Source organism: Nelumbo lutea, chromosome 3 (assembly GCF_056320005.1).
Source record: "Nelumbo lutea isolate HS-2025 chromosome 3, American lotus-T2T, whole genome shotgun sequence".
Taxonomy (NCBI): domain Eukaryota; kingdom Viridiplantae; phylum Streptophyta; class Magnoliopsida; order Proteales; family Nelumbonaceae; genus Nelumbo; species Nelumbo lutea.
In genome coordinates this window covers 39,888,314-39,960,402 of record NC_142686.1, presented here as the reverse complement: position 1 = coordinate 39,960,402, position 72,089 = coordinate 39,888,314, and the positions used below count along the sequence as shown (strand labels likewise).

Genomic DNA, 72,089 nt, shown 5'->3' with positions numbered 1-72,089 from the left:
TGGCCACCTGACACAAGCACCAGCCTGACGACCTCGAGGAGTTCACCACCGTACCCCGGTTTTGACGGGATGTGATGAGTCTTACAGTTTGGAGGCTTTTCACCCACCTAACCCGCGAGGACTCCGATATATAAAGACCTCACCCCCCAAAGGGGAGGGGGATGGAAAAAATGGAGGTAATCCCTGTTCTCTAGCTCTCTCGTTTCTCCAATATTATCTTCAAAGCTCTCTACAATTAGAGTGCTAACTTAAGCGTCGGAGAGCCCCCGCCAGGAAAATACCCCTGGGTCCTCTGATTCAGTTCTTGCAGGTCCCTCAGCTCCCGCCGCCTACAAAGAGGAGGAAAAGATGGAGTTCTCGCAGGTCCCTCAGCTCCCGCCACCAACAAAGAGGAGGAAAAGATGGAGTTCTCGCAGGTCCCTCAGCTCCCACTGGCTACAAAGGAAAGAAGACCACCTCATGCTGAGGGCAATCGGGTTGCGCTGCACCAAGGAGCTCCACCATTCTCTAAGTCACAGGCCGCCTAGTAGGGAGTTTCCCACTAGGCAGTTCGCCACCAGGGAGCTCGCCACCAGGCAGTTCGCCACTAGGCAGTTCACCACCAAACAGTTCGCCACCAGGCAGTTCGCCACCAGGGAGCTCCACCATTCTCTAAGTCACAAGCTGACTAGTAGGGAGTTCGCCACCAGGTAGCTCTCCACCAAGCAGTTCACCACCAGGCAGTTCGCCACTAAGGAGCTTGCCACCAGGCAGTTCGCCACCAAGGAGCTCGCCACTAGGGAGCTCGCCACCAGGCAGTTCGCCACCAAGTAGCTCATCACTAAGGCACGTCACCACCGGGTCAAATAACGAGGTATTTAGCCAAAAAAAATTTACATCACAAAACATTGGTACGTGGCCAGAAACGGTTACATCACCACTCAAATAGCAGGCAAGACGACAACACTCCATGACGCGATAACAGGGCTCCAACCCAGTAAAGGATTAGTTTTTTTACAGATAACCTGGAGATCGACAACTCAGTTCCAATCTTTTGAACTGGTGAGCACAGCGGAACTGCGGAAGGCTGGGTTTGCTGGGATTAATGATGAACTTAGTGTGGAACTGCCAAAGGCTATTCTCACGCCGAAAGCGCATCTTAAGAACCATGCCTCGGATATAGTCATCCTCATGGATACAAAAATAAGAAGCTCTAGGCAGGAGTTGTATTCTACCCGTTGTTTGTATTAACTCCAGGTGTATCCTATGTGTTCATTAGACTTGTTCACGGACTGGCCCGACCTGGCTCCCGGATGGATTTGAACATGTTTATAGGCCCACGGGCTTAAACTCGGGCCAAAAAGCCCGGCATGTAATAAATTCGAATCGGGTTCGGGTTTTGTCAAAATAGCCCGACCCGATCGACCTAAAATTAGACTTAAAATGGATTATGTGATTATGTCCATTTGAATAATTTTTTTTGATTTAAGAATGTAAAACTGTGTTTTAAAATGTAAGAGAAAGGGAAAAAAACCATCTTGTAGGCCCATTGTTCATTTAAATAGGAAAAAAAAACATCATAATTTTTAATTCTAATTTGAATAGGGAAATTTGTAATAATTTTTATTAGGTTGGGCTTCAGGCTCGGGCTCGGGCTTGGGCTCGAGCCTAGCGTATTTCCATTAATGATGAGTAAAAGCTCGGCCTGGCCCATGAACATGTCTAGTATTCATACCAGCATACCGATACGGTGGCGTATGGAACCCTGGTTTTCATAACATGAGTGGATTTAATGACTCATTATAAAAAGGACACTTAGCATGATTTAAACCTAAGAACCCAGGTCGTCAAACACCCAAGATTACATGCATCCTTAACCACTAAATCATCTTTTATTTTATAATAATAAATTATCTTTTATTAATGTTAATATCTAGATGCAATCCAAATGAACAACATGCACTTATGTCCAATAACTCTAATTACAAATTAAAAAAATTATTATTTTTTAAACTAATGGAATAAAAATAATCTATCAAATCCATATTTATTACAAAAAAAATGATTTTTAACTTCAAGAAATTTATACAAATAAAATTATTAATAATATCATAATTATTTTATTACTTAAAATTTATAAATTTATGTGATATGTATCTTAATTTTTTATAAATTATTAATTAATATCTTAATTTGCATTAAGTAATAATGTATTTACTATTTACAAAAATAAAATATTATTTAAAAAATATTTGAGAATATAATATAATTGAATCTATCAAATTCTCTAGTCTATATTTATATCGAAAATTATTTTTTATTTTAGAAAATTTATAAAAATAAAAATATTAATATTGGAATAATTAATTTTAGTACTTAAAATTTATGAGTTTTCATATGATTTATCTTCAAGATTTTAATAGATTTGATATATTTTAAGATTATATGTGTTTATAGATTATTAATTGATATTTTAATTTATATTTTATAATAGCATATTGATTGTTTACAAAAAAAATAAAAATATTGTTTACCAAACATTTTGAAATTAATTTTTAGTTAATTTTTTCTTAATGTTAAAACTTATAAATAGAAAAATAGAAAAATTTGAAATAATAATTCAAATATAATAGTTGCATATGTTTTATTCCTTGGACATTAACAAAAGTAAAATAATAATAATGGCTTTGTGCATAATTTGTAAAAATCTATATAATATGTGTTCTGGACACTTGATTGATGCATTATCAATAAAATTATATGATATATTCACCCCACTATAATTGTAATATATTTCTTCATATATACCATTAGAACATACAATTCCTATATATTTATACATTATTTATAGCTATTTTGACATTTAACTTAATGTTATTAATATATTAATGGAATTTGTATGCATTTTCCCAGTGTATCCAAGTATTTCCATATTTTTTGTCCATATTTATTTGTTTTCCAAAGTGTATTCATATCTAAATTATTTAATACAATACCTTGATCCTTGGCTCTAGAGTCTCAAATCTTCTATACAAACAAGGTTTCTTAGAGTTTGTTGGAGTGGATTCTAAACATCAATTTGGTGAGATTATCGTGGCTTGAAGGGATAACATCTTTGATAATTGCAAGCTTGCTTATAAACATACCATACATCTCTCTTTTAGTAGTGTGGAGTCGAGTGAGCAGTGGCTTTGTTCTTTTGTCTATGGTGCCCCGAAGTAGGGGTGGCAAATGGGTGGGTTGGGTTGGGTTGGGTTGGGTTGGGTAAGGGTCGAATACCAACCCACCAACCCACCATGACCCATCATCGATCCTTGTTAAAGGGTCATAATCCACCCTAACCTTGACCCACCCATATTGACCCTTAACTACCCTCACCCATTCTGACCCACCTATCCTCACCTATAAATACAAAAATGAGTCGGGATGGCCCGTATACCCGAAATAATAATTTTTAAGAGGAACATCTCTCTCAAGGTTGTCACGTGGTAGAAACTAATCACAAAATAAAATGTGACATTGATTTGGATTTGTAATGTGGTGTGTGTGCGTGTGCTAAAAGACCTGAGTTTGCGTCACTTCCAATTGTTGTATTTTTGAGATTTGATGATAATAGACCCAACCCATCTTGACCCACATGACCCAATCCGCCCTGACTCTAACGGGTACCCTCAACCCAGCCCACTTTGACCATTTTCTAATAATCCTAATGAGTTACTAGACCCACATTGACCCACCAATAAAATGAGTGAGTCAAATGGGTTGGGGTCAAGATTGCCAGCCCTATATCCTGAAGAGGTTATTGCCAGCCCTGTCATTAAAGTCACCCCACTAGGCAAGAAGAATGATTGTGAGGGGATAGTTGTTGAATCCTTTTACTTGTTCGAAAAGAAGGCAAGGGTCTCATTTGATTAAAGAGTCTATTGTTTTTTAATTTGCAAGTGAAAATTGGTGTTCAAATTTTCTTGAGGCCATAGTGTTAATGAAGATGCGTTTGAGTCTGACCATGGAATGTGGACATCCCACCCCAATTGTAAGGAGTTAATTTCGTAGCTGGGAGGAAGAGCAATCATCTGCAAATTTTCTTGGCATAAATTTCCTTGATCATAACCACATTATCCATATTGGCTTTTGCAAAGATGATGCAATCATCTGCAAATTGAAGGGGGGGAATGTTGGGACCGCTTCTTGGTGCTTTAAAACCTAGGATCTCATTTCCTCTATAATTACTTTTACATACTATCTTGCAGAGAGCTTCACTGTATAGAACAAAAATGTAAGGTGAAAGTGGGCCACCCTATCTGATGCCTCTACTAGGATTGATAATTCTCATAGGGGAGTCATTCACAAGAACTTGATAGGAGACATACTAATGCATTGCATTATCCAGTTAATCCCATTTCATGAAAACCCATTTTCCTTTGGGATTCCTTGACAAATACCCACTCCAGTCTACTACAAGCTTTTTTCCATATCAATCTTGCCGGCCAATAACCCTTGTCTACCCTTCTTTCTTTCCTTGAAGTGCTGAACCATGGAATTCTCTATGCTGTTAAATGGTTTTAAGAAAGGTCTTATTCATCCCTAGTGTGGAATTCGACAGAAGGACCCATATTACCATATTTGTTTATTATAGAAAATCAATCTCTCCTAAGGGCCATCAAGGAGGCATTTAACACGGGTATGTTGTAAGGCTTTACATTTAAAAGGGGGTTCCTTCATTAGCTCACCTTCTATTTCAGATGATTCCCTTGTTTTCCTTAAGGCTCAGTTTGGAAAGAGTACAAATATAAATATGTAGAGTGAAAAACCTTGTATTGTGTTATTTTATATATATTTGTACTGTACATATTTGTATTTGTACTCCTTCCAAACTAAGCCTAAAGAAAATATTCCTAATTGTGGTAATGTGGTACGTAAAAGTTCATTTATGCAGGAGTTTGGTCGAACCCAACAAGTCAAAAGTCACATTCAGTAGGAATACTACGCCGAGATATAGGAGGATTATGCTATGAAATCTCAAAATCCCTAAGGAAAAGGTAACAAGAAGTACTTAGGTTTCCTTTCCTCTTTGGTTGCAACAAAGTAGAGATCTTTCACGATATTGAAGACAGAGTTGATCAGAGGCTAAGCAGCTAGTAGCAGACTCTTCTTTCACAAGCAGGTCGAGAGGTCCTAATTAAATCAGTCATTAGTGCCCTCCCAGTTTTTTCGATGCAGCACTTCAAGATTCCCAAAGGCTTCTGCGACGATATTAATGTATGGTTGGCTCTGCTTTGTACGTTTCATAGCACAAATGATAATTTCCTAGAGGCGTTTGAGATGAATGGGGATTACTGGGGTTGGAAGAGTCTATGTTTTGGCCTTTGTCTACTCAAACGGGGTATTATTTAGAAGATTGGTAACACCAGACTGGCATTTGGTCCGACCCATGGATTATGAGTCTCCCTACTTGCCAAGTTGACTGAGTTGCAAACCTTATCTCTCCAGCTACCCCTAGATGGAATGTTCCCTTGCTCCAATCCCTATTTACCTTTGAGGAAGTTGAAGCCATCTTAACAATTCCTTTGAGTCTAGAAGATAGGGAGGATGTGATAGCTTGGGATTGGATTAACTTTATTGTCTACACAATGAAGTCTGCGTATTGGTTAGCTTGGCAACTAGCAGATTAGTCCAAAACTATTGACACCCCTCTCCATCAGAATAATAAGCTATGGTCTTTTCTTTAGAAGCATGGGGTCCCCTCGAAGATTTGTTTTTTCATGTGGAGAATTTGTCAAAACTTTGGGGATTCAGACTGATTAAATCTCTACTCCCACAATTGCAAAATGGGTGAAATGCTAGGCTGACGTATCAAGTGCTTTTATTGATAGGGGAAAAGAGAGGACAACATCCTTTATAGCTTTAGTTTGTTGGTTCTTCTAGAAATCACGAACCGATCGTCTCTTTTCGGATGTTGAAGACAGCCAAATTGGGTTATGTAACCAAGTTTAAATCTGTTGTCTAAATTCACAAATGATGATGTTAACCATGATCCTCCATCTACGCATTTGATGCCCAGATGGAGCCTTCTAGATACTGGATGGGTTAAGGTCACTTGTGATTTGTGATGTGGTAGTCAAGCCTGACTGCCTGAGTCTTTAAAGGCGGGGCTTGGTATTTGTCTCCATGGTTCGAGAGGTGAGCTGGTATGTGTTGCCACCGCTTTAACGATTGGTATGGCTGAAGCCTTGGCCATTAGGTTTGGTCTACAAGAAGCAAAGAGGATGAATGTCACCATCCTAGTTGTTAAGCCTGATGCACTCTTAGCGATATCCAAGATCTCAAGCCATGGCACCAATTGTCGTGACCCTCCTCTATCTGGGTTGTTGCTTGATATTGATCTTTTGTTGTGTGACTTCCTCTTGGTTAAGTTCCAATTTTCTCAATGATCAGTCAATGGCGTGGCTCATGGTTTGGCTAAAAAAGGATTTCATTAAACTTCAAGGGGGAAACAAAAGATGATTATCAGTTTTGTGATTACAATCCCTTGTTTGAAAATAGAGGCCCGAAGGACTTTTTATTACCGAACAAAAAAAAAAAAAGATGTCCACCTAATGAATATCAACGATTTCCTCTTTTAGAGGCTTAGATTTGACATCAATCAATTTACAAGTGGGATTAAAGCCAAGAATGTAAAATCTATAATTCCATACCCTCCCCTCCCAGGCTCCCCACCACATTGCATGTAAAACCGGAATGCTAAGGAATATCCATCTTTGCAAGTCTGCATTTGCCCGATAAAATTTGCCTCATTGCCAGGAAAAGTGCCATTATTCTAGCAATTTTGCCATTGTTCCTTCCATATATAGTTGATTCACCTATCTCGACAACCCATCATAATGGGCAATAGAGTTTCACTACCAATAGGCTATAAGGGTGAGTAAATGAGTCAATTCTACCCTGACCAAATGTAACCGACCTTGAACTAGCACCAAATCAGCCCTACTTGATCTATTACCGGGTAGGGTCCAATTCACAATGGGTAATAGAGTTTCACTACGTTACCTATAGGCTATAAGGTGAGTAAATGGGTCAGTTCTGCTCGGAACTGAATGGAACCGACCTCAAACTAGCGTCAAACCAACCTTACTCAATTTGTTTACCCAATAAGGCCCAATTACAAATTCTTCAAACCAAACCCCACCCAAGTTGGTTCCAAGGTTTATGGTTTACGCTACCCGAATTGACCGAGAGAACCGGCCTTGATTGGCCTTGACGGAATCGGCCTTGGAATTAAACTTGTCTTGAAATAAATGCCAAACTACCTCAAGAATATGAAGATTTGAACCCAAACACTCATGGTTACAAAAACCACGGTCTCACTTGACCATTTAGCCACTTAATTAAACTGATAATTTATATTCAATTTAATATTTGAATGTGCATAAAAAATAATTAAAAAAAACATTTACAAAAATTAAATTACAATGATAAGCATTGAAAATTATTGAAAATCAAATTTAATCATTTTATCATAGTGAATTCTAAATATATATATATATATATATATATATATATATATATATATATATATATATATATATATATATATATATATATACTAGAAATTTTCTCCTTTTTATGATTTTTTTTAATTCCATGTCATTTTTAAACAATCAATAAGATGCTCTTCTCCAAAAAAAATACCTAATATCTCTCTCTCTCTCTCTCTCTCTCTCTCTCTCTCTCTCAATAACTTAAATAATATCCTCTCATAAAATTTCTCCTAAACTACTTCCTCCACTTTCTCCTAAATTATCTATAATTCCTATTTATCTCCTAAATTATCTCCAATTTAGTGAAGAATTTCTCTCCTAAATTATCTCTAATTTCTATTTATCCTCTCCCCCACATTTCATCTATATCTATGTAAAGAAAGTTTGAATTAAAAAATTAAAAATTATTTAAATATTCTAACAAAATTATATAATGACTTTAAAATTTTATAAAAAATACAAAAATAATTATAATAGATTTAACAATATTAATATTATTAATAATTTTATACTTTTACAAAATTCATCACGAAATTATGTACTAACAATACAAATTATGATTTTCCAGATTTTTCAACTTAAATGTTATTCAAACAATACAAATTTAACATTAAAAAATAAAATACTGTCTAAATATTTCAATAACTAAATATCTTAAATAAAAATATTAAAAATAGCGAAATAATTATACAAAAAATATTTAATATTATGTAATAACTTTCAAATAAATAAAATTTAAATAATGAAAAATTTTAAATATTTTATATATTATTTAAATATTTAAATAACAAAATATTTAACATAACTAGATTTTAAATAGTTAAAATAACAAAATTATGTAATAAGAGTATAAATTATAATTTCGTGGATTAATAAATTCAATAAATAAATAATATTTTAAAATTTAAATAATATTATTATTTAAATAACTAAATATATTGTAAATAACTAATTTCACTTATATCAATTAATAATTCTAGAAAATAACTTTCAAAAAATTAATATTTATTAATAATAATTTTAAAATCTCAATCTATATTTATTGTATATCTATCTATATTGAAATTAATATTTATTGTATTTTCAGTAATTATTTATTTTTTTGTGATAAATATATGTTCAATAATTAAGTATAAGTTTATTTTTGTTTTGTTATTTAATAGAAAAATTTCAACAATTATTGGAGATTAAACTATTGCTATTTAACTTTTAAAATTTAGTTTATTGTACTTATTGTGTTTTTTTATAATTTTTTTATTAATATTTATTAGATTAAACTATTTATTAACTAATTTATTATATCTTTTAGTATTTGTTATATTTTTGTAATTATTATGTTTTTATTAGTTATTTATTATATTTTCAATGTCAATATATTTTCAATAATTGTGTATTTTTGCTACAAATTTTGAATAATTATTGGAGATTAAACTATTGTTATTTATTAGAAATTAGGAGTGTTTACGGGTTGATTTAGCTTAGTTGTAGGCTGTTTGGGGAGTTGGTCACCTGAAACCGATTGACCATTAGTGAAAACCGACCAACTCAGGTTGTATCAATTAGGGTCGATTTCATTAACTTGATGAACAACCCTAGCTGAAATTAATTATTGTTAAAAAATTATTATTAATTTTTGTATCGTAAAAAAATACAAAAATTAATTTTTGTATTGTAAAAAAATTATTAAAAATAATATGCAAAATATAAAATAATTATTAATTAATTTAATTATTTAAATTTTAAAATATAAAAAAATTATATACTCTTATGTGTTTCTATTGTTTAACTTTCACTAAACAAATCTCGTGCATCACAGGGATCCCCGCTGGTTAATCATATATATTAATGACATTATCAATGATACAATTTCCAAAAATCTATAACCAATCCCTACAAGGTAGGTTCCAAGTTCTGTCCGTAAAACCAACCCATTTTCACACCTAATAGGCTATAATAGCAAGCCATCTCAAAAATGTTGAGAGGCATGCAGCTAATGCAATACAATAGACAAAACATAAAGAGTTAAAAGATGAAGATCCCTGCTGATAAATGAGAAAGCTTATGGTACTTAACCCCATTTTGTGTGTAGGAGGCTTAAAGCCTCCGCTGGAGGCCTGGAGCTGCTTTTATAATTTGGCGTAAGCATACAAACCTTAATTCTTACAGCTCCATTTGTTTGCATGCACTGGTGTAAATAAATAGGATTGCAGCAAATGGAATGTATAAATCTTAGTTTACTTTGCAATAAGATAGGGAGTAAAATAATGTGACACTCACATTATATGAAAGAGAATGGAGGTGAGGAAGAAGGGTATTTGTTTGGGAGGAACTATACTGCAAGCAAATTAATGCAACAAAGTTCAAAGTATTGATACATATCATACCGACGGCTTTCCAATATGCCCCTCCAGGGATTGTATCGGATCAGACTATGGTTTAGAGGGTAGTTAAGCCTTAAACCTACCCCTCTGAACCAGTTTCGAAAAAAAATAAATAAAACCTAAAAAAAGTATCGATATGCCCTACTAGCATATCAGCTTGTGTCGATACTTAGCCTTCATATGCAAAACTGAAACAAGAACAAAATTTGCATAGCCTAAAGAAATATACAAAAAGCTTGTTAGATCGGTTGCATTTGGATAAGCTTAGGATTTGTGTTTATTGGGCCAAAAGTGTCTCGGCTTTCAATGTCTACAAAAGCGGATGTTTAAAAGACATACAAGTCAAAAAATTATTAAATTATAGCATCCCGTGATTAGGGTGTCCAGAGGAAAAACCGAAAAACCGAACCAAGAAACCTAAACCATAAAAGCCCCAACCAGTGATTAATATTAAAGCAAGTCCTATGGTCTAAACCATTCGAACCCTAAGGGGATGCTCTTTTTTTGGATTTTGAGAGGGGGGAAAGTTGGTCAATGGGATTTTGGTTCCCATTGACCAAGAATCCCATGTTCTTGGGACAAAAACCGAACCAAGAAACCTAAACCATAAAAGCCCCAACCAGTGATTAATATTAAAGCAAGTCCTATGGTCTAAACCATTCGAATCCTAAGGGGATGCTCTTTTTTTGGATTTTGAGAGGGGGGAAAGTTGGTCAATGGGATTTTGGTTCCCATTGACCAAGAATCCCATGTTCTTGGGACAAAAACCGAACCAAGAAACCTAAACCATAAAAGCCCCAACCAGTGATTAATATTAAAGCAAGTCCTATGGTCTAAACCATTCGAATCCTAAGGGGATGCTCTTTTTTTGGATTTTGAGAGGGGGGAAAGTTGGTCAATGGGATTTTGGTTCCCATTGACCAAGAATCCCATGTTCTTGGGACAAAAACACCCCTCTTGATTATGGATTTTTTATGGTTAAAATGGTCATTGCCTTATTTACATGAGATAAAAGAACATGGATAAATGCACTTACCTAGGTACGTGTTTCTCAATAAAAACTTACACAAGTAACTACATTTACCCGAGTAAATAACTTATCGAAAAGCGAATGGGGCCTAAGAATCACAACTGCACCTTACAATATAATAAATAACCTATTAAAGATGAGCCAAGACCTCTTGAAAGCAAAACAATTAATGAACATAACAAGGTAATCTATATATATTAAAGTAGAATGTGCCAACCTAACACTTTTCTGCTTTCTAGTTATTTTCGAGAATCATTTATCTTTTTTCTAGTTGCTTTTCGAAAAATACTTATCTTTTTTGGGTTTCTTTTGAAATTTTCTCATTTTAAAATTGAACAAAATAACTCAAGTGCCCAATAAACTTTAAGACTTTTATCTCCTCTCATTAACTCACTATTAACTCACTCTTCTCTTTTTCATTAACTCCTTTAATTATCTCTTGTCACTAATTATGCCATTAACTATTTCCTTCAAGAACTTATGCCATTAATTTTCTCTCATCTTGATTATTCCACTAAATTGCTTAAAATTCATTATCTATATCTATATCCATTTCAATTTAATTATAATTATCAATAAAATTTAATTATATTGGAATCAAGATATTCAATGATATATTATTAGGAAATAATCTACTTCAATTTAAAAGATAATTAATTTTTTAAGTTAATAAATAAAGTAAATTATTTTTCAGAATAAATATTATTTAATTCACTCAACAAATAAAACCAGTATTTTAGAAATCAAAATGCAGGCTGAATAGCATTTGCCATTACATCATAGGTAGGAGTGCTCATAAGAAAACAAAAAATCAAACCAAATTGAGAAAACCAAACCAAAAAATGCGGTTAAGAAAACCAATTGATTCAGTTCGGTTTTTGGTTAACCTAAAAAAATTGGAAGCTATTTGAACTGATATATATATATATATATATATATAGATAGATAGATATATAATATTTATTTATAATATATGTTATAAATATAAAAAACTGAAAAACCAAATAACTAATTAAAAACCAAAACCGATCAATCAATGGTACCGGTTCGGTTTTAATTCAGAAAAATGGAAACACCGATAGGACCGGTTCTATTTCAGAAAAATGTGGATGGTTCGGTTAGCACCCCTAGTCACGAGTAAATCAGTCAATGGTTAAACTATTTGGGTAGGACAAATTAAACCATGAGTCCATGACATATTGTGTATACAATATTTTTAGGTTCAATTTATACCTTTTATTTTATTTTTAAACTTTTTATAAATAAAAAAAGTCCAAAACTGATATTTGAGACCACAAAATGAGTTATAGTGAAGTCAGCCAAAATAAAAAATGATCACCCCAATAAGACGATTAAGCACAAAGCTAAAGCACTTTAGAAATTTTCAATACATTGTATATTATAACCGATGACCAAACGACTAGATCAAAAAGATCAATGGTTAAATCGCCTACGTTGAATGGGTTTTGACCAAATCAATGGTTTTTGACAAAACAATAGGTTTGAAACCAAAAATTAGAAATAGGGCCGAGCAATCGTTCAAATGGTTTAAATGTCCAAGTCAACGAGATGAAAACATTTAATTAAACATCATAAAAATTACAATCCATTTATATTACATTTAAATAATAAAAATAATTTATTAAATTACTTAAATAAGATCAAAATAATTAATGATTATTATTACTAAAAATATTTTTATTAATATAATAAAAAATCAATTAATAAAAAAGTAGTAAGATAAATTAAAAACTAATATCCATTTAAAATTAACATAAAACAAATAGAAAATTATCTAACAATTATTAGTTTTATAATTAATTTTTACTAGTGAACTTAAATTCTATTGAAACATAAAAATTTAATATAATTAATAAAATTAATAAGGATTAATAGAGAGGAAATTTAATAAAAATTTATTAACCTTAAATATAGTTTAATTAATTTAAAATCAACTTAAATTCTATTTTGAAAATAGGGAAAATGATAAAAACCTCCTTGGGTTTGCTAAGAATTCCATGAACCTCTCCTATACATGTTTTGTCCTTAACAAAAACCTCCCACATTGTTTTGACTAGAAGTGCAAATACTTTCCTTCTATTAGCATTGGAAATAGAAAAAGTTGATGTAATGCATTAATTTTCTTTAAATACAAAAATTACCCTTAAACAACTTATTTGGAAATAATTACAAACCAAAAACTCTTTTTACCTAAAAAAATACAAAAATAGCTACAAACCATAAAATTTTAAAAAATTAATAAAAGAATTTATCACTAAGATATAAAAAAATAATACAGATTTATCTAGAGCATAGGAAATCAGCCACTTTAACTAAAGTGTAACTTGAATTGTGATCGAATAAACTAAGCATAACACAAAAAAAAAAAAAAAAAAAAAAGCTTGAACCAGACTTAGATGTGTCGTTTAATCGGAAATGTCATAAAGCTCCTTCATCAATTTTTTATTAATAAAACCCGTGCATCCCATAATCCCATCTCATTCAAGAACAAATGCAAAGTTGATTCACTAAAATATAACAAGCCAGATAAGTAAAAGGCACAAAATAAACCTCACATGAGCTTAAGTGCGCCTAGAGGTTCCTCTTAAAAAACTTGCTCGAGTAATTTTGAGATTAACCAAATCAGCTCTCAGAAAAAGACATAAAAATGGTCATTTCATGAAACTCATCTTTTCTTATAGTACGAATAGAAAAAGAAGTCACGCTACTATTGTTAAACAGGTAAACATGCTATACATAATTACAGAATAGGAAAATGATACGGATGTTGAAACTCTGCAAGTTATAGTCTTATAGATACAAATATTCATGGATTAGATGGAAAGGTCTGGATCAGCCAATGTAATAGGTTTTTCCGTTTTGGTTAAAGCACCAATCCCTTTTGTACAAAACTGGTTGGGCATGTGTTGTAAATAAATAAACCGAACCCAATTATCAATAAGCATGAAAGAAAAGATACACACTATCTAACAAGTAAATCGTGAAATTACCATTTAACTGTCCTGCAAAAGTAGGAAAAGAAAAATGAGGGAATGGCTTATAATGAAAGGCTTGTCAAAAACCGAGGTTTACATCAACCTTTTCTCCACTTACTTTCTTACAATTTAAACTGCACATAATTGGAAACAAGGCATAAATACCTCTTTACACAAGTAAGAAAACTGTCCACCACTCTTGGCAATTTGCATATGGAAGCCACACTCACAGCAAGTACCACCGGCTCGGCTAATGTTACTAACTTGGAGGATCATCTTCTTGTGCTGTGATCAAGCCAGTTGAAAATCAATGAAAATGAAATATTCTTCTGCTCGATAATGAAACAGGAATTGAGAACGGATAATCAAAGACTTGGAAGACTTACTGCTCAGAATAAACCCCTGAAGTAGACTCTGTGCATCTGCATGCATTCATCACTATCATGAACTTGCACCCTGCACTTTCATGACCCAGACTGTGCAATCCTAAAAAGGCAAGTTACCAATGTAGTGGGCCATCTTTATTGCCCATTATGGCAAGTTGTGTAATATTGCACGCCTATAAGGTTGGGCACAAAATTTGACAAGTCTCATTAAGAAAAATCTCTATCGCTTGGTCAGTACAGTATGCCTGACTGCTGCTGGGACAGTTCATTCTTGAGTGGGAAAAACCATATATGAGGGATCAAATGGTTATGGTGATGAAACCAATTTGATATTTAGCTCAGGAAACTTCTTATGTGGGATCTACCATAGTTGTCAAGGTGTTGCCTGGGCGACTAGGCACCCTTGTCTGGGTGCCTAGCTTTTTTATTTTGGTATTCAGTGCCATGCACCATGAATAACTTCCCCTTGACCCCTTTTTTTCCCCAAAGTGTTGGTTGCGGGATTCAGTTCCGCATCAACGCTGGAACAAACCTGCTAACACACCAACGAGTCAGCCCATGGTTGGTGTCTGGGTGCCTAGCCTAAACATCTAGTTAATAGCAACTAGGCAACTAAAATGACAAGGCAGGTGCCTTATTACAATACCATTCAATAAATACAACAGCAGCCCTGCTTTTGATTTTTTCTTTCACCTACTCTCTCTCTCTCTCTCTCTCTCTCTCTTAATTTTACCATATATAACTATAGCCATCTTTAATTGCTAATTTGATAAAAAAATTACTCTATTAAATACTTAATATATTGATATCATTTTTGAAAGTATTGAAATTAATATAACTGAAATACTACTGTCCCGGATATGTTGATTTGTCGTGTTTTGAGAAGAAATTTAATATTATATAAAAATAGAGTATTGCCTAGGCAACAACTAGGAAAAACTTAATATAAAAATAGAGTATTAGGAAAAACTTAATATATTAATATCATTTTAATATTATTTTTCCAATTAAAATGCATACTGAATTTTATATAAAAATAGAGTATTAGGAAAAACTTAGTTTTTTATTTTATGAAATTCTATTGCCTAGGCAACAAGTAGGCGCCTCATTGTTGCCTAGAATTGCCTAAGTGCCTTGACAACTATGGGGTCTATTGAAAGGCAATCTCCCACCAATAATGCAGCTTTGTTGTTCATGGGCCGGGTAGCCCAACAGCCCGTCCCGATCTAAGTTGGGCTTGAACAGGATTTCAGGCTCGTGGGCTCGGGCTCGGGATTTCTCAAAGAAACCCGAGCCCGAGCCTAAGCCCGACTTGATAATGTATTATATAATAAAAAAAGCATATATATATAATATATTTTTCTTTATTTTCCTTCTCTTATTTCAAGTAATAATGAGATCTTTCATTATTTATTTAGGTTTTGAGGTATTTTAATATAAATAAAATAGTTTTTAATTAAATTAAAAAGGAAAAAAATCTTCTTTCCAAATTTCTGGCCGGGCTCGGGCCTCAGTATATTCTGTTAATGTAGAGGCAAAGCCTAGCCCGTGAACAGATCTAGCTTTTCAAGTAATAGAGCAATTTGCACATGGGGCAAATATCACAAACCTGCACAGCATCGTCAGACCCTGACACACCATGTTGGATGTTCTTCTCTGGGTAATATCTGTATGTTTGCACCAGTTAACCTCCTCATTTCAGATAAAGATCCATCTCGTCCATTCTAAACATCCAATTTCACTAGATGAGACAAGTAACCTTGTTGTTACGATATTGTCTTTGGTCTGGACCAAGATCTACAATCCGACTCTGGATATGCAGCAAAGCTTCTTGAGCTGGAAACAAATCATCATCGGGGCCCTAGTATAAACCAAAAATCAACTACTGTTTACACCACATATAAAATTGTTTTTTCATCATAAGTAGCCTTTAAACTGAAAAAAAAAGGAAAGAATACAACCTTCTGAAAAGAAGATTGAAGAGGACACAACCTCTAGAATATTTTAGTGGCTCCTCACATTCATCTCCAGGTGACAGTTTAACAGTTCAACCATCCAGGTCAGATGGATGGTTCTCAAGATTCAACAGATTCGATATAGGCCATTGGACTAACATATTAGGTTAAACTTTTTAACCCTATTCGTATGCGTGGTTATAGTTATAGAATAGAGAATGAGTGAGAATGAGGGCGATGGCAGAGGAGGAGGAACACTGCTTACCTTTTTGCATTTTTCATAAATCTAGAGTTGCCGATGGCAGCCATGGAGAAAAGGTTCCCTATTTTCGTTCTCCCATTTTTCTCTACAGTTCTACCCTATTTATTTCTGCTATAATATTTTTTTTCAAAATAAATGTTGTTGGGTAAAATTTGATCCATTAACCAAATAACCAATAAATAGTTCAACGGTCTAAATGGTACTGTCAATGTCAATGGATTTTACCAGCTGATTGGTTTGAGGCAATGTTTTGAAACGCAGAGGCATGACGCAAGGCGTTCCACTAGCTAGAGGCATGAGGCATAGTTCAGAACGTAAGAGGCATAAGCCTCCCAAACACAAGGAGGTGTAAGCCTCCTTAAGAGGAGGGGGATGAGGAGGAAGGGGAAGAGGAAGAAGAGGAAGGAGGATCTCATTTTTCTTTATTTTTAATAAAAATCTTTTATATTAAAAAGAATGAAGATGAATAATACTAGTTGAAAGAGGGGGGGGGAGAGAGAAAAAGAGAGAGAGCCCTCGATGGGGCCCGGCCCACTTTCTTTCCCCTTATCTATTCTTCCCTTCCCTTCCCTTCTCTTTTCTTTCATTTTCTCTTTTTTTTTCCTTTTCTTTTTCTTTCCCTTCCCTTTCCTTTCCTTTTCTTCTTTTTTCTCTCTTCTTTGTCTTTTTATATGAGGTGTGCATGAGGCGTACGCTTCAAGCACGCCTCATGAAAAAAGCGTATGAGGCGTACACCTCAGAGGTGTCAGCGCTTCTGGCCTGCGCCTCATGACATTTTGGGGTGCCTTGCCGCCTCCAGGCATACGCCTCCCACGCCTTTTAAAACACTGGTTTGAGGTTAGACCAGACTGTCTTTGCTTCCAAGTGATGGGTTGACCACCCGGATGAACAATGGGTTAAAAATACAGATCTCTCCCAACCTGTCCCCCACTTTCTCCAACCAAAACCAATGAAAAGAAAATAAATAATTCCTAAACTCAAGAAGCAATTAAAGTTAAGATCTTTGGAGCATAGTAAGAAAACCCAATTAATAATCCAACTCATTCAAATCTATCACTTAAACCAGATTGAGGTTTTTTTGGGAAGGGACCTTATCAAGTTAATGTGGTTGATGTGGTAAGTTCTTTTTTTTTTTTCATTTCTAAGTGATTTACAAATTAACAAATACTGTGAATGGACAAAACAATATTTCTATTTTAGGTTTTTTTATTAATTTCAGACTTGGAAGGCATCAAAATTCAGTTTAGGATGTTTACTTAAGAGTTTTGTTTAATTTCAAGTTTGATTTATCAAAAAAGTATGTTTCAACAAATAAGAGAAGAGATAATGGAGTGGGAAAAGAGAGAAGAAAAGAAAATGATGTGAGAAGAGATGGATAAGCAGTCATGACTGGCTCTGATATATCTATAGGGTTGAGCACAAAATCTACAAGAAAACTACTATGCCCTCTATAAATTAAAAAAAAAATCAAATACATAATTTCATATCATGAATAAAGACAAAATAATCCCACAGTATTATACGATGAATAATTCTCTATACACCCCTACTAAGGGCACTCATGTAATTGTCCTTATTTTTTTACAACAAAAGAATAAAAGAGGTCATTGGGGGGTTGAAGAGAGGTTTTTAGAACAACTCTTTATTCTTCCTTTTCTTCCATCACTTCTCTCTCTTCAATCTCCTTTTCTCCTATTTATTTTCTATTAATTCAGATTACTGCAGGTGTGATTTACAACTTGGTATCAGAGCAGGTTCTCACCTTCTTTTCTTTCTTCTCTCTTTGCCCCCATGCACAGTGTATGGAGAATTAATCAGCTGATTAGGGAACAACTTATGTAGCCCAATTGGGAGGGATTTTGGAGAGGTTCTGTTAAGTTTTTCACCCACAGCTGAAGCCCAATGAAGGTTCTTGGAGTTTTTTCCTGAAAAGCCTAGACAAATGGAGAAAAATAGCAACAGGTCCTAGAGACACTTTGAAGCTAGCGCTTGGAGATCAAAGGGTAGCCTTTTGATTTTCATTAAGGGTGACTTGAGATGGACAGGGTTCTAGAACCTCTGGTAGGAGCGGTTGAACTTTCTCCTCTTCTCCCCTTTGGGTAGGTCCTGTGAAACTCTAGATTTGGCTGTTTGAAGAATAGTTTTTTTCTTGGGATAGCAATTCTAGCTTAGTTGAGGCTTATTTTGATCTCCGTTTCACTCAATGGAGCAAATTGGAGGAGAAACCAAATATCCCACAGATTCCGAGTTTGGAAATGGGGGATCAATGGAAAATACTTTTGGGGCAGTGACCACTAGAAAATACTTTTGGGGCAGTGACCACTGGAAAATACTACATGTGTGTAGTAGAGGGAAATGGGGTTATATCACCAGAAGCAAGAAGAAATTGGGGGACGATGACCCTACCTATGAAAGGTGGATGCAGGAGAATTACACAGTAGTGAGTTGGTTAGTGAATTCTATGCAGCCACATATTAGCTAGCACTACTTGTGGATGGAAATTGCAAAGGAGTGAGATAATGTCACGAAGACCTACTCCCAAAAATTGAATGTTGCCCGGGCTTACAAATGAAAGAATGATGTGAATAATCTAAGACAGGGAGAGGCCCTTAATTGTTTACTTCTCCATGCCAAAATCTCTTTGGCAAGAGGCCCTTAAAGTTGGGATGAAGCCGAAGGTCAGCACTAGGAAGAAAGATGTTTGTGAATACTATAATAAGCCTAAACATACTAAAGACACCTATTGGAAGTTGCATCCAAAGCTTATACCTGTTAGACTCAAGAATTCAAACAATGGAAAAAGGAATGAGAATGTGAAAAGTGGAAATGCAAATGTAGCCACCTCCTCACAGAGTGAACGGGGGCATAATGGTGAGATGTCAGTGAGAGAGCAACTGGCAGCCACCAAGGCTAAGTATGAGAAGTATGGCCGAATAATTAGTCACCTAGAGTCTATTGCTACAGCACCTACTTCATCAAAGACAGTTCCCTCTGCATCCACATATGCCCATTCAAGTATTTGTGCTACTATGAATCATGATTCTATCTTAGGCAATCATAGAATTCCTTGGATAATTGATTCCGGTGCCTCTGACCACATGACTAGTGTGTCCCATTTATTTTCTACTTACTAGCTCTTATCTGGCTGAGATAAGGTCACCCTTGCTGATGGCTCTCTTGCTCCTATCTCTGGCAAGTGAACCATTAGAGCTTCAGACACCCTCACCTTATCCTCAGTTCTTTATGTTCCTAAATTAAACACTAATTTGCTTTCAATTAATAATTTGACAAAATCTTTGAATTGGAGTGTGACCTTTTTCCCTTCTTACTGTGTTTTTCAAGACAGGGACTCTTAGAAGGTGATTAGGAGTGACCATGAGGTGAATGGGATATACATGTTGGACATGCCTGGACAAAGTCAACTATCACCTCTGAGAGCAGCTTTTAGTTCAAATGTGTCAAAGTCAGTCAGTCGTATTATGTTGTGTCATTATCGTTTGGGTCATATTTCTTTTTCATCATTGTGTCTTTTGTTTCCAGCTTTATTTAAGGAAACTAAGTTGTCAAGTCTACATTGTGAGTCATGTGAATTGTGAAAGCATTATAGAAACTCTTATTTTGCAAGTAATAAAAGATCTACAGTTCCTTTTCATATTGTTCACTTTGACGTGTGGGGGTCATACCATTTACCTTGCATGGGTGGTTATAAATGTTTTATTCTATTTATTAATGTTTTTTCTAGTTACACTTGACTTTAACCTATGCGTTCTCATGCTGCAAAACCCAAACTTGTAAAACAGTTTCATGAATTTGTGCTAAACCAATTTGATACTCGCATCAAGATATTATGATCAGTTAATGCTAAGGAATATTTTGAGAAGGATCTTGTTTCATATTTTGAGAAGTTTATGGTTATACATCAAAGTTCTTATCCCCATACCCTAGAATAAAATGGGGTAGCATCGAGAAAGAATCGACACTTGGGGTTCAAATCTCCCTTGCTGTCTTGTTTTCTATTCCCTTGCATGCCTTTGGGTGCACGTGCTATGTTCATGTCCCTAGCTCTCAAAAACATAAGTTAGAAATCATGGCCCGGAAGTGCATTTTCTTAGGGTATGCCTCCACACAAAAGGGTTATTGCTGATTTGATCCCACTAGTGGAACTCATCTCCATGCATGTTACCTTTGTAGAGTCACTTCCATTTTATGGTCATTCTTCTGAGGGGGAGCATTCCGTTGAATTGTTTTCTTCACCACTTCCTCTGCCTTCTATTGATCCTGAGGTTGAGTCTCTTGTGGTTCTTTCTATTCCAGTGACAGAACCTTTGTCTCCTAATTATACCATTCCTACTGCTCTTCCTCCTACTAGTCCTCTAATTTTCATTACTCATCCTATTGTTCAGAGGTGGTACTAGATACAAAGGCTACGACATGATTACGTTGTTCCCTCATCTATAGTAGTGCCTTATACACTCTCAACCCTTGAAGAGAGGACAAGTCCTTCACTGACTGCTCTAGAGCCTCCCTTTCCAAACATGGACCTACCCATTATTATGAGAAAAGGTAAGAGGAAATGTACGACACATTGTATTTCCAAAACCTGTCTTATAACCTGCTATTCCCAGCTTATTATTCTTTCTTAGCCTCCATTTCTTTACAACCTATACCCAAGTCAGTTACAGAGGCCTTGTCTAAGATAGAATGGAAGGAGGCTATGAGAACTGAAATAGAAGCACTTTGTAAAAATCATACCTGGGATAATGTGGATTTGCCTCATGGGAAGGAAGAACTAGTGGGATGTAAGTAGGTGTTCACTATCAAGTATCATGTTGACGACACCATTGAGAAATATAAGGCTTGGCTAGTAGCCAAGGGTTATACTCAAGTATATAGAGTTGATTATATGGAGACTTTCTCACCAGTTGCAAAAATGACCATAATGAGAATTCTGTTATCCTTGGCAGTAAGTTATGACTAGCCCTTATATCAATTTGATGTGAAGAATGTTGTCTTAAATAGAGACTTGACTGAAGAGGTTCATATGTCACTTCTACCAGGTATGTATAGTAAGGAAATGCAGGGCAAGTATGTAAGTTGAAGAAATCTCTTTATGGCTTCAAGCAATCCCCAAGAACTTGGTTTGATAAATTTAGAGCTGCACTTGTTGAGTTTGGCTATACACAAACATAGACCGGTCATACTTTGTTTGTTAAGGAAATTGCTAGATCTAAAGATGGCATCTTCATCTCCCAATGGAAGTATGTGTTAGCTCTTCTCAAACCTGTTTCTACACCTATTAATACTACTACTAGGATCTATGTTTTTTACATAAAAAATCCATTGCCTAGGTGACTAGGCACCCCCTTGTCACCTAGCCTTGCCTTGGTGCCTTCGAAACTATGGCATGGACAAATGAAGCTAGAGGCTTACACAACTACTACTAGGCACCCCCTTATTGCCTAGCCTTGCCTTGCCGCCTTCAGAACTATGGCATGGACAAATGAAGCTCAAGGCTTACACAAATGCCAATTGGGCTGGTAGTGTTGATGATGGGAGATCTACATCGGGTTACTGTGCCTTGGTTACAGGGAACATTGTCTCCTAAAGGAGAAAGAAACAATCAATAGCAACCAGGTATTTGGTTGAGGTAGAGTACAGGGCAATGGCACATGGAGTTTCAAAGTTGTTATAGCTCAGGTCACTTTTAGAGGATATGGGCATTACATATGATAAGCCCTTAATGCTTTACTGCGATAATCAAACTGCAATCAGCATAGCTCACAACCTAGTTCAACATAACAGGACAAAACATATAGGCATTTTATAAGAGAAAAGGTAGCTTCCAGAGAAGTTGGCCTTCCTTTTATTGCCAGCAACAATTAGCAGATGTTCTAACCAAGGGTGTCCCTAAGGCAAAGCTACAACGTTGTGTAAGCAAGCTGGGCATGACTAATATCTATGCTCAGCTTGAGGGGGAGTGTACAGATAATGGGCCGAATGGGCCTTAGTTTCTTTGTTTTTCTTTATGTTATGTTTATGTAGTAGGTAGTGGGCCTTAATTATGGGCCTGTTTTCTTGTTTTTTATTGTTGTCTTTAGTGATGGACGCCCTACTAAGGGCACTCATGTAATTGTCCTTATTTTTAACAACAAAAGAATAAAAGAGATCACTGGGGGGCTGAAGAGAGGTTTTTAGAACAACTCTCTCTTCTTCTTCCTTTTCTTCCATCTTCTTCTTCCTTTTCTTCCATCTTCTTCCTCCACTTCTCTCTCTTCAATCTCCTTTTCTCCTCTTTCTTTTCTTTTAATTCAGATTATTGCAGGTGTGATTTACAACTCCTCTGTATGCAGCTGATACACCTTAGCAGTATTAGCAGAGGCACGAGATGCAGCCCCCATTACAGAATCAGAATTATGATTGAGACACAAACAGTTCAGACTTATGCACCCCCTGTTTTGCAAAAAAAAAAAAAGAGCTAACTCATTTGCCAACCCCCTTGCCCATTGAACAAAAATTGTGATATCTTTAATTAGCCATTTAATTTTTTTCACAGAATCCCTATATTTCTAGGTTCCTTCAGCCACACTACTACCAATTTAGAGTAACCCTCAATTACCAATCTTTCATAATTTAAGTCTAGCAATTTGTACTCCTCACAAGACTGCTTTGAATTCAGCATACACCAAATCCCTTTCTCCAACAGGCCTAAAAATACAGCAAGAATGTATCCATCAGTATTTCTAAAAACTCATCTAATGCCAGCCAGCCCTGGGTTTCCAAGACAACTAACATCAAAATTTAGGAACCATTTGGCGTGTATTTTTTCACAAGCTGTCGGATTTTTAAAAGCCCGTCAACCCACGTTTTGGTTTTTCCCATTAGGTTGGGAAAATATCTAGCCACCGAAAGCTGCAGCCCTGAAAAGACACGGGAAGCCCGTTTTCGGCTATTTTCAGGAAGCTCCAAATGGAGCTTTTCGCATTTTTTTCAACTCTTCGCACAGAAAGATGCACCTTAACCAAACAGTCTTCAAGCTACTAAGATCTTAATGCAAAAGCTCACATTGTCTTTTGGTTGTCAAGTCTACGGTGATTTAAAAGACGCGCCTAGGCGCACAGGCGAGGCGCATTTTGGGGTATGCCCCTCGCCCAGGTCCTAGGCACACCTCTTTCGAAAGGCACGCGCCTAATGCACCTTGCGCCTCAAACCAGGCGTGTGCCTTTTTAAAATGCAATATGTTTGCCTCAAGGGGTGTGCTACAAAGGTGACTCATAGAATCAAGAATGCAATATGTTTTACATCACATTAACTACTTGAAGCAATGCAATTAAGGAAAAAAAGAGATTGTGGGTTTTACATGCTTGAAAATGCTTTATATGTTTGCAATTATTTTTAAATTTTCATTTGAATACGCTTTACATGTTATGCTTATGTATTTTAATTTTAGATAATTGATTTTTTAAAACATTTATTTTAAAATTTTTCTTTATATTTTTTATTAACATTATGTTTAATATTTTTTTTTTATTTTTTTTTGCATTTTTTGCATTTTTTGGTTTTTTCATGAATTTTCTAACTTTTATTTTTTAGTTTTTTTTTGTAGTTTTGTGCCTTTCTTGAAAAGGCGCACGCCTCGCCTTGCGCCCTAAGTCTCAGGTGCAAATTGGCCCTTGCGCCTTACGCTTTTAAAACACTGAGTCAGCCAAAAGATCTTCTAAAAAAGACTTGCCAAACGGCACCTTAATTTAATAAAACCTTCTTCTGGGGTAATCCAAACTGCAACCAATCTATCGTTCATAACAGAACTTCTTGCTACAGCTTCCCAATTTCACCATATGTCATCAAAAGAAAAGTCTGAGAAAAAGTCAAACGATTTTGTCCAATGTAGGCCCTACTTACAACACATTTCTACACTGCTTCCTCGTTCTTTTTTGTACCATTGAAAATTTTTTTTTTCTTTTCCTCCCATACTGTCCAAACCAATGCAGTGAGAGCACATGTCCACATAATTTCACCTCTTCTCTTTGGCTAGTTGAAGGTCATAGGGGCAAATAAACTACAATCTACAGGGGCACACTCCATCTGTTACCAAAAAGACCAAAAATCTTTTCCCAAATACCTACAACAAAGGGCAAGAGATTAGAAGGTGGTAACAACTTTTTTTCCATTTGCTTTTCAAAGGGTACACCAATGTGGAGAGATACACAGATTAGGTCGTTTCTTTTCTGCAAGACACCCAAAGTGTTAATTTTTCCATGAAAGACTTCCCAACACAAAGCCCCTACCTTGGGAAGAATGGGTTTGGACCAAATTTCTTTCACAGGACAAGGCTGAGAGGTAGGGGATGAACACAAGGAAGAGAAAAAAGAGAGACAGGAGAAAACTCAATTGGGAGGGGGAGTCCAAATCCGACAATCTGACTTACAAAAATCCAGAAAAAATAGAATCAAGGATTTGTATATTGTGGGAGTGAGGTTGCCCTAACAAGCTCATGGTCCCTCAAATCTCTCCTTAGGCCCAAGTTCCAACTAACCCTAGTCAACGAGGAGGACACAAGCTGGTGGACAGGTTCTTTTTTGAACAAATAAAGAGAGTAACAAAGAAGGAAAGAGATCATTAGGGGTTGAGTTAACTATCCAAAGGTCCTTCCAAAAGAGAACTTTATTGCCAGAGCAAACATCATACCTGATAAGGCTCAAAAACTAAGCACTCCACAAACGGTCTTCCAAGGAAAAGCCAAAGTAGCCATCAAAGATACCCCAACATCCCAACCATTGCTTACACTTCCATGAATATTGCCAATAACCTCTTGCCAAAGTCTCCCCCACCCCCTTCCAAAGACCATCTCAAGAGCCATTTACCTAGCAAAGATAAATTCTTCTTCCCTAAATTACCCATCCCTAAACCCCTTGCTCTTTGCTTCTACACACTAACTCCAATTTAATCATTCTACCCCCAAAAGAAATGCAATTCCTCTTCCAAGCTACCAATCTCTTAAAACAGTTCTCTACTACTAAACTCCAAAACCTGCTTTCCTTCGATTATCTCCCAGGAGCATACCCAAATATCTTATAGGCCAACAAGTAGTACGGCAACCTAGGGCCTCTGCTACAATTGTCAACAACTCCTACTCAAGGTTTATACCAACCACACAACTCTTCTCAAAATTGATATTCAACTTAGAAATGTTAACCGCCTTCTTTAATTGCCTTGCTTCTCTAGGTTTCCCAACCCCTACAGAAAATGATTATATCATCTGCTAACGGCAAATGTGTTAGTAATGCATTGTTCCTGCCTACCCTCCATCCTCTAAACATATTAGAACTATCTACCCTAAAGAGAAGTATATTGAACACATTCACAAATAGAGTAAAGAGGAAGGGGAAAGTGGGTCCCCTTGTCTTAATTCCCTAGTAGCTAGGAAAAGTCCTTTACCACCCCATTCACCAAAACAGAGTAATGGCAAGTTTTCAAACAGCCCTCAATTCAGTTGCACCATCTTTCCCCGAAACCATAACACTACAAAATATCCAGAAGAAAGACCTAATCCACCATATTGTAAGCTTTCTCCAAATCTAATTTACACACAACCCTTTCGTCCTCCTTCTCTTTAAGTTTTCCACACTCATTAGCTATCAATATTTGGTCAATAATATGTCTCCCCTGAAAAAAAGGCGCCTTGAGAATGAGTTGGCAGGTTTGAGAGGGCCAATCTTAAATCTTTTTTGATGAGAGGGCCAATCTTAATCTTACCGAGCCAAAATTTTATAAATGCTAGTCACCAAGCTAATGGGTCTGAAATCTCTTAGCTATATGGCATCTCCCTTCTTGGGTATTAAAGCCAGGAATGTAGAATTAATTCCTAGGCTAACAAAATGTTCCTCAGCAAATTCCTCAAACACTACCATCAAATCAAATTTGATTATCTCCCAACAATCTTGATAAAAAGCCATTTGGAAAACCATCTAGGCTTGGCGCTTTACGCCAAATATCCATAACAGTAAACAAAAATAAATAATTCCTAGTAATGTGTAATTGCATAGAGCTTACAAGCCACAATATCGTCAAATTTTCTTGTTCCACTTACAAATTGTTTGCTCAAATGCAAGATTTTACTTTTAAAATAAATACCACTAACATATCAGAAAAAAAATTGTTTTTTCTGGTGTGATAGTTGCTTTTTAAACATCATCATGCATATTGATGAAATCCCCCTTAGAATACTGCAGATCTACTAGTTTACTACAAGTGCAGACTTGAATTATTTCCCAATTTGCCCCTTTCATCAATATACATCTTGGCAGATTGGACCTATTCAAGATAGTTTTATATCACCCAGTATCAGTCACTATTTCGATGTCTGGAGCATCACCAATTCACCATAGCTATCCTAATCAGGGAAAAAATATCATACTAGAACTAGCTTCACTAGATGTTTATCTCATTTCATAATCAGTTCTTGTCAACAAAAACTCCATAATCAGTTGTCTTGGCAACAAATAATCACCAAGCACCAAAACTAGTAATCAACCAACCTAGAAGAACTAATAAACGATCCTCCTATCTCACCCAAAGGAGGCACTAATAAACTTGATTCTGGCATCCAAAAGATATCAAATGTGTCAAACTTTAACGGCTTAACAGTCCATTCCGCTCTCACCAAGTAGCATTAAAAAAAACTCCAGATTTGACTTTTCTAGATTTTCAGAAAGTATACATCCATAATCCCTGGGCAGAAAAGTTCAAGGCAAAAAATGTCAACATCCTCTAAAAACAAGGGAATTGAGTCATAGTCGGATTTTTCAGTTCCCTCAATCCACCATATAACTCCTGACCCATGTCCTATGGTTTCAACAACAGGGCCTAATTAAAGAGAACCACAACAGCAGCCAATCAATTGGATCTACTCTCAAATACCAACTTGAAAATAAAAGAGATATATTAAAAAAGTATGTCACAGCAAATAAGTGAAGATATAAAAAGTGAGAGAAAGAGAGAAGAAAAAATTGATGTGAGAAGCAGTGATTTAAAAAGGCATGCCTAAGCACAGAGGTGAGGCACTTTTTAGGTAGTGCACCTTACTTGTATCAAGGCACAGACAAATTGAAAAGGCACTCACCACAGCAACCGAGGTGAGCACCTTAATAAGATTGTATCTTATATAATTTTGTAATGTTTCCATGCAATATTTACTCTGTAGTAAAGTTGTTTTAGCTTTACCTTTCCGATTTTTTGATAAAATTGATCTAGTAAAAGTAATTTGAAGCCCTAAACCAACCAATAGAACAAGAGTAGAGAAGCAATCCAAGAGTGAAGCCTTGAACATGACGAAAATACTCTACCAGTGACAACTGACTGAACTGATTCAATCCGTAGGCAACTGTACAACCATTTCTTCTTCTTAACCAAAACAGGGGCTCCACCCAATTTCCTCCCTTTTGATGCAAAAACAAGGTTTCTGTCCCATATTAGTTATTTATATTTTATTTATACTAATAGATGTTTTGCATGTAAATGCAAATTCACCAAATCAGCACCTCCACCCTTGTGCACTGGTAGTTGAGGAAGTCCAAATTATAGTTTGTATTATTTGTTATTGAGTGCTAATCTCATGAGCTATGATAGTTACAGAGTTTATTTGTGGATTCACATTCAGGTAGAACACTTGCAGACTTGACTAGTTATTTTATTTCCCATTTCTTTGCCAGTTTTTGCATGAAATTACTTTGTAATTAATGTAAATAATAAATGATTTGTGTTATTATCAACTGTTAATAATTATAGTTTACACTTTGTAATCTGTTTTTTTTATAAATATTACACTTTGTTAGGTTCAGTAAATTATTAATAATAATAATAATTGTTATTAAATTGTTAATAGTGATTATGAATTGACTCAATACTCAATAAACACATGTTGGAATTAGGAATTTGGAATTGAATTTGCTACTCAGTATTCTTGTATATGTCATGTATTTGTGTCTTGCTTCCAAATTGAATTTCCAAGTGAAGATGAAGATGATGAAGACTTGAATGAACCTTGAAGATGATGATGATGAGCATCAAAAGATAAAAGAAAACTTTGAACTCATACAACAGCCCTTGTAGAGGCATGACAGCAGCCTCTCTCAACTGATTACAAGGAAACTAGATAGAAAAAATAAGCATTAGAGCTGAGCCCAAAACAAGACTTACCCTATTTGCCCGTTGCTTAGCTAAGTCATCAGCCAAAGCATTTGCTGATCTCCCCACCCATTATGTAATAAAAGGCATATTCCTTGTCAGCCACTTAAATTTTTTTACTTCATTCCTGTAGCACTACATAGTATCCTCAGGGTTCTTCAACCACCCCACCACCACCTTGGAATCCCCTTCAATAATAAGCTGCCCTAAACCCAGTTGATTTGCAAATTGCACTCCTTGTAGGGCTGCTAGTAGTTCTGCTCTGACTGCTAGTAGTTCTCATTTTGGATATTAACACTTTCACATTTGACATATTAGTAGGCCTTTTAAATCAGTTAATTAAATTTGAAATTCAGGTTTTTTTCAATTAATATGTATATATGTATATGTTCTTTAATTTTTTAAAATATCCAGTGTCCTTGCTTCAGAAAGGTGTGCACGTCAGGCATATTAAGGCCCTTACAATTGTAGGCCAGTTTATAGCACTCATCATTATTAAGGTAAAAAATAAATAGATTTGAAATGATCCACAAAGGCCTTAGATATTTCCTCTTCATGTGTGAGGACCTTTCCATTTACCACCAGCCTTGAAATATAATTTTCCTTCTCCCAATTGCCGTGCCATGGAAAAGCTTTGTGTTTCCATCTCCCTCCTATAAGTATAACCACTTACATCTCAATTTTTTGCCTCCAACATGTCCCCTCCATTCATTAATCTTTCAACTTCTTTTCCATCCAACTCTATTTTCCTTTAGGATGTTCCTTTCCTTTATTCTACTAACCCAAACTCTTCTTTGTTCAGTTGCTTTAATATCCCCATCGATCCAAGTAACCTTTTGTGAAACTTATTCCGCTCCTAGCCACAAATCCACAACCCTTCCCTCCTCCCACAAATTTTCCACATTACCTATGAATGAAGGGGCTACAAATTGTCAAAGAAAGATTAGGTTCTACCATATTTTCAAGGGGCTACAAATTTCATGAACTACTATATTACTATAAAATTTTAAAACAGTTAAAAATCATAATGCATAAGGCAAAGCAAAGCTTATCTTCATGTATGTCACAACTCGCAAGGTCTTTCCTTTTTTGAGATTGGTTGCTGCATACAGTGTGGTTTAAACAGATTTTCCACCAGTTGTCTCAGACTCAAACTAGGTGCTATCATACTTATAGTGGTCAAGGGATTAGAAAACATTTCTCCTTCAAATATAAAATATTTCATGAATTATTATATAATTAATAAAATTTTATAACAGCTAAAAATCATAATGCATAATGTAATGCAAAACTTATGCTCATTATGCCATATGGTTTGTAGAAATAAAACCTTACATAAAATCTGAAAGTTGAACAATTGTATCAACAAAAGCATCCATGCAATCATTTAGACATGATATATTCACAAAAAGTGTCAAAGCAAATAAAGCTAAATGAATGAAAAAAAAAACAAGGGACAGATGTGAACTTCCAAAAGGTGCATTAATGCATTACTTGTATGAGGATAGAGAATCAATTGCTTTTTCTTCACATACACCTTTGCCATGTGTGTGCATTGTATTAGAAGGCTGAAATTAGGGAAACATACCTCCTCAGAAGTAATAACAATAATCTGCTCATTTGATCCAGGCAAAGGATCACTAACCCTGACATCCACACCAATATCATCCTGAAGCATTTCTATTATACCATCTGGTTCTCCCATAACATTGTTGACCTTGTCATTTGGGCAAAGTATTCGAAGCACAACCTCCTCTAACGGCTGCATATTGTCTGCTAAAGGACTGGCTCCAGCTTCAAATGCGTAGCCAGATAGACGTGAGGCATAGGAATTGTTTCTAACACTGGCAGCACCAACAGAAGATCGTGTTCCTAATGAACCCCCTTCTATAGATGGCCGGTGTGGCATATCAAAATCTTCATCAGGAGGGAAAAAACGCTCTGGTGAATGTAATCGTCCATGAAAGTGGCTGCGATCACGATGCTGGCTCTCCTTTAAGCGTGATGAAATAATTGTTATAGCTTTCTTTACAGCACTTACATCACCTACTACCTGATAGGAAAATACCGTTGACTAAATAATTTCTAGGATATTAAGGATAAAAAATCACATGTTTGATACTTTGATATGAACTAGTGTCTGTGTAGGCAAAGATGACAGACCACACAAATATTGTATTGCTGTATCACATCAAGGGATAATTTCATGTTAAATCACCAGTATACATAAATACCATTGTTCACAATATCAGCAAGATTTGGAGAAATCTCCCCTTCTAAGAATCTTTTTTCCCACATATTGCCAATATATTGTCGATATATTATGAACACTTTGAATGTTATGACAGATTAAACATCTAATATTTAAAAAAATAAAATTTTAAAATAGCATTGATACTTTCCGATATTTCAATAAGATCATTAAAATTTTTAGAAATAGTTTCATGACAAAACAAGTGGTGATTCTATAACTGAATGACTAGCTTGCCTTTCTAAATATGATTCACCCACTAAGTCATTGTAATTAAAAAAAGACAGAGACAGCAAGACAGACAACTAAAAAAGAGGATTCTTGCATGTAATTGAAACAATATTATAACAAAATAGATAGAAATCAAAATGACAAATCAAGAACATGCATAAAAAAGAGAAGATGACTAAAAGACAGAGAGAGAGAGAGAGAGATTCCCCACATATTAACAAAGAGTTTATGATACTAGATGTTGTTACATATACAATGAAATACACCACCCAAGACCCAACTAAGAAGAAAGATTTGAGGACAGGTTTGCTATTCAGATAAGAAAGATTTGAGGACAGGTTTGACAAATAGTAGAAGCCAAAACCCAAATGCAGAATTCATTTTCACTTTATGGATCCATAGATGGGACAATGATAATTGAGAATTTTGATATCAAATTATATTTTGACATATTTATTTGAGAGCTAAACATTGATCGGGTACTTGTAACTTGTGAGTAGTCACTAAAGATAATTAAGCTCCACTAAACTGAAAATAAAATTCCATGTCTGTACAAAGAATCAAAATTCAAGCTAATATCAACTGAAACTTAAAATTATAGTGAGCAGTGATCGAATAGGAGAGTGGTTCAGGCATATCTCACTTGTTGTAAAGGAGCCACACCCGTATTGCCCAAGAAGTACATCTTTTAAAAAATAAAAACACTCCCATGTTTTGACTAACATTATTAACAGTGGTTTCTTTGTATTTTTTACTAGGAATGTCCTCGTTTATCAAAAAAAGAGACATGTTATCCAAATCATCTCTCTTAAATCAAGGCTTAGGTTTCCAAAACTCTATTACAAAGTGAAGGAACCAAATTAATGATGCTTATACCTCAATACAGATCACAAGTTGAAGGCTCACATCGAAGATGTGTAAAGTCAATCCGATTTTAACAGTACAAAACCGAAGTCCATAAATACCTGCTTATGGGCTTTATTCATATGACTGATTCAGTATGACAGATCCAAACAAGCAATTTTGCTGTGTAGTATTGCACTTGTTTTAGAACATGGACAATAGAAAGGATGTTGTTATTCAATGTTTGACTGCACCTCCACCTTAGCATCAAATAGTGGTTTGTTTGATTTTCATTTTTTCCTGAAACATGAAAAGTTTCTCCTTTTTTATCTTTACTTTTGTTTCAAAATGCAGGTTTGACTGGTTTCTATAGAGAACTCACTTTCAGCCAGGTCCTTACAGTCAGAGACAAAAGAGAAGTTGTTTCATTGTGTTTGAGATGAAAGAACAACCCCACTTGACCCCAAGCTACGCAAAGCTAAGTGGAAGTTCAAGAGTTTCATTACACTATATCCCAAACTGAAATCACAATCTTCGACTTTATCCAATCTACTCTGCTAGAACATAAAAGCCACTTAGAAAGTCGCCTTTGAACCTATGCAGATGATCTTACCATGTCATTACCTCAAACGCTTCAACATGCAATGATTAGTTAAAGGAAACCAAGAAATAAGCTAAATGGTACATTAAAAAGGAGGGAGCTTTACCTGAACGATTTCCTCCGACATGGATACACACCGAGGCAGATTGTGATCCCTTGGAAGGATCCTAATTTGAGTCTTAGTCTCTACCCTCATTTGCTCAATGATCTTCCCACCCTTCCCCAACAAACACCCCACATGCATCCTCGCCACAACGAGCCTGGTCGCTACCCTACCGCCACCGCTGCCACCGCCACCGCTGCCACCGCCACCTCTTGGCCCATAATCTTCGTCGTCGTCACCGGCACTTCCATCGCATCCAAACCCAAATGCAGAATCACTGTCGAGTATCCTTTCATGAATCATGAGCAGGGCCTCCTGCGCCGGTGAGAAAGACGGGATACGTCCATCGGGGTCCCGCCGCCTGGAATCGGAGATCTCAATGATCCGCTCTTCGTCTCCAGGAATTAAAGGGTGAACATTGATCCACGCGCCGGTCTCCTGCCGGATTGTCTTGATGATGCTCCCGGATTTTCCAATCACACCACCGGCCTTAATATCGTGGCAGAGGATGCGATACGTGGTGGTCACATTAAGCGAGGCATCCTGAGGTTTAGATAATCGACCACCACCACCCCCACCGGAGCCACCGCGTCGGTGGTGACTGTTATTATTGATTACCTTGTGGTGGTGGTGGTATCGTGCTTTGGTTCTTGCTAGGGTTTGAGGTTCGTAGTCTTGGTCGTAGTAATAGTTCCTCTTTGATCGAGATCTCTCCATTTATTTCACCTGGTGCTGGTATAGGGTTTTCAGGTCTATATTTCAATAAGAACTCAATCTGTCGTTAGAGTAGGGAGCAACATTGTTGGTTGGTTTATTCTAAGTTGTTGTGTTTGAGAACTGAAGACATCAAATTGAAGTTCTCTTTCTAGGGTTACGGACTTTCATCCCTAGTTTCCGATAATTGTACTCTTCCAGCAGAGTGTTCCGGCGGAATCCGAGCAGCTGGGAGCTGCTGGGGCTCTGGTCTCTGTATCTAGCAGCTCATTTGAAGTGCTTGTTGAAAGATCTCTAAGCCATTGGGAATATCTCTCCTCCAAGAATTGCAGAGCTTGAGAGTTGAGACCCAGAGATGGGTTTTGCTTTGTTGCTTGCCCCAAGCCCAACCCCTAGTTGCGAATGGGCGAAGTCTACTTTGCCTCTATAACATCACAAAAGGACAAGACGTATAATAATACCCCATTACCCAATTGGCAATTACCCATAAGCCATCCAATTCCAATGCTCGCTCGCTTGTTCGTGTTGATTGTTGAAATGTTGAGTGCCTGTTCAAGTGTTGATTGTTGAGTGCCTGTTCGGGGCAGCGGCTAAACGGGCCCACGGCTCTGCCTGCTCAAAGCGCAGGCCGTCCTGGGCCGCGCCGCCCTCCTCAGAGATAATTTGGGGGTCGGCCCCGCATGTCCTATGGCTTAAGCCCACGCGGGTCCATACTGTGTCATGGACCTTGGTCGGTCAGGCCGTTTCGTGGGTCTGGGTTGGGCTATAGGTCGGGCCTTATTTTTTTATTTCTTTGCTAAGTAAAACTAAAATATTTAACTTTTCATTATGAACTATTTAAAAAAAAATGAAAAAAACACTTAACCAAATAGGAAGTCAAAAAGACAAAAACTCAAAGTGAATAACAAATTGGAGGAAAAATAGGAATTTTATTTCATTTAAATTTGAATGATACAAAATATACAATGGTTGGATAAATGAAATATGAAAATTAGAAAATAGAATAAATTAATAAAATATAAAAATACAATATAGTTACAAATTGAAAATAAAAAATTGTTATTAAAAAATATCAAATAAATTAAATAAAATTAAAACAAAATTTACAATAATTTGAAAAAATGCTATACAATTATTGAGTATACAAAAAATATTGACTTCATCATTTTCTCCTATTGTTCTTGACTTTGATCATTGTAGGAATTGAGAATGGTGGAGGATAGAGCCATTTATGGAATTGAAAATAATTCAATTGCCCAAAATACCCTAAAAACTAAAGGTTGGTTAGTTGTTGGGAGGGGTATTTTGGTCATTATAAAGTTAATTACCACTTCACCCCAAATGCCCACCAAACTAGATGTTATATAGCTGTTTGGGGTGCATTTGTGTTATTCTTTCTCCCCCAAAAACTAAAATACATAAATACCCCCTATGTAGTTGTTTATAGCTATTGGGGATATTTCTGTAAAAAACCCCAAACGACTACTTCATCGGGCAAGCCGAGTGCATCCCGCTACCTACCCGTGAGACATGCCACGGGCTGGGTTGTGCCAGCACATGGGCCGCAGGTGGCACGTTACGCATAGTGCCAGCTCGTGGACCTAGAACCCCATGCCCAACATGGCTCGGACCATTGTGCCAGGCCTGGCACGGCCTGTATGCCATCATGCCATGCTATCTCTAGCCGGTCCAAATTCGGATCGGGCCTGATTTACACCTTGCTTATGGCATTCTAATGTGGGCCCCACATGAAAAGCTTTAACCCTATGTTTGGCTAAAAAAACCTAGGAAAAAACGCAAATACGCTTTTATCATGAATTTGGATCTACTCCTCACATAGCGCGTCTCACACTGACCTCACAGCCACATCCCACCTTGTATGGAGAACATCTCTCCATGAATAATAAATTCAAGGAGAGGAGATGTTCCTAATGTGTCACCAAAACATGATGTGAGGTCAGTGTGTGGTGTGCACTATGAGGAGTAGATCAAGACTCTTTTATCACTCAAATTATCAAATTGAACTGGTTCTTTCACTTTTGAAACATCCCAAATTGAAAACAAATAGGGTTGCAGGTCAAGCTCGATTAGGTTGGGTTGAGGCCAACCCTAAGTTCTAAACCCCCAACCTTGTGCCTAACCCAACCCAACTTTCAACCTAACCTATCCAACCCTAACTAAATTCCTTTAGCCCTAACCCAATCCAACCCAACCTGAAGTCAACTTCAAGTTGGGTTGGGTTCGGATTGGGCCCAAGGTTCAAAGTATCAGAGTGTATCAAAAAGGCAATTTTGAGAGACATATCGGGATATGCCTTGGATATGCATATGTATCAAAGAAAAATTAAGATACACATGGATACACTTGGAAACATTATAAATACTTTAATAAATCATAAAAATACATCAGCAACACTAAATATAAGACTTTAATGAGGTGTATATACATTAAATTAATATATTTTAATGGTTTTATGAAGAAATATATTGTAGTTAATTATAATTTCATTGAAAAGCTTATGCTTAATTATAACTTATAAATTATGATTCTTAAGTTTTAATGTTTTATGGGACGAGAAAAACCCAACTCTCCTATCCAACCATAAAACATCCGTTGGCACAACTTCTATGTAAAAATATAATTAATAATTATTTATTATTTAAATAATTAAAAAGCGAGATAAGATACCCTTACAATTATTAATTAAGGGGTTATTTGGCAAGTCTTTTTTGAAGATATTATGGAAGCTTTGACGGTTAAAAGACGATGTAAGCTTTTGCATCAAGATCTTAGTACTTTGAATACCATTTGGTTAAGGTACGTCTTTCCACAAGATGAGTTAAAGAAAAATGTGAAAAGCTCCATTTAGAGCCTCCTGAAAATAGTCCAAAATGGGCTTTACACATCTTTTTGAGACTAGGACTTTCAATGGCTAAATCTTTTCTCAATTAAACGGGAAAATACTAAAATGCAGACTATTGGACTTAAAAGTCCGACAGTGCACATGAAAAGAGGTAAAGGGATCCTCTAACAAGAGATTGACATATCACTAATGAAGCATCGCCTTCAATGATTGCAGAAGAAATATCCAAAAAAAGGGCAAATTTTAATCTCTTAATGATTGTTGAAGCTTTTCACTAATCAAAGCAGGTTGAGCCTAGCATTGGAATTGCTATAGCAAAAAGCATAGAATATAATATGGTTAATTGGTTCAGCCTTTTCATTTATTTATATTTATAATGTATATATATATACCATTTTTTTAGGTTAACTGAAAATTGAAGCGAGCCTTTAGTTTTTTAAATACCAAACCGAAATTAATCTGATCAATTCAATTAACCAGATTTTTTGGTTTGGTTTCCTTATTCAATTCCATCTAGTTTTTCATATTTTTTTTCGGTTTTTTATGAACACCCCACTTTCCAATGAAGTCAGTTTTAAAGCCTCTTTGAGAGACCTTTTGTCCTAATTGAGCCGCTTTGGAGAAACTATTAAAACCGGCTTCACCAGAAAGCCTAATTAAATCATACTTGGGATTTCTAGGTTTTCACCAAATATAGCTTATAGTTTTATTTATTTTTTTTTCATGTTGGTCTATCTTGCAAATCCAGAAGTCATTGCATGAAAGCCCTTCTAAATGGTTAGTAGATTCTTCAAAACAATTCAATCAAAGCTAAAACCCTCCAAACGGGTGAAAGCACACAACCTTCTGGCTTTACGGTGTGGGTTTCATTTAGATAGACTATAAGCTATGTTTGATGAAAATTTGAGAGAATTGAGTCCACATTAGAATGAACTATTGAAGTAGTCCTTTCTTATTTCTAATACTATTGAAGTACTCCTTTTTTTTTTCTTTTTTTTTGTGCAACAAGATAGAAAATTATATTAATTAGTAGAAACTTTACAAGGCCGCCATTGCGTTAGTTCAGCCATATCTTCCCACAAAACAGACAAAAAAAAAAAGCAAGGGACTATCTAACCATCTACTACGACAACATTGAAATACTGCACAAGTAGGTAAGGCATCTGTACTTTTATTAGCTTCCCTAAAGCAATAAATTAAAGTGATATCTGGGCACTAGTTAATAAGTTGTATCGTATCCTGGAGTAGAACTTGACATTTCCAATTTGGACATTTACAGTCATGAAGGGTTTTGAGAGTGGACAAGGAGTCAGATTCAACAATGAGAGGAAAGAGATTCCTCTCTGAAGAGCATATGTAACACCCGCACGAATTGCCCAAAGCTCTGCTTTTCCAATGAATGCCCAACCCATGTTAATAAAGAAGAAGCCTCTGCACCATCTCGCCAATATGATCTCTAAAGATTCCAGTTGCAATTGCTCTGCCCACCCTTCGTTTAACAGCTTCGTCTGTGTTAACTATTAAGTTTGAAGAAGTGCCTCGCAGAGGGAGGTCCAAGTAACTTAATGCCACTACCTGCTATTACTTGAAGGCAAAGGGTTATCATAAAACACCATATTCGATAGATTAAATATTTTGGATTTCATGCTTTTTGTTGAAAAAGGTCTTTGATTGAAAATCCACACATTTCTAGCTCTCCAAACGACCCATAATGTATATGTGTATGACAAAATGACAGATATCAAGTTCCTGTCCTGGCTTTTGAAAAGCCATGCATCCATTGGATTAATTTTCCTGTGGTTGGTAAGGGGATTGGGTATTCAGTCCACATCTCTCAACTGATATTACAATTTGTAAATAAATGGATGAGGTCCTCAGGTTCTTCATTGCATATTGTGAAGTTGAACCGCAGTTGGGAGCTTACCTATTAGAAGAATCCACATAAAATGCTGGACTCGATAGGAACACGAAGTCTCCAATATACTTTGATAGGAAAAAGGCTTGAAACCCCATACTTCTCGTATAAAAGAAATTCATACGCAGACTTAACTGTGACATGGCCATTCTTATTCTGCTTGCTTGTCCCCAATACCCAGCCATTTGTCTTCAACCTAAGAGCTCAACATATTGGAATGGCATAAATCTAATCCATGATTTTTTGGGGGAGGAGAGAGGAAGCTTCATCAAGATTCTAATCTAATTGGCTAATACGGTCTACAACATAGACTGGATTGTTTCTAGAATATGGTCCTTGGTGTCTGTAAACATGGAGAGGGTTATAAGAGATGCAAGGGTCATTCCAAAAATTTGTTGCATTACCATTTCCTGTCTTTTTCCCAAGTCATTTTTTAAGCAACTGAATACCCTTAACAATACTTTGTCATTCCCAACCCCAAGAATCAGAAGATAGGCTATGGCATTTAAAATTTTCCCTACCACGTCCCTATTTTGAACTCAATATCCTAGTCCAAAGAGTATTCTGGTTCTTTAAATATTTCCAAGCTATTGTTATCAAAAAAGCTTGGTTGGTATGGGCAGAACCTTTAAGACTCAATCCTCCATACCTCCTTGGTTTTATTACATGACTCAATATCAAGAATTTTTATCAAAAATTCTTTTTTTCATAGAATCAGTTGTTATAAATATCTGGCACTCTGAAACTCTGAAAGGAATGGTTGGGTATGTTTTCAACTATACTGCTAATGAACTATGAAAGCATATCTTGCTTCCATGAGGCAAGTGGGGTTTGAATCTTATCTAGAAAAAAAAAATGATAAAGAACTCTTATTTACTCTACCCGTTAGAATTGGCATTCCTAAATATTTATCAAAAGTGATAGCGATGCCAGAATTCGAAGACAAGACTCTTGATTCGCCTGGGAATGTTTGCAGACGTTATCATCCGAGATTTTTGTAGATTAATTGTTTCCCCTGCTTGCTTGCAAAATTTATCAATAGTTTCCATAAATTTCCTCAACTGAGACAGAGACAATTTTGATATAAGAAATAAATCATCTACAAAAAATAAATGAGACAGAGGAGGGGCTTGTCAATTTATCAGGCTGATTTAGCAAGCTTTTATTAGTCCTATTAGGGTTTTAAGGCACATTACAAAGGTATGGGGAGACGGGTCTCCCTGACGAATTCCTCTTGTTGGAGTAAAGGACGGGAGAAGCTCACCATTGAAGACAAATTGGAAAGAAAGTCCAGTCACACAAAACATTATGAGATTCCTCCATAATCTTGGAATATTCAAATTTGTTAATGTAGCATCAATAAAGGCCCATCTCAACTTATGATAGTGTTTTTCTAAATCAATCCTAATTCATGCAAAGCCTTATTTGCTCTTTTTGTGTTTGAAATAGTGCACCACATCGTGCATAAGCACGATGGGAGACTGCTTAATTTGAGATGGAGAAATAATATAGGGAGAATGATGGTTCAGCCCAGTATCATAATTTATAGGCCAAATGTACAGTTGCGATATGTGTCAGTTCAGAATTGATGTTAATTCAAGGTGGGCATTGATGTATAAGGTGGAAGTAATTGACATTTTGAAATGTTGCAAGTCTACCAGAATTCTGCTATGGGCCTGTTCCTACTTTTCCAAATAATTAATATATAGGATGACTGATTTCAGGTGTTTTGTTATGATTTTTATCATGATTTTAAAAATCTTGTTACATTGGCTGATGGGACAGAATTGGATAATCTTTTCTGTGATACTTTTCTTAGGGATAAGGACAAGAAGAGTTTTTATTTAATTCATGCGGCATTTCTCTCGGTTCAGATATCTCCTTTATGGTTGCACTGACAGTAGGTCCTACAATTTCCCAATTAGTAATAAAAAAATTGGGATTATTGCTGATAAAGATAACTTTTGGCCCTTAAACTCAATAAAAATAATTATTTTAATATGATATTTAGAAAATGTTAATTTTTTTGAAAAAAATATCAAAGAAGGACAGGTATATCATTCACCATATTCCTCCTTGGAATGGTGAATGGTGAGATCCCTTTCTCTCTCTCTGTCTTTTTCTTCTTCTTTTTTGCATTTGAGTTTTAACCACAACCTATTCGTCTTGTCAGACTTAACTTGCTATAGATGTGAAGCCAGCAAACTCGGTGCACTCAGGTGCTGCAAATGTTTTTCAACAAACCTGGTGAGTTGTTTGTTTGTACTCTCTCTCTCTCACACACACACACATACACATCATTCGCAATAGAGCAAAGTGGAGAGAGATCTCACCATTCTACTCTATTCTAAGTTTGGAAGAACTCAAATGTGAAAAGAGAAGAAGAAGAAGAAGATAGAGAGAGAGAGAGAGAGAGAGAGAGGGAGGTGGGAGAGATTTACCACCCGTTGTTCACTGTTCGGAGGAGGAATAAGGCGAATAGTATATCTGCCCTGCTTTGATTTTATTTTTTTCAAATAAGTTAACCTTTTTCCAAATATTATATTAAATTAATTATTTTTATTTATATTAGGGGCCAAAAGTTGTCCTTATTGGCAATAACCACCAAAAAATTCTGCGGTGAGGCCATCTAGGCTCGGAGATTGGTTTCAAGGAAGATGCCAAGAAATATCTTTCTATCTCCTTTGAACTAACTTCCTGAAAACAATCACTGTACCGTTAAAAAATGGGCTGAATGCAAGGATTCAATTGTGAACTATCTAAAGATTTTGGAAGCAACGAAGAAAAAGTTCTTTTAGTTCTTCTAATTCTTGAACCCACTAATTCTAATCAATCCTGATAGCTAAGATTCTATTGAAATGTCCACCCCTAGCAGTTGACATGTGAAGAAACCTATAGTATTAGATCCCCTTCTTTCAACCATTGAATTGTAGATTTTTGTTTCCCAAAATCTTATTCTTGTTTTAGAATGGAATTATATTCATGTTGTAGTTGAATTTCTAATTCCTTAAAAAATCCTGATTCCCTATTTTCTAAGTATTTCTAAATGCCTTTTAAACGATTTAAAATTAATTTCTTTTGGACAAAAAATATTTCCAAATGCGGACTTGTTCCCATCTTTTGCAAAAGTAGAGGAGTGTTCCATGCATCCTTGAATTATTACAGAAAGTTCTCATAGCTCTCTATATGGATTATTACAGGAGATGGCAAATATGGATTCAGGAGGGGTGCTTCAGAGATCAAGCCCTGAAACAGATCTAGAGGCGCTAATGAAAAAAATGAATTGGTGAGTCAATGGCATATATTTAATATTGTATTATTATTTAATTTATTTATCACATAAGATAAAAAATGTATGATAAATAAGAAATGTTTTTATTAATGATGGAGATTGTTAAAGACATATAAGAAATATAACAAATACTTAATCCATAATCTATTGATTAGATTAAACAGTTCACCAGTTCAACCTCTAGGGGGTCGTTTGGTAAGGACTGAAGTTGTTGGACTGAAAGACTTATTGTGTTGTCTTTTAGATGATAAAATAAATAAACAATACAACTTTCAAGGGTATATTGATCTACCCAATTTCAGTTTTTAACCTTAAGGAGTACACAATCTCCTTAAAAACTTATTCACTAAAAGGAAAACCAATAAGCTTTTTCAGCTCAACATCTTCAGCTGTTATAAAACGACCCTGGGATTATAGATGAAAATGTAGTTTGGTACCATTGCGGAATTTTGTTTTAATTGGTTGCAGAATGCACCATAATGAAAATATATTCTTTTAATCCATGGTGTGTTTTAGAATAGCTTGACTCCAAGATACAAAAAATATCACAGAGATTTTGGAGCACACTTACTTCTCATATTCCATGACACACCACACCACAGTTGTTGATGCTTCAATGCTTTTTTCATATACAATACACAATAGAAATCTTTTTTTTTTCTTTTTTTTAAGGTGAGGAGTTTTGGAGCACACCATACCATACATAATGCCACACAGTAGAGATCTGATGTTTGCATTGGATGACAAAAGATGTCTTCCAATGAATTGGGATCTCCCCCGCAAAAAAATTGTCCCAACATGCTTCTAACACAAGGCCATGTTTGGTTTGAAGGAAAAAGTAGGGAAAGGTAGGGAATTGTATAGGTTTCCCTACCTTTCCCTACTTTTTCCTTCAAACCAAACATAGCGCATGTTGGGAGATCCGGATTCATTTATGATGTTTGGCTGTCTCTTGTGAGTAATAAATATTGATCAACTTGATTATATCATTGGTTAAAAATACCAAGGCACTCTTTGCTTTTTGAGAAGGCATTTACTTGGGTAAACACATTTACCTAGGTATGTATTTCCTAGGAAATATTTACATGGGTAAGTGCATTTATTCGTGCTCTTGTGTTTTCATGTAACTATCTTTTTTACCTTTTTTACCCATAAATGCAATTATTACAAAGGACAACTTTGTCCCATCAACTTTCACCCCAAATGGGAAAGTTATATTGACCTAGGGCTAGGAGATGGGTATCACTTGCTCAGGTACAAGTGATATCCAGGGAAAAACAATTTTACCATGGATCGCATACAAAACCCTAAAAAGGAATGTGGGTATGTTGGTTACTAGCTTTCCCTCTCCAAAATAATAATAAAAAAGAATGAATAAGGCTGGATTGGGGGAGTCCAGATGTCCTGCCAATAAAATGTGTTACTAACACACTTCTACATGATCTATATCCACACATCTCACCTCACCATGTGATTGGTAAGGGTGAGCATGGGTCAATTCGATCTGGTTCCATGGAAGAACCTAGAACCTACCCTATAGGGATCAGTTCCATGTTTTTCGAACCAAAACCTTCTCTATGAAGGTCAGTTATAGGGTCTACCCATGGAATGTGTTCTTTCTTTACTCTCTCCCTTCAAGAAAAAAAAGAAGAAATATGTCCCTCAAAAGCTTTATTTTCAATCATGATAATATATAGTTTAAAACTTATATTATCTTTATTGATTAAATTGAGTAATTTAATATGTAGAATATCATAGTATAGTAATATATGGTTAAAATTTTGTCATTATGATTTAAATTTTATAAACATTACCTTTTACATTTTTATTATACACATACAAATATTAAAATGAAAAGAACGGATCAAATCACTTAAATAACTTGATGATCAAGTGAGACCATGGCTTTTGCAACTATGAGTGCTTGGGCTAAAATCTTTACATCCTTAAAAATATTCTGGGGTTTATTTCAAAGCAAGTTTGGTTCCAAGGCCAAACAAGGCCATTTAATTGGGCCAGTTTGGGTAGGGTAAAACCCCTAGACCCTGGAATCGATATGAGTGGGGGTCAATTCCAAGAATTTGGAACCAAGCCCCACCTAGTAACAGATCAGGTAGGGTTGATTCAAGGACGGTTTGAGGTTTGGTTCCATTTGGTTCCATGTAGAACCTACCCATTTGCTCACCCCTAGTAATTGGGACCCATCATATGACCGAATGCATTTTTTGGGGTAAGTTACAAAGATTTCCTTGTACTATGGGCTTAATGACAATTACCCCATGAACTTTCATTTGTGAAAAATACCTCCTTTTTCTCTAGAGTTCTATCAAATAACTTCAAAAAAAACTTTCACTCAACTATTTTATTTTTAAATCCCCAAACTACTATTTTCTTAATTATTTGAACAATTTATGATTCAATTAGTTTTCTAAATATACTATAGAAGCCCTCTTGGTTATTTTATTATACCATTGCAGATTTCTAGCTAGATTCAATATTCAAATGAAATGGTGGTGGTTCATTTTTGAAATATATATATATATATATATAAATTTAAGGTTTTGTTTGTTTCTTTTGGTTTATTGGAGGAACTAGTGGATAATTTGTATATTTTAAGATGAAGAGAGACATTCATGTCGATTCTTGTTATTTTAGTTGGTTTCATTTGGAGAAAATGGAGATATTTTTGGGTCAATTAGGATTAAGAGAAAAAGGCGAGAAAAAAAGAAAAGAAAAGGATAAATTACAAAGACCCCCTATACTATGAGGTTAGTGACAAATACCCCCTCAACTTCCATTTGCAACAAAGATCCCTTGAACTTTCACTTTATGACAAATACCCCTCTATTAGAGTTCTATCGGTTAACTTTGAAAAAGAGTCTTGTTAAACTGCTTACATTTTTTAAATCCCCAAACTACATTTTTCTTAATTATTTGAATGATTTATGATTTGATTAATATTCTAAATACAACACTGAAACCCTCTTTGTTGCTCCAATAAATCATTGCAGATTTATGGTTGGATTCAATATTTCAAATGAAATGGTATAGATTTCTTTCTAATAGATATAGATTTATGGTTTCATTTGGTTTTTTCTTGAATTATGGAGAAAGGAGTGGATAATTTTTATATTTTAAGATGAAGATAAACATTAATGTGAGTGAAATGAAGTGAGATTTGAAAATAACTTTATTTTCTATGCCAATGAAATGATTCTTGTTAATTTAGATGGTTTAGTTTGGAAAAAAATGAAAGTATTTTTTGTTAATTCGGTTTTAAGAGAAAAGGGTATGGACAAAAAAAAAAAAAAAGAAAAGCTTATGCAAAGTGAAAGTTCAAGAGGATCTTTGTTGTAAATAAAAGTTCAGGACGTATTTATCACTTGACCCTGTTGTAAAGGGGGTCTTTGTAATTTACCAAGAAAATTAAGAAAGTTTAGATACATATTTTAATAATTTAATCATTCCTAATCTAAATTAATGGCCAGGGGTATTTATTGCAAAGTGGAAGTTCAGGATATTTTTGTCACACATGAATGTTCAGGGGTTAATTGTCACTGACCCATATTACAGGGGTTTTATAATTTACCTTTTTTCCGCGCTCATAAGAATGAATGTGGCAGCCGGACCAGTTTCTATTTGAAGCCTGTTGGGCGGGGGTAGAAGAGGAGAAAAGCGGCAGTGGCGTTTTAAGTAATTTCATCGAATTTAGCGGGTACTTTCAACGGAAGCAACTTAACCAAACATCAGTAGAAGCACAATATATACCTTCGCAATAGAGACGCGATAACGCGATTAACGCCTTTTTCAGAGCCCATCCATACTCATGGCTCTATCTACTACTCTTCACTTGCTCTGCCCGTCCATTTTATCGCCTCCTGTAAGTACTTCTAGTTTTGTTCTAGTTCATCTGACAAGTTCTACCTAATTTTTTTTTTCCTTTTTATTTTTAATTGTCATTTTCATTTATCGCAGCAGAAGATTGGAGTTAAAGCAGAAAATCAATGGCGTCTGTGTAGTTCTGTGAGAGCACAGGTTAGTCATTCCAAATCCTTATTGATTTATTCGTATCCATTTGATAGAATATCTGATCTGTATCTTGATAAGTTACAGGAATCATCGAGTAATAGTAGCAGCAGACGAGTATGGAGGCGAAGAAAGCTGGTAATTATCTTATTCCCATGTTTGTGTAATCTGAGGTGTTTGTGTGTCCCCCTTTGCGCTTCTGGATCTTTTCTTTTGATTGCTACATTTTGAATAGAGGTATGTCTTGAAACACTATTCTTTCTTAACTTGAATTAAGATATGAAAGAAAACAATCGTAGAGAAGTCTACTTATGTCGAAATCGGGAATAGAAATCGTTGAGATTAAGTAATAGCTAAAAACTATTTATATTTCCAATCATTTCATTATAATTATAAATCTCAAAACTAAAAAAGAATGTTGAAGTCACTGAGGTAGGATGAGCATGCATTTCGGTGCAGTAATGTTGTATTTGACATTGCAGATTCGGCACCATCTGAATTAAGTCGTTAGGGCTTCGGTTTTCGCCTCTATGACCAAATTCTGTGTAAGAGTACTGTATGCTGAGTGCAAGGGTAGAGTTAAGCGGTTTAGATGATAGTTTGCCTTAATACATCCCCACCACCGCCGGAAGGCTTTTTTGATGTTTGGGAAATTGGGGAAGCAATAATCGTGTTTGATCTTGGTTTCCCAAACCCCTCCAATACCGCCTCTATGACCACATTCTGTGTAAGAGTACTGTATGTTGAGTGCAAGGGTAGAGTTAAGCGGTTTAGATGATAGTTTGCCTTAATACATCCCCACCACCGCCGGAAGGTTTCTTTGATGTTTGGGAAATTGGGGAAGCAATAGTCGTGTTTGATCGTGGTTCCCCAAGTCCCTCCAACCCTGATGAAGGCGGGATTTGATCCCAGGTCTTGCCTACGACCAGCCAAAGACTTTACCTGCAAGATATTTGGCGCCTTAGCTAGAGAATATAAGATCATTGTTATTATTATCATCATCATCATCATCCAAGCCTTATCACAACTATGCGGGGTCTACTAACTTAGAGAGTATAGTTTATGATAGTAAAAGGAATAGTTAACCCGGAGGAGACGAGTCTGGATCTTCTCTTCACAGTGCACACCTCACGCCAACCTCACAGCCCAATCCCACCCTGTATCGGTAACATCTCCTGTCTTTTGTGTTGTTATTCATGGGGGGATGTTCCCAATACATGGCGGGGTGGGGTTGTGAGGTCTGTGTGAAGTGTGCTTTGTGAGGAGCAGATCACGATTCAAAGGAGACAACTCCAGGAAAAGTAAACCTCATCATGAATATGTAAAATTATTAGTTTTGGTTGCAAAAAAAAGAAAACAAGTGATAAAAAATCATTGAAAGGCAAAAAGAAAAAAAAAATCAACCCTCCCCTGTGAAGAAGTAATGTTTTAAAACATGGCTTGGAGGCTGAACTACTTTCCCCTTTGGATTAATGGCTTAGTGGTTCAACCATTTGGGTCATTGGGTCAACTCGTGATGTCATACCAATAAAGAAATTTTGAAACAATAAAATAATTCAAAACCCAATGGTAATCCATTAAACAGGTCAAATGGGTCAATGGTCCAAGTCCAACTGTCCCGGCCAATGGGTCATTGACCAAGTCAACATTTTTTTTGCAATATAGCGGGTAGCCAGAATTGTCACCAGGTCAGAGGTATGACTGGTTGGGTCAATGACATTATGACAGGTTGAAGACACTGGAAAGAAATACCTCCCCTTACCAGTTCAACAATGCACCTCTTTAGTTTTAAATAAATTCATTCATTAAGCTCGATTCCAATCCCCAGCCCCCTAAAAGAAAAAAAAGACCTACTGCCAGAGATCCCAACAGCCAACCAGCTTCTACCAGATGTCTTCTGCTTCTTATCATATTCATCCCTGTTTTCCTCTTGTTTCTCCCTCCCCTCCTCTAGTATTATGACCTACCTAACCAGACTCAGCTAACCTCTGTTCTACTCTGTTTATCCTGCTCTGCTTTCTTCCTTTTTCTTTCCTCAAGCTTTTCAAAGATTCTTCTGGCTGCCTCCTCTTCCCCTATGTTAAAATACACTCAACGTCTTTTGTATCTCAACCCCTCTATCAATCACTTTACTCAGTTCCACTCTCTTATTTGTTTTGCTAACCTCATCTGTGCACACCTCCTGATCATCATTCCCCTCTGTTGTCTCTTCGGATGCCTCCAAATCCCCACCCCAATTGAATCTTCACTCCTTGCTTTCAATTTCCAACTTTTCTGCTACAATCTCGCACTGCCCCCTCAATTATCTCACCATCTTCTACACTTTTAGACATTGGTTTACTCCTAAACTTCCAAATTATGCCCCATGCTTCGCATATGATCTCTTAAAGTCATTTCTTCACATCTCATTTTCCCGCCATTCTATTCTGCTAATTCTATCACTCCTTTATCCATAAAATTATTATTCCCATCAATATGCTTACCTTTAGACTTTTGGGGTTTTTATGATTCAGTCCACCCCTAGGTGGAGCTAGGATTTCGTAGGGGTGGATTGAATCCTGCCCGTGGATTGATGCCAAATTCACGGGCAGGATGTGGTTTATAGGAGGGGGGGGGTACTAATAGAGTAGGAGGGGGCTGCAAAAAAGATTTCTGAGGGGGATTGCAGTCCAAAAATCCCTAGATTTTTCTTTCATTGAGCCATTATTAAATTTGCCTTTTGACCAAAGTCAAAAAGGATCATCATTCTTATTCTTCACTCAATTTATTTTACCTCTTTGTAGTGTTTGCAAGGCCCAGCTCCACAAAGACCATTTCCGAGTCTTGGAAAACCTTGGTAGCATAAACGCCTACTCTTGGAAGTTCTCATACAGTTGGTGATACATACTCTAAACTGGAACTTGAGGCTCACCCATTTGGACTAAGATGACTGCTGACCCAAATCCACACCCTCTTTTCCAAAAGTGACCTGAGGAACTTGTTATCCTGTACTCAAGGCCTACCTACAATATCAGGACCAGTACTTACAATACAACAGTTCCCAACAATGGTAACATTCATTAAAAAGAAAGAAAATCATCTTCAATCAAAATTGCATTGATGTACATATTCACCAAAAACTATTCTTAAGCGATATCCTCATTTTTTTCTTTCTTTTTCCCTTAGACTAGGTTTTGTTGTTTAATAGAGACATAAATTAGCAACTTAACATCTGGTTTTCTGTCTTATCCTAAAGAAGGCAAACTTTTTGGCTGAATCATGATGATATGCTGTGATTGTAAATAAAATGGAGCTTGCCGAGTGGATTTGTTTGGGACAGAAAAGGAGATAACATACAAGGGCACTGGGATGTACAGCTCCTGAGTCCTGACTGTGTTTGGTTGTAATAGCGGTTTTTGTTTGATTATTTTAATACAATACTTTACACGTTCTTAAAAAAAGAAAGAAAAAAAGGGCCACATTGTTATCTTGTTACTTCAAGGCTGAAATTGTGAATGTTAACTATGCCCGAGGAGCATGGTCAAACTCATATGAACATGAATCCTGTATGAGGCATTAAAACCGTTAAGGCTGATAAGGGGTTGTGTCACTTGTCAGGTTGGTCACTGGCATTAAAACCTTTAGCCAAACCCATATGAACATGAATCCTGTATGAGGCATGACTTTAGGTTAAACTTTTTAGATTATACCCATTGATATTTCTATAAGAATTATTGGAAAAAAAAACTGACATTGATAAGATGGATGAACACATTTTTTTTCAGACAAAAAAGGATGACAAGCTGCGGTATAAAATTGAGAGAATACCTTTTCTAGAAGAGCAGGTTAGGAAGATTAAGCAAACAGGAAACCTCTTGACTATGGACATAGAGACCCTATTACTATCAGAAGAGAACCGGTTTGATTTTGTAAACGAGGTGGCAGCAGAGGCCAAAGAGTATGTTGAGAACAACAGGGATGAATATGGAGGAAAGAAAGCCATCCTGCATGTGCTCAGTAATCGGATGAATGATGCCGGGTTCTATCGTCCAGAGGCATACATGGAAACGGATCCTTTCAAGCCTGGGCCCACTTACCTCAAAGAAGAACAAACGTAAGTTTGTAGAAGCAAAACACTTTAAAGAGAATAGTCTCTAAAAATACTGGGAAATTTCAGAATTGTAAAGCTCAATGCTCATATTTGGCATTCATTGATATTTTATCTAGTTATTTAAGCGAACCCTTTCTCTTTTTTTAACCATCATTCATTAACTGGTTATAAGTTGATAGAGGGTGGGTCTTGACACAACAGCTGGGTTGCTCCGTTGCTTGGATGACCCGGGGTTTAAGTCTTGAAAACAGTCTCTCTGTATGTACAGGGATAATATATCCTCCCCAGACCCCTTATTGATTGGAGCTTCTTGCTCTGGGTTGCCCTTTTAACGCTTTAACTGGTTATAAGTTAATCTTTCATCTTTGGACGGGGAAATATTTTTAACTCCAATCTCCAATCCAAAGTCCAAATGAATTGGGATCTGCTCCACTGAGGGTGCCTGACACCGATCTCACAGACACATCTCTTGCATCTCTCCATGAAAGATAAATAAAAATATAAATAAAAATACAGGAGATGTTTCCAATGTACGGCCAGGACATGTTGTGAAATTGGTGTGAGGTGCGTTCTGTGAGGAGCAGATTCAGACTTGGTCCAAACCACTTGCCTAGGGTCTTCCCCTGGTATGGCTCGTGGCCTCACATGCACCTTTATTGTACATGGTAAGTGTCATGCGGGGGAAGCTCCCAAATAATCTGGGCCCTCTAGGTTCGTTATTTGACCCAAACAGCCAAAGTTTTTCCATAAAGAATAGTATTGAATATTGATAGGCCAAAATAGATGAGCCTTTTAAGTACAATCTCACTGTTGGTCACTCAAGGTTCAAAGTATCGGAAACGTCTAATGTATCGGAAAGTTAATTTTAAGAGACGTATCAAGATACGTTTTGGATATACATCCGTATTGGAGAAAAATTAAGATATGTATGGAAACATTATAAATATTTCAATAAATCATAAAAATACAACAATAATACTAAATATGAGACCTCAAAGAGGCATATGTACATTAAATTAATATATTTTAATGGTTTTATTAAGAAATGCATTTTATTTAATTAAAAATTCATTAAAAAACCAATGCTTAACTATAATTTATAAATTATAATTCTTAAGTTTTATGGGATAGGAAAAACCCATCTCTCCTATCTAACCATAAAACATGCATTGACACAATTTCTAAGTGAAAATATAATTAATAATTAATAATTATTTATTTTGAAAATTTATAAAAAAATAAAAAAACAAAAAATAAATAAACATTGTACAATATATTCAAAAAATAGTTATTAAAGAAGAAATTTCAATTGTTTTATAGATATGATAGATCATCCATAGAATTATAATATATTCAATCATTGTTATCAAATGATAAAATATAATTAATTAGTGTTTACTTTTAATTCTAAAATAAAAAAAATAAAAAAATAATTATTAAAGAAGAAATTTCAATTGCTTTGTGGATATGATAGATCATCCATAGAATTATAATATATTCAATCATTGTGATCAAATGATAAAATATAATTAATTATTACTTATTTTTTAATTCTAAAATTCTAAAATTTAAATAATTAAATAATATATTTCAATTGATCTATGGATATGATAGATAAATCCATAGATATAAAACATATTAAGTCTTTATAGGTAGAGAAAAAATTATATTTTCAATTTTTTTGTTAATTTATATTTTCCCCAAATATCTTCACGAAATTTTCATAGCAGTATTCATAACACAAAAAAAAATTGTGATTTTGAATCTAAGAAATGTATATCAACATAGATTTAAATATTCAAGAAAAAAGAAATCACAAGATAATATAAAAATTGAAAAAACCTACTTATTTTTGCCATATTTTTTCAAGATTTGAAAATTCTTAAAAAAAAAAATTCACACTTATTTTTTTTTTTTTTGCAAATTTTTGCATATTTAGCACTTTAGGAATAAGGTTTGGATGTTTAGAATCATTTGATGGTGAAAAAAGGCTTATTTTAGGGGAAAAAAACTTGTTTTCCCCATTTTTTTTATTTTTTTTTTAGTTTTTGGCCGTATCATTTTCATAATGTATCGGTCGATATGCTCAATACACCCCCCAATATGGCCCGATATGATACAACATAGGTCTGATACAATGGAAAAAAAAGACAATACTATCTAGTTTCCATCATTTCCCTTCCTTTCCCTACATTTTCCTTCAAACCAAACACAGCCTTAAGGATTATTGTATCGAAATTTGAAACTTTGTGATGACTGTCATATTTTGAGTGTGCCACCTTAGTTGATTGGAGATTTCTCTAGCACGCACGTCTCTCTCCCCAAATGCAGGCTTGTTATTTTCATGTTTCTTCATTTTCTGTCCTTGCATTGTGAGAGAATTCTTTATTTATTTATTTATTTATTTTGTTATGAATTGATTTCTTTTAGAGATTTCAGCTTTTCTTAGCGATAATTCAAGTTTGAACTTTGAACCCTTAAACAAAGCTGAGAGAATGACGTTGATGAGGACATGCTCATTGCTCAAATGGTCAATCCTTATGATTTTATTTGACAATTTTAGATATGGAGGGGGGGGGGGTGTTTAGGCAATTAAGCTTATCATCTGACGGTCGGACCGGTTGATTTGGGAATACATCATGGTTCCAGAGCCGATTTTGACTGGGGTTTAGATGGGATGATTGGACCATTTAACCCGGGAACTAGTGGTCAAAGGATTTGATTTTTGAGTCGTTTATTAAAACCATGCTGTACACGTGTAAAGGATCCTGTCACACACCGAATACAAGTTTAGAAGATTCACTCTTATTTGGAAAAGAAACTGTTCTGATATTTTTACTATTTCTTCTTCTCTTTTATAAAAATAAATTCAGTAACCTTGTCGTTTGGGGAGAGCAGGGAGTTCATAGAATGTTCAGGTGTTGATAAATTTGGGATGGTAGCAGAAATTTTGCTGTACCAATTGACCCAAGCAGATCCCATCAGGCAAGTTGGTAGAACATTCCTTTGTTGGCACATCGAAAATCAATTTGGAACGAAAATGTCTGACTGAACTTGGATTTGCAACTCTTGAAGTCTAATCAATACTCAAACCAGTTCAGATTATACATATATATTATGAGGCCCAATGTTTTTGTTTAGTAAAACCTGAGTAGAATAACCGAAATGCATATTACACTTCACAGTCTCTGATATACATGGTATATGCATCTTGCCTAACAAGGGATTCCTTTCATCCATTGGAAAATTCATCGGAATGCAAAACAAATTTTCTAAGGCTGTATTTACTTGGGGTGTAAATGTAAATTTATGTAAATCTTCATCATTGGTTTGCATTTATATACGTTTGTTTTTTGTATAAAAGTGAATCGATGTAAACTTTTACACCGATTTATATTGAAAATGGATGTAAACAACTTTTTCATTTTCACTTCAAAAAATCTCCATTGATTTAGAAAATTTTAAATCGATAAATGTTTATACGGAGAATTTTTCCATCGACTGACTTTTACATGGTGTGTTTTTCCACTGCAGCCTAACTGTATTACAATAAGACGCCATACATAAAATATGCTGGTGAATTTTTTTTTTTTACGTTTGCCTAAAAGATTATAATTGGCTGTCTAAAGGTTAAGCCTGGTCTTACTTCCCATGTCCAGGCATCTACATTAATGATTTTTGACACAATAACACAATCAAATGGTGAACTCTTTTGATTCCTTGAATGTACAGCCAACTGATCTCAGAAAAAGAAAATAAATAAGAGTTCAAGATAATATCCAAATTTGAAATTCAGTATGATTATACATTGATCTACCTACCATTTATTTATGATATCTGGCATAATTGGATTGGAATCATTCACCATCCATTGAGAGCACTAATCCACAGTTCCACACTTTGTTGGGTAGAGTCGAGAGAAAACACAACATGTTCCTGGAAACGATTTGATACTTCATTTGCCATACCAGCAATGAAATAAAATACATGAAACCAGTGCACATTGCTTGGATTTTCAAAATTGGTTGATCGGTCTTGAGCATTTAGCTCAATAGTCGTTATCTTTGATTAGAAAATCATGACTAAAAATGTCTTTTTAAACAATATTAAATTGGGAATAAATGAATAAAAACCAAAATTGACTTTTAATTTAAGACAAAAGCATTTTATCTTATGATTTTAAAAAGTGCATGCAAATGAGGGTATAATGTATACGGCCATTTCCTTTTGATAGAATCGTAAGAAAGGTTATTCATCATGATATGAAAAATACAAGAATCTAATAACAAAAAAAAAAAAAAAAAACCATTGCAAGGGACTACAATATTTTTGCAAAATGTCATAAATATTATCATCCCTTCATCCTTCAGGGTCGTTGTCGTTCAAGAGGCAAAGAGAAGATGATAGGAGCAGAGAGAAAGAGGGGACAGGGGAAGAGGAAGCATGTGAACTTCACATATTGCTATATTCAGAAGTCATACCACGAAATGTTTATCAAAAGAAAACCCCCTCATCAAAATTATTTAAGCCATTTCTTTTTCGAAAATAGGTTTATCTAGACAAGTGCATTTACCTATGTTATTTTTTTGTTTGATTTATCCAGGCAAATGAAATCTCTTATTTTCCCATATTTTTTTTGCAATTCACTTTCTTGGATAAATTGTTATTTTTTTCATCTCTTTTTAATTTTACCCCTTGGCCCAAATTCATGTTTTTTAAACATTTTCTCTCATTGACACATAACCTGTCCAAATAATAGGTTGAATAACCTGTTCAACTATAATCTGTCCAAATAATAGGTTGAATAACCTGTTCAACTATAATCTGTCCAAGTAACAAGTTCAATATCTTGTTTAACTATAACCTATCCAAACAATAACTCGTTCAATAACCTGTGGAGGAAAGATCAACAAAAACATGGAATAACTTGTTCAGCTCTGCGTTGATTGATGCTTGGCAGGCCTAATTTAACCAATCAAGCATTTTCCTAAAATCTATGCTGCAACTCTCTCTCTCTAATATAGACAAACATCCATGTTCAGCTCCCAACTTCAAGAGCTCTTGAGGAAAGAGCCAGAGAAAATACATGTGAATAATCAACAATATGCTTGTGCAAAAGTCACTGATTGAAATAGAAACAATCCAATAACATTAATTAAAAGCAAAAAACAGCGAGCAACGATGACAAGCGAAGCAGCAGAATCTCAATAGTGTCGGCAACAGAGTGGAGGATGAAACAGCAACAATGGAGGAGAATCAATGATGGAACCGATGACTAGATCAAGCAGAGCAGCAATCGAGAGAACCAACGGCAGCAAGATGGAGTAGAAGAGGAGAAACACAGCTGTGATTTTTGGAGAAACAGAATGGCGTGGAGGAGAAACGCAGAGTCCACGGAGGTGATTTCTGGGAAAAATGTTGAAGAGACACTCTCAACCTTTATATGTTGTGGGGGGCAATTTTGAGATTTTAATCTATTTACCCTCCACTCGGAAAACCAACTTACCTGAGTGTCGCAAGGGTATCTTTTACCTAGGGAACTGAAACCCAAGAAAATTAAACTTACTGTGAATCCCATTGACCAAACTTCCCCCTTCACTTTACGAAACACGAACATGGCCTTAAGGGTACAGGCAATATGTTTTCTTCCTTTCTTTCTTTGATAAGAGGTGCAATATGTATTCACTTTAAGATAAAAAAGAAAATATGTATGTAAGGAAACAACCTTAATTCGTAAAGATTTATTCAGTCGACTTATCATGACTTCTTTTGTGCAGTGAACACTTACAATAATCACAATACAAATATTTAAAGAACAAATGGAAAATTAAACAAATGCAGATTAGAAGCTCAAGAAACAAGCCATCAATTCACAAGTTGACCCTTTACATATTCTTCTTCTATATTACAGAGAGCGACATGTATGCGTAGACTTATAAACAAATTCCTCGTCAACTTTTGAAGCCTAAGCCAGACCACCTCCTTGTTACCTCTTTCCTCATCCTCTGGGAGGTGGTATCAAAGAGGTTAACGAGTGATTTTGCTTTTCGGTTCCTGGACCTGCCTGCTTCTTTCAGGAGTTCCGCTAGCCTTTTCTTCTCATCCTCAACATCAGGGTTTGCTGTCCCAAGTTTTTCTTCTCTTGCCTTAAGAATGTATTCCAGAACCTCAATTGCATCTTCTACCCTGTAATAAAACCACATGAAAGATTAACGGAGCTGAGCTGATCCAAACTCCAACAGAAAAGTTATTTGGTTTTAGCAGTATTCACTTCTCAAGCATTTAAATACATACGGGCATACCTACACAGTTTGCTACATCAACAAGCCTCAGCATTCAGAACCTCAGCAAACAAAATGGAAATACCCAAAAAGTATCTATAACCCAGCCTTCAGCAAACAAGTTAAATACTAACCCAATGTATATGTCTATATTACGTCGGTTAAACTTCAGCATATCATTCAGATTCCTTCCTTGAACATCCTTCCTTTGAAGCATTAAAATGAAAAGTGAAAAAAAAATGATGACACACTTAAAAAACTTGCATATGATCATTCAGATTCCTTCCTTGAACATCCTTTCTGTCTTGCAGTAGGGTTCCATAGCATCTATAACGCTAACTTTTTTTTCCCTGGTGACATAAAAAACTTGCAAAACACCCCTATGAAAAAGCCAACTGAAATCTCGGTAACAAACTCGAGGCACACTTAAAGAGATTAAAAGCTTCAATTCATTTTGAAAGCATTAGAAAGATTTCAATCCCTTACCCGGTCAAGTTGACAACCTTCTACAAGGTGTTATCATTTGTTCATCTCATGTCTGCAGATTAACTTGTTTATAATTTATACTTGAAGCTGAATCTATTTTTTTAAGTGTTTTTCCCTTAGGTTATGTTTGGTTTGAAGGAAAATGCAGGGAAAGGAAGGGAAAGACGGGAAAACCTATTCCCTTCCTTTCCCTACCTTTTCCTTCAAACCAAACATAGCCTTAAAGTTTGCTTTAGATTAAAGCAAGATATCATCACCATCATCATCATCATCCAAGTCTTATCCCAACCATATGGGGTCGGCTATTAAATCAAGATATGAAAAACTTAATGATCTCTGGTTGTTTGATGTAGGATGGGAAAGAGAAAATTCCTACTTGAGTATTGAACTTGGTGAGAAGATAAGGGAGAACTAAGGATCTGAGTAATGAGAAAAGGAGATTCAGATCTGAATAAATAAGAGGAAGAGAGGAAAGATAACACCTTTAGAAGAAAGAGAAAGAAGATACTTATAACCAAACTTCAAAATAAACTCTTGTTTCATTCATTCATTATCTTTAATTCAATTACAACGACCCCATTTATGGACCAACCATAACTTAGGGGATCAGATCGCCCTCTAATAGATTCCAATTTCAACCAACAAACTCCTGAAACAAATGCCAATTACTTTAAGTGCTCTTTTGTGAGGGCTGAGATGAACATTCAGCTAAGCTGGTTCAGCTGCTTTCGAGGTGCTCTGGATAAGTTATCCAAGGAGGCTGAAGCTTGCAAAAAGATACAGGGTTACAGTCCTCAGAATATTTCATGGGAGAGAACCAACAGAAGCAGCAGGGTTGTAATAAAAAGTTCTGGACCCAGAGGAACCCCCCATGAAAACTTGAAGCTGCTTCAACATTGATGCCAACAACTTACAACTGACATGCAACAGTAATTAACAAGTAAATGCCAACTTCCAAATAAAATCAGTTTTTTTATCAGTAAATAGAAAGGATATCACCATATTTAATACAAGAGTATGTAGAACATTTCTTGTGCAGAGGACACCATCTACAACACTAATAAGTGATCTTTTGCATGCTGATAGGTTCAAAAGAGCTAGGATCAGGGCATGACAAACACTAATTGAAGTAATAAAACTGGTTTGAGGCCCCATAATATAACAATGAATACGACAGCTATTGTAAAGAGTGAAAAATGGCAAAGAAATCAAGGTGAGGAGAAAGAACACACTGCGTGGACAAAATTCAGTGTCGCCAGATCCCCCCCCCCACCTTCCTGATGTGGCTCAAGTTCGATATCTCCAGCTTTGTCTCTCAGCAACAGCCTGGCGAGACCAGTCACCTAGCAGGAGCAGAAGCCTCTGCTTCCAGTAGCCAAAGAACAGAGGATTACCCCACCGGAAAAGTCACAAAGATCAACTTTCCCAACTATTCCGGTGGATATCCCATTCCTTGGATCTTCCGAGCAAAAAGATGTTTCGAATACCATGAAACTCCCGCACACCAGCATGTCTCCATCGCCTCCATTCATCTAGAAGGAGACACGATTCTATGGCTCCAATGGTATTGCTGGAATCATCCCCAGGTAACTTGGGTGGAGTTCACCGAAGCTTTGTGCATCCGCTTTGGGCCGACGGCGTTAGTGGACTACGACGAGCTGATTATCCCGGTTGAAGCAGACTGGAACGGTAGCAGAGTACCAGCTCGATTTCAAGCGGATGGCGACCAGGGTACACGGCTGGCCGGACAAAGCCTTAATAGGATGTTTTGTGGGAGGTCTCAGAGAAGATATCCATCTGGAGGTGAGGCTCTCCGTCCGGCGACTGTCATGGCTGCAGTGGGATTGGCTCGTGATCATCAGAAACCGGCTGGTGATCATCAGAAACCCATATTGCCCTGGCCCACTATGCCTTTCAAGCATCTCTCATGGGCTGAGATGCAAGCCCGACGCGAGAAAGGCCTTTCTTATAACTGTGATAATAAGTTTGGACCGAGCCATAAATGCCGGGTCCAGCGGGTGTTTCTCCTACAGACAAAGGAAGAGCCGGAAGAGACAGACACAGAGCACTTAACTGACTGTGAATTGATTCCAAACAGGCCAGAACCTGACGGGGCCGAGATCTCCTTACATGCCCTCCTGGGCCTCAACTCTCTTCAATCCATGTGCGTAGAAGGAAGATTGATGGGCCGGACCGTGATGCTTTTGATTGATAGTGGCTCTACCTTGAATTTCATCACTTGCCGATTGGCTAAGCAGCTAGGTATGACCATACAACCCACTCCTCTCTTTTCAATCCATGTGGCTAATGGGAGTCAAATGTCGTGTAATGGTGTATGTAAGAAGGAGAAAATCCTCATACAAGGCCATAATTTTGTGGTGGATCTCCACCCATTGGATTTCTCAGGGGCTGATATCATTTTGGGGGTTCATTGGTTGCATGGCTTGGGCCCTGCTCTATGTGATCGGGCCAAAATGACAATGGATTTTCACCAGGATGGCCAATCTTGTCATTTACAAGGGTTGTGGCCCCCTAGTCCACAAAGTGACACTTTAGCCTCCATGATACGGGCCTCCAAGGATGCTGGCCAACCCATATTTATGCACTTAGGCATTCGGCCCACAGTCCCAATTCTGGACAACCAAGGTTGTGTTCACCCCGCTGAAACCCAACACAGGGCCTTACAGTTGATACTCGATCAGTTTGGCGATGTATTCAAGGAGCCGAACCAATTACCTCCACCCCGGGCTCATTATCATCAGATACCTCTCTTACCCGGTTCTAATCCGGCCAATGTGAGGCCATATAGATACCCTTACTTTCAGAAGCTAGAAATTGAAAAGGCAGTGAGAGAACTATTGGAAAAAGGGCATATACAGACCAGTGCCAACCCTTTTTCATCTCCTGTACTCTTAGTAAAGAAGAAGGATGGTAGTTGGCGCTTTTGCGTAGATTACCGGGCCTTAAATCAGATTACTGTGAAGGACAAGTTTCCTATACCCCTCATTGATGAACTACTGGACGAGTTAGGAGAGGCACGAGTGTTTTCCAAATTAGACCTACGGTCCGGGTATCATCAAATTCGGGTCCACCAAGCTAACATCCACAAGATGGCCTTTAGGACCCATGATGGCCATTATGAGTTCTTGGTTATGCCTTTTGGACTCACAAACGCCCCCTCCACCTTTCAAGCCCTCATGAATGATACCTTCAGGCCATTTCTAAGGCAATTTATTCTGGTGTTTTTCGATGATATTCTGGTGTACAGTAGGGATTGGGACACACATATGGAACATCTTAAACTCACCCTCATAACTCTGAAAGGGCATCAGTTACATGCCAAAATGACTAAGTGTTCCTTTGGACAAGGAAAAATTCAGTACTTAGGCCATGTGGTTGCAGCAGGTTGTGTCATGGCAGACCTAGAAAAGGTAGACGCCGTTTAGCAGTGGCCCAAGCCCACTACTATAAAAGCTATGTGGGGCTTTCCTAGGCTTACCAGATATTATAGGTGCTTCATTAAGGGGTATGGGCTTATGGCCACCCCACTAACGCATCTATTAAAAAGAAGGATTCTTTCAGTTGGACTGATGAAGCCCAACGGGCTTTTGAAGACTTGAAGACAACAGTTTCCAGCCCTCCAGTCCTCACTCTTCCAGACTTCTCTCAGCCCTTTGAAATAGAATGTGATGTGTTGGGTGTAGGAATAGGGGCCGTCTTGATGTAGAAAGGGAAGCCCATTGCTTATTTCATCAAGGCTCTCTCGGTAGCTCACCAAAGTCAATCCACTTATGTCAAAGAAATGATGGCTGTGGTAATGGCAGTGCAAAAGTGGTGTGCATACCTATTGGGACGCCAATTTGTTATTAGGCCAGACCAACGAAGTTTGAAGTACATAACAGAGCAAAGGGTGCACACCCCAGGGCAGAAAAAATGGCTTAGTAAACTAATGGGCTTTGACTACCTCATAGAATATAAGCCAGGGCTCGCAAACAAAGTAGCTGATGCCTTGTCACGAGTAGGAGAGTTAGCCCATCTGACCTGCTCTCAGCCCAGCTTCCCTTTGTTTGAAGCTATACGACAAGAAGCTAGGTCTGATCCGTAGTTGCAGGTCATTAGAGATAAGTGGAGGCGAGACCCTTCACAAGTTGATGGTTACCAAGTTGTGGGGCCTGATCTTTTCTTTAGGGGTTGGTTTGTTGTTGCCCAGAATTCGGCCCACAAAGCTGAACTACTAAGGTTGTTTCATGACTCTGCCTTGGGAGGGCACTTAGGGGTGCTACAGACCATAAAGAGGCTCAACAGCCACTATCATTGGGTAGGAATGTGTAAGGATGTATTACAATATGTATCCGAATGCCAAACCTACCAATAGAAATACTCGTTACAATCTCCCGCTGGCCTTCTACAACCTCTCAAGATTTCAGATCAAGTGTGGGAAGACCCTTCCATGAACTTCATCACGGGTCTTCCTCGTTCTGCAGAAAAGGAGGTTATCATGGTAGTGGTTGACCATCTCGCCAAGTACAACCATTTCTCTACATTACCTCACCCTTACACCACAGCGATGGTGGGTGACATCTTCATCCGGGATGTCGCCAAGCTGCATGGAACCCCAAGATCCATTGTCTCAGATCGGGACCCTGTTTTCCTGAGTTCATTCTGGAAGGAATATTTTTAGTTGCAAGGAACCCATCTGCACCCTTGCACGAGTTATCACCTACAGGCTGATGGGCAGACTGAAGTTCTTAATCGTTGCTTGGAAGCCTACCTTAGATGTTTCATAAGGGAAAAGCCCCGACAGTGGGCTCATTGGCTTCCGTGGGCAGAATATTGATACAATTCGACTTATTAATCGACTGCCGAAATGACACCCTTCAAGGCTCTTTATGGCAGAGAACCTCCTCCCATATTACCTTATGAATATATGTCATCCAAGGTGGTAGAAGTAGAGACCCGTCTACTTGCGAGAGACGAGATTCTTAGATTGCTTAAGTCCAACTTGATAAAAGCCCAACAACGAATGAAGGTTCGCTATGACACTCATCACCGCCTGTTAGAATTTAAGGTGGGTGACTTCGTTTACCTTAAGCTCCAACTTTACCGCCAGATCTCAGTGGTAAGACGGGCTTGGCACAAGTTAGCACCCCGGTATTATGGGCCTTATAAGGTTCTGGAGAGAGTGGGCCCTGTTGCTTATCGGTTGGACCTCCTTGCAACCTTAAAGCTTCATCTAGTGTTTCACATCTCACTTCTTAAGAAGGCGGTGGGAAATCATACACCTGTCTCACCCAACTTACCCCAATTCACTGAAGAAGGGGGCATTAACACGAAGCCTGTCAGAATTGTGGATTTCTGTTGGGTTCGACGAGGTGGTCAGGTTGTGCCAAAAGCCAAGGTAGAATGGGCTGGGCTTCCTCCAGATGATGCCACTTGGGAACCTTATCTTAGGCTGAATGAGAGGTTTCCAAACCTAGACCTTGAGGGCAAGGTCAATGCTAAGGGGGGAGGAATTGTTGGGACCCAAACATTCCCTTAGAACCCAACTATAGGTGTGGAGCAGGACACCACCGAGCAACATTTCACTAGAAGACAGAGAGGCTAGTGTGACACGCGACAGAGCCTCCCAAAGTTAGTTATATTGCCACCAGAAGATATTCTCCTCATGATTGCATACATGTAGGCCAGCTATATAAGGCCCTAATCATGTAATAAGTGGTGTGAATGAATACCCCTTTCATCTCTCTCTCTCTCTCTGTCATTTTCTTCCTACCTTTCCTTCTTTCCCTCCCATCTTCTGTTTCAGGAGGTTAAGCCACCCTCGAAGGGGCTTCCGAGGTGAGCGGTAACTCATCAGAGTGGAATGGCGAAACATGATTTCTGTAGCCCAACCTCTTACAAGTGTGCATAACATTACTTGCACAAATTGATTGGTAAGACATCTATTTCACAAGTAAAGTATAAGCTCATACCTAATAGACAATAATTGGTTCTGATACATGAAGGATGCATTGCATAGGTTAGGTTTCAGCAAATGGAGGCTTCTTTTTCTTGTTTAGCAGCTCAAACATGACCTCAAAAGAGAAATCTTTGTGGTAACCCTCACATAATGCAATTTGGAAATGGACAAACAATTATTATTTCACTTTTTTTATTGCTTCTTTTCTTTTGAAGTGAAGAATGAATGCTTGAAGGAAGAAATCGGAAGAACATTAAAAGAAAGATACTTACCTCCCCATTGCGTCATATGTTGCTGCAAGGTTGCTATATACACCAAGGGTATCTGGATGGTAAGGGCCACACTCCTGCTCCAGTATTCCTCTTGCTTCTTCAAACAGCTCAGCTGCCTCATCTATCTTGTACAGTTGTACACAAGCCAGTCCCATCTGGTTCAACACAATCCCAAAAAAAGATGATTTACTCTCTCCGCTGGCTCTAAGCTTGGTCACAGCACTCTCAAAAGAGCTACGAGCCTCTTCATGCCTTCCAACCATGTAAAACATCACACCCATCTGTGCTTCTATCCCAGCAATTGTGCTTCGCTGCCCTGGTGTGTCTTCTAACAAGTTCATTGCCTTCTGCAAGAGCTTTAATGCCTCGTCAGGCTCATTAACAGCTTCATAGATGGCTGAGACTTCAGTCAGCCCACTAGAGATCTCCTCTGCTGTGGTTCCAGGCACAGGTTTTGTGTATATCCTCAGGGCACTCTCACAGTAAGATTTGGACTCCCTTATCTTGCCTGTCTTGTAGTAGAGGTCAGCCAGACGGACGAAGACGGAAGCAACTGAAGGGTGGTTGTCACCCTTGGTGGATTTGAAAACTGTCAGGGCCTTCTGGTAGGAGAACACAGCCTCATCAAAGCGGCTAAGGGACATGTAAATGTCACCGATGCTAACATCGATAGCAGCAACCTCGTTGTCATTACCGTTAGCAATCATTGCCATACTGGCCAGAACGAGGTGCTCAAGTGCAGATTCATAATCACCCTTTGCCTCACAGATGAGGGCCATCAACCTGCGGTCAGCTGCTTCTTCAAGTGATGCTGGCTCACTGTGTTCTTGGTGGATGTCTAGGGTCTTCTTGCATAAATTTTCTGCTTCATCAAATTGCATTGCTTGAACATGGGCCTCAGCCAAGTACCTGCAAATTTCAAAATCAATTCCCTGGTGATACGAATTTCTGGTATTCACATCAGAAGTGAATTGAATTAGAAACTAAAATAAAATGTAGCCGTTCAGGTGATATGGGGAGTGCTGGACAGTGTATGCTAGACCTTTGTTAAAACAAAGAATTTTGATCTTTACAGCACAAGGTGACTAAACTGTGTTAATCATAAGATCAATACTTATTAATAAGAGATTGAATTATATGAATAAGAAGGCCTAACTAACCATTTAATGGTTCTACGTCCCACTTAATTGAAGCTTTCCACCTAGGCACCAAGAAAAGCTAAGGCTATTTTCAGATTCAGAGGCAGACGAAGGAAACATAGGATGGAAGTGAAGAATCAATAGGTTTAGAATGACTAGATGCGCACTTCCCCACAGATGAAAAAATCTGCCATAATGGAAGAAAATGGAGCAAAAATTCACTGTTCTCCTTCAATGGAGATTCATTTTCCAAGGCAAACAAAAAACCAAAATTTTATGCAGTTCAATTGTTCACTAAAAAAATGTTCTACCATTATCATTGCTGTTGTTATTTTCATCAAATAACCTTATTTCTCCTGCAGCAGAGTTTGCATTCCCATTGTTGTAAAAAAAGAGTTTCCAAAAGAAAGTAGATTTACTTGTGTAGATTATCAGAAATAAGCATTTTCAAAAAGTAAGGCTAATCCATTTGATGTAATCTCATCCAATTTTAATTTTTAATGTGACAAAATACCCATCACGTGCTAACCATCTCTCTCCCCCTGCCTCAGAAAAAAAAAAAAAAGTTCTACAACTAATACCAATTGCCTATCCCAAAAACATCCAGATATTAAAGTTGTCTAATAGTCACATAGAGCTAAACATTTATAATGATTCCCATTTAATGCACCAATAGCTAACACTGATATGTCCTCAATTCAACAATGTTACTTCGATGTGTCCTTTATGAGTAGGTTAGTGTAATTTTCCTCATTTGTAGAACAACCATTTTTAAGGGTATTTGAGTACATTAAAAGACACATCTATGAATAATAGAAGAACAATGTTACTTCAATGTGGTCGGTAGATTAGTAATTTTTCATTTTTTGCTTACCATTTAATGGAATCAATTTTGTAAGATTCAGACTGCTCATCAAACCAAGAAAGGCCACCATGACGTCATGGGTAAATTGGTTAAAGTGGTTCAACCACTGGGTTGATCCGTCTGTGGTTTGGTGGTTATTTTTTCCTCATTCAAGTGATTCATGTTCAAGTGTTGTAAATCACGTTTTTTTCGTAGAATAGGCATAAAAGGAAAAAAAAGCTCAAAGTGTTGTGGCTTGATGGTAATATGCCCCTCTTTGTAAGTTGGAAGTTGGAAGTTTAATCCTTTTTTTGGGTAATAGGTTATAAACACTCAGATCAGGGGTAACCTCCCCCAAATTCTTATAGACCCCCAACTCGGGTGAAGGCAGGACTGATTCAGGTCTCCGCCACAATCAGTTAGAGACTTTACCAGCAGGCTAACTGGCTCCGTCTCTCCTTGCTATAATATTGCAATTTACGATGAAGTAGTGAGTGGTGACAGGGTGGGTCCTTATAAGTGTTAGCCATTTTTATCTTGTTTACATCTGCCTACATGTGGTTGGACTTGGGCTTCATCAGTTTTATCAAATTTCAAGGACATTGATTGAAACAAAAGATCCCAAAACAATGGGTCTTCCGAGAGGGCCTACATATAATAATGCTCAGACAGTGGGACTCTTCCATGCGATCACTGAGATATATAACACAATCTTAGAAAGATAAATATTATATATGAGCAAGATTCCATCACGAGGCCAAAAAAAGGTGCTTCCAGAGACGGTCTGATCACATCCGGCATACAAGCATCGGATCACGTGGCTCGTAGTGAATGAGTGAATTCCCATAAAACGGCGCACGTTAAATTTTAAGGAGAGTCATAACTAACATGCGCTATATTGCCGGCGGGGGCATTTCGAGTCCCTCCTCCGGTGGAATGGTGGATGGCTGGATGCTCCACCTCGTGGTGTAAGCAATCCTCGGTCAACAGTTCCCTTTAAAATTCATCCCAAAAACAACTGCACAAATAGACACCACATGCAAACACAAACAAGGTAAGGGAACCCAATTATCCAATAGGGAGGGTCCGCCCTAACTTGAGCATGCAACATGTAAAACTAAGGCAGGAAGCAAGAAAAGAGAAGCCATCAAACGATGAGCAACAGTCGATCGTTTCCACTTTCCAGTAGAAGTAGAGTGTGCTAACGTGCACCAAGAGTAAAAGGAAATACTGCGGTGAATGACAATTTACCTACAAGTCTCTGCAACTCGCGGATCTGACTCTCCTAAGGTTTCAATTTGGATCTTCAACCCTGCACTGTAACAAGCAATGGAGCGATCGAGCTGCCCCAGCATCGAATGCGTATCGCCGAGCTGCATATACCCCGAAAACGCCGCGAGCGCATGATCCGATCCTCTCGCAATATCCGGGACCGCTATTGCCCGCTCAAGCACCGGGATCGCCTCCTCAAATTGTCCTAAACTGCAGTAAATCGCAGCAACAACGTGCAAACTCATGGCCAACTCCAATCTCGGTTCGCCCTCTCCTGCGCATCGCTCGAAGGATTTTGAAGCTCGGATCGCGAAGTCCAACGCCTTGTTTGCGCTGTCTCCGGACGCGATCGTGTCACGGGCGAGTTTCAGAAGAAAGGGCCCGAGATCAGGATTGTCGAGGGATGATTCGTCGAGTTTCGGCTTCTCTGGCGTTTTTTTCTTGCCAGAGCTCCGGTCCGGTGGCGAGGGTCTTCCCCGTGAAGTGGATGGAGATGGAGATGGGGCTCTCTTCGGGATCGGCGATTTGGTCTTGGGGTTTGGGGTCTCGGATCCCATGTCATGGTTCTGAACCTGGGGGTCGCCGTCGGGAACGAGAACTCGAAGCGATGGAGAGTCCTGTGGGGTTTTTACCGAAACCAGACCCGGCATTGAGACAGCTAATTCACAGATATTTTGAGAATTCTAAGTTTATTCGACAGTGTTTTATACACACAGATACAGAGTTGCAGAGCCGTCGAGGATGAGAGAGAGAATCGGGATAATTACTTGCTACCACTCTGTATGGTTGCTTGCACTGGACTTCTCATGATCATATCAGTGCGAATTTTTAATTTATTATTAGTTTTAAAATAAAAGAAAGTGTGAAGAAGAAAATCATATAACTGATGTGCGGTTGGATTTAATGTCATCGGATACTAGGAGTTTTTCCTTTAGGAGATCGGGGCTCACCCTATCTACTTTTTTTTTTTTTCTTATTTATGAAAACGGGCTCACTCTAGTTGCCCATATATTTCTTTTCCGCCTCCTCCGCTAGAATATATTTTTGGGTTACATTACAAAAAAGTTATATTTTTCAGCAATGCTTATCCCACATTTGAGTGTTTTGTAGTCTTTCTGTGAGGTTTTTCTCGGCTTCAACAAGCTTGGTATTTTTCCGTTTGGTAGCGGTATGATCAGTAGATGCTTGGCGAAGCTTTAAATAAAGTTTTTTGGTTTATCGGCATGATAAATAGTCTAAAGACTCAACCTGTTTTTAACAAGTGTGGTAGACTGAGTCACTTTTTGTCTTTGAAGAGAAGATCAAAAGGCAGTAAATTCATACAAAATAACACAAAATGCAAGGTTTTGTACTCTCTAAATTTGTATTTGTACTCCTTCCAAACCGAGCTTTTTCGGCATCTCATCCTTCTGAAAAGACTTTGCTAAATTGAATTTTCATTAAACAGGATCAGGGAATGTTAAGCCATATTTTAAATTACTAAAGTCTAAATCTGTAAAAGGGCCAATTTATAGATTTCTTCCAGGCGAGTGCCGCAAGGCTGGCGCACTTTGGCTTCCCACCTCAAACTCAATGGCCACGTGCAGATTGCTCTTGATCAACCGATTGTCATGTAATAAAGACGCAAACGCGCGGTCGGATAAAACATATTTGACTATAATCTTCTTTCAAAATATTTCACTAATTAACCATATAAGTTATAAGCTAGTCATGGGGGTCAAAGTTTGAAATTTCTGTTAAGTTGGTGTAAATTTTATAAGGTTTTACACTCTACAAATTTGTCTTCATACTCCTTCCAAACCGAGCATTACTTTACAATAAAACAAAATAAAGAAATACATATAAAAAAACAGAGTTAGATAATTCATTTGTCATACAATCTTCGAATGGTTGCCCAAACGGGCTGTCAGAACCTGAAGGCTGCTCCAAATGGAGTTGAGCCGAACCTACCTTATGATGCTTACGAGGACTATTATCTGAACATTCTCTCCGATGAATTCGGAAATTGCTACTCCGAGAATATCTGAACCTTTCTGCTCTTCAAGTCTACAATAAAGCCTATTATAGGGATATTTCGGTCCAGAGGCAACCCATCTTCTGCTTGAAGTGCTTCCTTAACCTGGAAATGGCAATTTCAACATATCAGTCCCTGCAACAAGAAACGTAATTGTCAAATAAATGGGAGAGGGGGTGGTTTGAAAGTTCCTTACAGTTGTAGCATCATATTTAACATTGATATAAAATCTGTTTGCTTCGAGGGAATAGGACCCTGGAATCGGAATCGGAATGGGTCATTCCCTTTCCGGATGTTTGGTCGACCGGAATGGGAATGAGTAGGCGGAATGCCATTCCCCCATTCCTGACCCCCTCCTCCACAATGCAATTCCCATTCCGCTATTTAGTTTCTTTCTTTTTTTTTCTTTTTGGACAAAAAACCCCTCCAATCCAACCTACGATTGAGTTGTTGTTGTGAAAATGAATAATCCCTTCAACCTCCATACTATTCGTTGTCGTTGCCGCCGTCAACCCCATCTCCAGTGAGATAAAACCACTGCCAACCATCTTTCTCTTCCTCCTCCTCCTCCTTCCTCCAAATCAGCTACCACTCTTCTTGCTATCCATGTCGTCTGCTCGAGCTTTTGATTCTACTTCTGATTTGCTCCCTCTGCAACTACAACTCATCTGTTCGAACTTTTCTTGCTGTCTGTGTGATCTTCCTTCCCATTCCAAACAGATGCAATGCAGCACAGGTATCAGAAGAAACGTATACCAGAGAGAGAGAAGCTGTGTACGTTGAGCGTGCTTTATGTGTCAATGTGTGTACGAAGAAAAGCTCGCTGTTCTAAGAAGGCTACTCTATGTCTGGTCTTATACATGCATCCCTATGTCTGGTCTTATACATGCATCCCGAGCTTCCCCAGGCCTCTGTTCTCTCGTTTCATCCACCTTTAATATTTCTGGTCTTATACATGCATCCCTATCTCTGGTCTTATACATGCATCCCTATAGAAATTGTTGTAATTTCTGCATTTTCTCTACAAATTTTTTATATTCTTTTTTTTTTTGTAATTTCTGCTAATTTTGAGTATAATTTCTATAATTTCTGCATTTTTTGTATTTTCTGTTTTATTTTATTAGGAGTAAAATTAAAAATCATGATTGATTCCAGTTCCAACCTCTTCATGAACCAAGGGATTTCGATTCCGATTCTAATTCCTCTAACCAATCTGATTCTAATTCCAAGGGATTTCGATTTGATTTGAACTACGAACCAATGGACCCATATTTGTTTATGGTATGGAGAGGGGGTTTAAACTTTAAACTCATCGCCTTCTTCCTGAACATCTGTGCCATTCATAATACCAGCAATGCTAGTCTTCCGAATTATGTCATCGCCATGGCAAAGTCCCGGCGGAACAAGGCGCTATCGGCTGTGCAGGCATGAACCCACCATCTGGTTCCATCACCAGTCATCAGTTGCTGGTTGGCTTGAAGGATCCCCCTTCTCTGCACCAGGGTTTTGTTGTATATTGCTCCGAATCATTGTCCTGTTCCTTCATACAGAAGCTTTGCTCTTCTCGGTGTTATGACAACTGCCCCCAACATTGTTGATCTCTACTTCAATCTGGTTGCCGGAGAAGGCAAAGAACTAAAGATAACGTGTTTAATACTGTAAATTTGAAATATCTAATCAACTACTTTTAACTTTTTAAGTTTTAACCCCATGGCCCATACTCCACATTTAACTAAAGATAACGTGTTTAATACTGTCTACGAATTCCGGCATAACGAATACGCTTGCAATCGTTAAACCCTTTATTTTCACAAAATTACGAGAGTACCATTTCCTTGTCAGATATGCTGGCGCTTGGTGTCTAAACGTGTAGAAATGACCATACACGTAATGGATAAAAGGGATATTTAGTAGTTTTCCAAGATAGAGTGGATAATTTAGGAATCTTATTTTACTTTAAAGAGAGCCTGTCCTGAATTCTTCACACGCTGTCTTTCGGATGGGGGTTGATCACCTAAGAAGTCTGCAGATTAGAGAATTAGTTTCATGACCTGTCGGTTAATTTTTGCAATGACATAAATACCCTCCGTTTGAAATGGGACCGGCGTAGGACCCATATTTTATGCATTCAGGTTTAGAGGGCCCAGCCGTTTGAAATATCTTCTGATGTCATCATCATTTCTATATTATGATTTTGCCTTCACCCATCCCCCCAGCACGTCATCATTTCCCAATACATGACGGGATGTCCTGTGGGAGGTTGTGGGGCATACATCTGAACTCAGCCCAATATCTATGATTTTGCCTTCACCCAATTCCGACTCGCTATAAATAAGGCATTTACAGCACATACCCACCTATTTTATATATAAAGCCCCATGTTCCAAACCCCATGCTGCTCTTTCTTTGTATGTTTGGTTTAAGGGTAGGGAAAAGAAGGGAAATGCAAGTAAACCTTTACAAATTTTGTATAGGTTTTTTTGTCTTTCCCTACTTTTTCCTTCAAACCAAACACAACCTAAGTCTCTCTCCTCCCTTCCCATAACTCTCATTTTGCCTGTTTAACACCCACTATTCCCTAACCAACCTTTTTCATTAGACCATGTGCCATGTGAGAGATCAACAAATGTCTAAGGAAACACGTAGGGGGTGTTCTTTTTTTGGATTTTGAGAGGGGAAAAGTTGGTCAATGGGATTTTGATTCCCATTGACTAAGAATTCCATGTTCATTTTTTAGATTTATGTGGGGATTAGGGAAAGTTTATTTTCCGGGGTATCACTTACCATCCATCTCCTAGGTGGGTATTTTTCACCTAGGGAGAAAATTGCTAACAATTGAATGGGACAAAATGACCCTTTTAATAATGGATTTTTATGGCTAAAATGGTCATTACCTTATTTACTTAAGAAATAAAAGAATATGGGTAAATGCACTTACTTGGGTAAGTGTTTCCCAAGTAATTGCATTTACTTCGGTAAATAACTTATAGAAAAGTGAGCGGGGCTGTAACATATATATGGAATCCGTTAAATCAATGTCATGGATACAAGGAACCGTAATTTTACATCAATGAAGTATATTATGAATGGAAAGAAGAGAACGGACGTTGGTAGGATTCAAAATCATCTTCCCATTTTCACAATCTGAACTTTAAAATAGAGACCAACTCTTCTCACCGCTTTTTGATTTTAGAGACAACCCTTTCGGTTGATCACAAGGTTTAAAATTTCAATACGATACACCAAATACAGGCTGTATCGTATCGTATCTTTTAAAAACCAATACAAGATATGCATGGAAATCAGATGTTTTGTCTTTTTTTATGTGTATTAGGAGCGTATCAAGGGTATCGGGGTGTATCGGTAGCTTGTTGACGAAAAAGATACAACAAAAAACTAAAAAAAAATTAAAGGGGGAAAGCAAGCTTATTTTCCCCAAAATAAGCATTCTTTCACCCCCCAAATGACTCAAACTCCAAACTTCATTCCTAAAGTACTAGATTTGCAAAGTTTTGCAAGAAACAAGTGTGAATTGTTATTTTTTTTAAAGATTTTTCAAAATTTGAAAAATTACAGCAAAAATAGGTATTTTTTTAATCTTTTATAATATCTTGTGATTTTTTTTCTTGAATGTTTAAATTTATGTTAATCTACATTTCTTACATTCAAAATCACAATTTTTTTGTGCTATCATTAGATTTATGGAAATTTCATGAAGATATTTGGGGAAAATATAAATTAACAAAAATTTTGAAAATGTAAGTTTTTTCTTTGCCTAGAAAGACTAAATATGTTTAGATCTATGGACTTATCTATCATATCCATAGAGCAATTGAAATTTCTTCTTTAATATTTTTATATTTTGAAAATTTAAAAAATAAAAAATAATTAATTATATTTTATCATTTGATCATAACAATTGAATATATTATAATTCTATGGATGATCTATCATATCCATAGACCAATTGAACTTTCTTCTTTAATAATTATTCTTTTTTATTTTTTTAGAATTAAAAATAATAATTAATTAATTAATTATATTTTATCATTTGATCACAAGAATTGAATATATTATAATTTTATTGATGATCTATCATATCCATAATTCAAATTTCTTCTTTAATAACTATTTTTTACTATATTATATAATGTTTATTTATTTTTTATAATTTTTGGAAACT

At 36.8% G+C, this 72,089-nt stretch overlaps 3 protein-coding genes across 5 annotated transcripts; 1 reads left to right on the top strand and 2 right to left on the bottom strand.

Moving 5' to 3' along the window:
* Nucleotides 1–13,960: 13,960 nt before the first annotated feature.
* RCF3 (RNA-binding KH domain-containing protein) lies at nucleotides 13,961–33,944 on the bottom strand. Its single transcript, XM_088976315.1, is given in 9 exon segments — nucleotides 13,961–14,209; nucleotides 14,311–14,346; nucleotides 14,453–14,483; nucleotides 15,920–15,941; nucleotides 15,943–16,031; nucleotides 16,033–16,092; nucleotides 16,094–16,171; nucleotides 30,299–30,763; nucleotides 32,743–33,944. Coding segments are annotated over 9 exon segments (1,521 nt in total). The 5' UTR covers nucleotides 33,457–33,944; the 3' UTR covers nucleotides 13,961–14,183.
* Nucleotides 33,945–45,190: 11,246 nt separating this feature from the next.
* PTAC7 (plastid transcriptionally active7) lies at nucleotides 45,191–49,768 on the top strand. 2 transcript variants are annotated; one of them, XM_088975929.1, is made up of 4 exons: nucleotides 45,191–45,403; nucleotides 45,499–45,558; nucleotides 45,637–45,687; nucleotides 49,314–49,768. In XM_088975929.1, the coding sequence occupies exons 1-4, from the start codon at nucleotides 45,350–45,352 to the stop codon at nucleotides 49,644–49,646; spliced, it is 498 nt and encodes a 165-aa protein (XP_088832055.1). In that variant the 5' UTR covers nucleotides 45,191–45,349; the 3' UTR covers nucleotides 49,647–49,768. The 2 variants fall into 2 exon arrangements, with proteins under 2 accessions (XP_088832055.1, XP_088832056.1); XM_088975930.1 differs by having other exon boundaries at nucleotides 45,273–45,403; nucleotides 45,502–45,558.
* A 5,584-nt stretch (nucleotides 49,769–55,352) lies between these two features.
* Nucleotides 55,353–67,110, bottom strand: LOC148864402 (protein KINESIN LIGHT CHAIN-RELATED 1-like). Of its 2 annotated transcripts, none has more exons than XM_088975927.1 (3): nucleotides 65,872–67,110; nucleotides 62,638–63,546; nucleotides 55,353–55,825 (listed from the first exon to the last, which is right to left on the bottom strand). In XM_088975927.1, exons 1-3 carry the CDS (start codon nucleotides 66,540–66,542, stop codon nucleotides 55,591–55,593), a joined length of 1,815 nt encoding a protein of 604 aa, XP_088832053.1. In that variant the 5' UTR covers nucleotides 66,543–67,110; the 3' UTR covers nucleotides 55,353–55,590. The 2 variants fall into 2 exon arrangements, with proteins under 2 accessions (XP_088832053.1, XP_088832054.1); XM_088975928.1 differs by lacking the exon at nucleotides 55,353–55,825 and adding an exon at nucleotides 56,915–57,322.
* Between the last annotated feature and the right edge of the window lie 4,979 nt (nucleotides 67,111–72,089).

Bases quoted from the DNA above. Each gene is read 5' to 3' on its own strand.
- PTAC7 (XM_088975929.1), top strand. From the start codon at position 45,350: ATGGCTCTATCTACTACTCTTCACTTGCTCTGCCCGTCCATTTTATCG. The intron at 45,404-45,498 runs GTAAGTACTTCT...CATTTATCGCAG, and splicing joins CGTCCATTTTATCGCCTCCT to CAGAAGATTGGAGTTAAAGC. The intron at 45,559-45,636 runs GTTAGTCATTCC...GATAAGTTACAG, and splicing joins GTAGTTCTGTGAGAGCACAG to GAATCATCGAGTAATAGTAG.
- LOC148864402 (XM_088975927.1), bottom strand. From the start codon at position 66,542: ATGCCGGGTCTGGTTTCGGTAAAAACCCCACAGGACTCTCCATCGCTT. The intron at 63,547-65,871 runs GTAAATTGTCAT...TGAAATTTGCAG, and splicing joins CGAGTTGCAGAGACTTGTAG to GTACTTGGCTGAGGCCCATG. The intron at 55,826-62,637 runs GTAAGTATCTTT...GTTTTATTACAG, and splicing joins ACATATGACGCAATGGGGAG to GGTAGAAGATGCAATTGAGG.